Raw genomic sequence first — 72089 nt, 5'->3', positions numbered from 1 at the left:
CTCCTTGACCAATTTGACATCAAGATAATCAATCTCTGATGTAGAAAAGTTAAAGGTGAACTTTAAGAAAGTGGTCGTTTGATTGATGGCATTAACAAAAGTATCCGCACTACTAATGTCACCCTTAAAAAGGATAAAAATATCATCCAAGAATCTGGTATAGAAAACAATATACTTCGACAACTCAGGATTACAAAGAAGGAAGTGTTGTTCCCAATAAGCGACAAAGAGATTCGCCACACTGGCGCCACAGGGGGAGCCCATGGCCACCCCCTGTTTTTGCAAGTAGATCTCCTTGTCAAACATAAAAAAGTTAGATGTGAGGACAATCTCCAACAATTCGGTGACCAAGTTAATTTCTAAATCTGGTGCACCAAGTTCGGACAACAAACCCCAATCCATTCCACCGCTTCTAAATGTGGAATGGAGGTGTACAAGTCGATGACATCAATAGTTAAAAAGTTGTTATGGCCATCAAAGGGGATGTTGTTGATGTTACTTAAGAAAGTCCATGAATCTTTACAGATACTTGGGATCAATCTAATATATTTAGACAAGATGCTGTCTATAAAACTTGAGCACGGATGGGTCATCGATGAACGACCATCAACCAAGGCTCTCATGGGAGGGTTAGAGGCATCCTTATGGATCTTAGAGATGCCAAACATAACAGGAATTTTAACTGGGAAGATATCAATAAAGTTATACAAATCAATATCAATTTTTGCTGCCAGATATAAATCCCTGAAATACCCTCTAATTCGACCATGAGTAACATTAACCTCATTTAGCGAGGCCTCATCATAAGCTGAGCTATTTAAGATAAGTAACATTCTTTCCTTATAATCAAGCTCATCAAAAATCACCAAACCCACACCTTTATCTGGTTTAATAACACGAATTGGCAATTCACTCAAATGACTGAGCCCTACTGCTTGCTCCTTAGTGATGTTAAACTTGGAAAAATCCACCTTACCCTGTGTTGATGAAAACAAGTGCCTGATGTCAACCTCACACATAGATTCAAATAATTGTAAATTGCCATGTAAAGGTGGGTTAAATGAACTCCCACATCTGGCAAGCCTCACAGCTGTATCAGGGATTTGCAAGGGGAGACATCCCATATGGCCACCTGGTGGGGGAAGCTGGCTATGCACTGGAACCGTGGATGATGACTCCCATCAGAAATACACACACACCCATGCAGAAATGCCATAATGAGGTGCACACACAAAGCAGAATCATCATAGAGCATGTGTTTGGGATGCTTAAATCACGGTTCCATTGCTTTGACATATCTGGTGGAACCTTGCAGTACTCTCCAGGCATGTGTGCCCACATCTTCATAGTATGTGCCATGCTACACAATATGATCCTGTGGAAACAGTAGCAGCAGGGACAGAATGATGAAGGCCCTCACAGCCCACCACCATTGCCAAGGGCCCCACAGTCACAGAGGTACTCAGACCACGAACACCCGGAGCCAGGCCCAGTAGGCAGACAGAGGTGTGCCCAGTATGCCCATGCCTTGGCAAGGAGGGAAGGTATAGCACACACACTGACAGTGTAGGCACCTAGGGACTGACACCTTTCTCCACCTGCACACACAGTAAAAATGGATGGCACACACACAAGACTATCTGTAAATTGTCATGTATAGGCAGTCTACTGTGTGCATCCAACATAGGCAGCCCTCAACTATTGCACACACAACTACTATTTGCACAAGATAAGTCAACACCTGAACAGTACATTAAGCTATCAGCATGTGCTGATACTGTATTTATAGGTTCATAGGTAGGTAGGTGCATGGCTATCTGCCTGAGGGCATTCATAAGCCTAGCCAAAATGGGTCAGATTTTGCCACCCCATTGATTCATTAACTGTCCCTCTGTGGAGCAGAGCCAATGGCGGGATCCCTGGGGTGTATCTACTGTTCCCCATCCACTCTTCAAGGTTTCTCTTGAAGAGTGCTAGTGAGGTGCTCTTTATAATGTAATTAGGGATGTAGTTCCAAAGTATGGGGAGTTTCTGTGACAGGAATCCATCCCTCCAGCATCTTCCAGCTATTGTTGTGGCAAGGTTCAACTCACTACAGCGTGTGGCTCACTGTGACATGGATTCCCATAGGTGGAGCATATCCATTAAGCCTGAGTTCGACATGGCTTTGTTGGCCAGCAAAGATCATTGCTGAGTAAACGAGATGCCACTGAGTAAAGCAAGAGTTTATTCAGTCTGGCTGGATAGGACATATGTTTGAGGCCAGTAATCCTCTCAGCGAGGTACATTCATGGACCTTCCAGCTGTTGGAAGTGTCTTCTGAGGTACATCCCAAATGGGTTATTATACTCTATGATGGGGCTGATGAGTGACGAGTAAAAGGGCAATATAACCTCAGCATGTCTAGATGCAAACCCTTTAGTAATCAGATGGCCTACATAGAAGGATGTCCTAACTACTTTGGAGATATGATTGGCAAAGGAGAGATCACTATCTACCTTAGTCCCCAGATATCCTATTACCTCATCTATATTAAAGTGGCTGCCACTTATGTGTTAATATGTGGGTGCTTAATATTCCACAATGGAATGACCATGCAGTTTGTGGCACATAGCTGGAGGCCATGACTTTGACACCCTGTGACGGTCTCCATGAGGCCCCTTGAATGATGTCTGTGTCAACTGGACTGTCAATTATGGCTCCAAGTTTGCAGTCATTGCCAAACACAGTTTGCCGTAGTCCACCTGTGTTTGCCTGTACCTCTGAGAAGTATATGCCAAACAGTAGGGGTCCCAGGACTGAGTCTTGTGGGACACCAGTCGTGACTGATTAAGCGTTGGACCTGGAGACTGCTAGTTGTACCATGTCGGTTCTGTGTGTAAGCCCTTTGGCAACCCATTCTGTGATGTATGGGTGTATGTACAGGCTGGTGAGTTTATCAATAATACCTGAGTAGGGAATGGTATCAAAAGCCTTGGCGAGGTCCAGGTAGTATGTGTGAACCACCTCTCCCCTCATCTAATGTCTTGGTGACTGTATGTAAGACATCAAACAGGTTCAGTAGGCATGAACTACACTCAACCAAGCTGACCTGGATTGGGTCAAGTGTTTGGAGGTTACCAATGTCTTTGTTAATGAGTGCCATGAGGATGCGCTCCTTAGCTTTGCAAACCCTTTAGTAATCAGATGGCCTACATAGAAGGATGTCCTAACTACTTTGGAGATATGATTGGCAAAGGAGAGATCACTATCTACCTTAGTCCCCAGATACTAGTCAGGCTTATGGGGTGGTAATTACCATGGTCAGTTGTGTTTCCACCTTGGTGAAGTGGAATAATCATTGTCACATGCCATTGTATGGGTATGTAGCCTGTGGAGAAGTTGAGGTTGAAAAGCTTAATTAGGTGGGGGGGTCAGTTTGTCTTGTTGTGTTTTCAAGATGCAGTCTGGGACACCATCTGTCTCCACTGATGCTGTGTTTTGCTGTTAGAGGGGGCCATTTCCACCTGTGTGTCTCTGATGTCTGGGATACTGTACTTTTTGGGTATTGTTGTGGGCTCTTTAGGGGGTGAAGTTTGCAGTGAATGTATATGCAAGGATGTTGGCAATATCAGTAGGGTCAGTATATTTCATGCTATATTGCACCGGCACAGTGCAAATCTGTGTGTTACCACTTAGATGCTTGACATAGCCAAAGAAAGCTTTGTGGTTACCTTTTGAATCCTTGCCTATTTTCCTGTTGATGTTAGCCTTGGATGATTTCACAAGGGACCTACGTTTCTTACTAATACTGGTCACAGATGTCTGCCCTTCTTGGAATTTGTTGTTTTCTGGACTACTGTCCTACTTCTGTTGTATAGCCTGTTTAGTACAAGGGTCCACCAGACTGGTGTCCTTGTCTAGGAGGAGTGAGTCTTGGTTTACCAATGATGGCATGATCCATATATCCTTGTAGGTGCTTATAGAGTGCATCTGTAAATCTGTCTGTATCTTCAGCAGTGTTTTCCCTTAGTGTGGGGGCTGCGAAAAGCCCCTCCCCTGTCTCTAGTAGTGTGAATTTAGGTGTAGGAAAGGTATACACTGTAGTTTCCATGGGTGGGGGAGATGGTTGGGTGTGGAAACAGTGAATAGTTCATGGTCTGATCTAACCAGTGACCGGTTTACCTCTGCTGTGGTGCACCTGTCACCCATGTTGGTGATTACCACTTCTAGTATGTTTCCACACCTCATTAGGGAGTTTACCATCTGATACAGGGCATATGAGGTGATAAATACCAGGAAGCGCTGGGCCTGGAAGTGAGTACTTGAGTAAGGTTCCCAGTTAATGGTAGGGTAGTTGACATTGACCAATACAAGGGTGTGTTGTAGGACTGTCATGTTTTCCACTGTCTCCAGGTAGGTGGAGTGGTGGTCTTGGGTCATGGAGGGTGATCTGTAGCAGGCCACAGTTTGCATTGCAGTTGTGGCTGATGTTAACTGCACATGGATGATCTCAGAGGTATCATGCTGCCCCACTAACCTGGAGGTGTAGGTATCCCTAATGAATATGGATACACCCCCTTCATGTCTGTGTCAGTCCATGTTCTGTGGCCAAAATGTGTGGTATGGGTTATAGTCTGGTAGCGGTGGTGTGCTCTCAGGAGCCTTAAAACAGGCCTCAGTTACTGCACAGATGTTGATGTCCATACTAAGGAGTGCTGTGAGTGCGTGCATGTTGTGATCGCAACCCCTGGCGTTGAGTAGCATAACCCTTATTGATTCTGCTATTGTGCTGTTTATGGAGGGGGGATTCACCTTTGAGACTTTCCTAAAAAGGCACCATTGAGGGCGCCAATAGCCTTGGCCAGTATTCCAAAGCCTAAGGCTGACACATAAGCTGGTATGGTATTGTTGCATGCATGTTTCCCATCTGTGCTTGTTTCTCTGTGCTTGTTTCTCATCTTTCCTGTAGGTAACCTACTGGTAAGCAATAGAAAGCCTTAAACTTATACAAGTCTTCTAGCTTCCAAAATAGGCTTTTGGACTGATTAAGTGCCAGTGTTCTGTATGTTCTTGCTGTACTTAACTGTTTTCTCACTACATGGTGATTTTTCACTGTATATTGTGATCTGAAAGCTCTGTTTATTCACATATTATGCCTGTGGTGGCATGCACTTTAGAGGTTCACAGATAGGTAGTAGGCTATCTGCCCAAGGGCAATTAGAAGCATAGCTGCAGTGTGTTGGCTTTCTCCACACCATTGATGAAGTAACTGAGCCTCTGTCAAGCATAGCCAATTGAAGTGATTCCAGGCAGAGTTGCCAGAAGCTGTTGAAGACTGGGGTGGTGGAGGGTGATAGGGGCACTTAGTGATCTAAGGAGGGCATGTTAACATGTAAAATCAACACCATTCAATTTCCCCAACAGGTCTTGCAGCTATAAAACTGGAGGGGCTCCCCCAACCCTGGCTGTATGGTTCTGGGACACATGATTCCAGGGGTGTATATTCTGTTACCCATTCACACATCAAGGTTTCCCTTGAAGAGTGTCAGTGAGGGGCTATGCCTAATGTAGTTAGGAATGTAATTTGTAGTCTCTCATTTCATTTGTTGTATGTTTTTATTTCAAGAGTAAGTGAAGCTCAGTAGGTCTGGGTGCCTCGGCCCTTTGCTTAGCCTAGCTTACACACAGAAATCATCTAAAAAGGAAATAGGCGGAAGCAACGTTAATGTCAATAGTGTAATGGTACAGCCTTTGCATAGTATCTGTGCATTCGAGGTTAAAATCCAATAAAGTCAGAGATGTTTATCATGTTAAAAAGTATACCTTAACCACAGCTTGCATATATAGGTAGTATTTGTCAGTATAATAAACATTTGAAACACTCATATAAACCCATGTGTGCTGGAGAGTACAATCAACAGATAATGTAATTTATGTCAGCACATAGTGACATGTTACTTCACTGAAATGTATATATCCTGAGTAGTTAGCAGATGTGGCCGTGTTTACGACTGTGATTAACTGTTGCTTTAATGTCACACAAACACTTTTAAACATGCTTACAGCTGCTTAAATGAGCCTTATTCTGGAGTAAGAAACATTTTGAAAGCATCACAGGTGTTGAACCCTGGACCATGCACACTATAGTCATGGGACTTTCCACTAAGCCATCTGAGCTGTATACATGCTTGATGGTCTTTAGACTACACCTTATACTATAGGCATTCAACAATACTGACCACAGATGGGACAGTCACATTGTGTACATATACAAATTAATACTAAATATATATATATATATATATATATATATATATATATATATATATATATATATATATATGTATGTATATATATGCATGTGAGTGATATCTGCACACACACACATATATATATATATATATATATATATATATATATATATGCAGTTACGTCTATAGCCATATATATAAACATCTATGAACACACTTCGTGACACAGAAGCAATCCATAGGAACTGAAGTGTACACAAAGCACGTGCAGCTCTGGTATTATAACTATTAATATTAACCTAATTCACCATAGAAGGGATGGTAGGGATGGTTGTTGTGTATGTGGAGATTGGGGTGGGAAAGGAATGATAGGTAATGAAATCATGCATCAAGGAGAGCCTGGGTTGGATGCTCAATAAGTGAACTGGAGGGGTATACATGTAGTATGGGAACAGTATAAAACAGACACAAAACAAGAACCATTATCATCCATAATGCACCCTGTCATGTCACGTTGCAACACCTAATTCCACAAACATATGAACATTAACATGTATCATACATATGTACACGAACTGACTGTCACATTTGTTTTCATTAGTGAGGAATGCCTGTAGTAAAATGTATATTCTAAACACCATAACATTTGTACATATCTCAGATGCCTTAGTGGTAAAGTCAGTGACTGTGGTGTTCATGGTTCTGGGTTCAAGGGCTGTTAATTTATTTTGAGGGCCAGAATAAGGGCTGTTGGATGCAGGTGGATTAAAGCACTTTTAAGCGTGTTTGCGTGGGTTTGCGTGACGGTAAGCGGCGCTTAGACATGGTTAAACAGATAAGCACTTCACAGGTTTAACCTTTGATTAATGTCACACAGTCCACAGATAAACCTGCTTACAACCGCTTAAATGTGCATTATTCACACTTTGTCTACCAGTGCCTACTCTGAAAGGTAAAATAATAACCCCTTCCACGATTAGAACCCGCAACCATGTACACTATCCTCAGAATAACCTACCAGTAAGCTACCTGAGATGTACCAGTTGTGACAGGTTAAAACACAAAAGGGAGGATTGTGTGGAAATAGGACAAACTGCCATTTACCCAATGAAAGGTGTATGCTATATATATATATATATATATATATATATAAATATATATATATATATATATATATATATATATATATATATATATCGAGAGAGAGAGAGATACATAGATACATGTCGATATATAGAGATATACACACATATATATACATATATATATATGTATATATATATATCTAGATATATAGATAGGTTAAAAACATCTACACATCTATGGAGGTACAGATAAATGTATGCAATAATGTATATTATATATCTATATCTATATACATATACATATATATATATATATATATATATATATATATATATATATATATATATATATATATATATATATACATACATACATGTGTGTATACAGCATCTGAAGTGTTCAAATCTGAGAATAACATGGACCATAGCAATCACACATTCTGCCCCCCACAAACAATATGAACATATATGAAGAGTATATGCCAACACACTATTACAAATATGTTCTATGGACACAGTCACCAACACAACTACAATGACTGCAAATATTCATGACAGAAATACACAAACAGCTTTCATTTAGCAAAACTTTATTACATTCCAATGTATTGCCAAAAGGATTCAAGGACTAACAGTACCTGCATGATATACAGGAAGCATTTAACAGTGCCTCAGTGAATCAGCCTGCAATTACCATAGTATTAGTCAACTAAGGGATAGGTGTTCGCATAGGGAAAGAACCCCCACACACATATAGAAGATGTATAAAAATGGTTCCTACACACCTGCATCTGCTATGTACACCCACCAACATCTCCCCCACACCCAAACTAATTAAAACAATACATACTGTCATACCATAACCAATTATTCACCCACTGTACGATATCTGCTGAAACCTTAACATACCTGTACACAGACACACTAACATAGCCCTATGTGAAATAATTGCCGTTATACAATGGAACAACTGCTGATGTTAAAGGGTTTGTTTGAACTAATCCCGTTTCAGAGGGCTGAAAAGTAATTACACCAGGAAGTGTTACCGATTACTGATTATCAGCACAGTATGATACAAATTTACACCAAACTAAAGATGTCTGGTGAGCACACTGTAAACCCCCTAACATTATATGCATAGCCATGCAGCCTTGAGCTGATCAAACATCCTGGCCAGACTGAAACATATGCAGAGGTATTAGGTACAGACAAACCCTGCACAAGTAGCAATGTTCAGAAATATAACAGCAGTACTCACATTTAGACCAAATCCTCTAGGCATTACACACAATACATTAGTGTTTGTCTCCATACAGCGGTTGCAATAGATTTCAAACAAAACTTCCAGGCTGTCTTTCTCACATGTAAGGCAAAGGGACTCCTAAGTGGAGTACTCAGTTATACTCCACTGTTGCCATGGTATTGGCTAAGGCAGTAGCTGCACAGCTGATGTGCATGTAATTAACTACTTTGGAACACCAATTGGTTATCAGGATAGCATAGCACATGTTACTGGTCTCTAACTATAAAAGGATGCCTTGTCACACATTTAAACCATCTGTATCTACCTGTAGACCTGTAGAACAGTACAAAATACTGAAAGACAAACTGAAAATGAGTAATATACCAGTCAATAACACCTCCAATTACTAAGAAGGTATGTATAACATTTAGTATGTCTGTGTATGTAGTACCTGTCTGTAAGAATTACAGTGTAATCAATGCATATAGTGGAAATAGCTATCTTGTAGTGATATATTGTTGAGCAGTAGTAATGCTTGTAGTATTCTATGTGTGTACTGCTGTAGGTCACAAGGCAAACTCCTCATACACCACAAGTGATGATATATTAGGGCTTGGAACTCACCAATTATATTACAACCCCCCATTAAATATTCAAAAACGTGCACGCTGATTGGTCAGCGTGCACGTTGTAAATCAGAGTTATAGTAATGGAAAAAGGTCCGGTCGCCCGGACTTTTTCCATTACTATAACTTTTTTTTTTACAGCAATGGAGAATGCAAGATCTCCGTTGCTTCACACTGCCTCAGTATGTTAAATGAGTTTAACATAGCGAGACAGCTTTAAAAAAGCTTTTTTTAAAGCTGTCTGGCTATGTTAAACTTATTTAACAAAGTGAAACAGTTTTTAAAAAGCAACGGAGATCTTGCTTTCTCCGTTGCTTATTTCAAAACTGTCTCGCTATGTTAAATGGGTTTAACATAGCCAGACAGCTTTAAAAATGCAACGGATATTCTCTGTTGCTTTTTTTAAAGCTATCTTGCTATGTTAAACTCATTTAACATAGCGAAACAGTTTTTAAAAAGCAACAGAGATCTTGCTTTCTCCGTTGCTTTTGCCCACAGCTCTGATGTGCTGCGTAGGCATGTGCATGCGCAGTATATCAGAACTGCAGCAGAATACCAGACAGCTGTGGAAGGGCAGCAAGGAGGCATTATACAATACCATTATTTAAGAAAAGTAATTATTTTTTTTTTCTTAAATAATGTCGTTGTATAATAGCAATAACCCACTTCTGGGTGTGGTTAATGCTGGATTTACCCACGGTTGGCTTTGTTTGGCCACTCGGGCTTCACCCTGTGACCAAACCACACCGACCATGGGTAAATCCAGCATTACCCACACCCAGGTGTGGGTTATTGCTATATTCTCTTCCAGCCACTGTCAGTGTCAGGGTTGGTCCAACAAGTATGTGCTATAACAGGGGACAGTGTACGTCGATATATTGTACCAGTAGACATATGTATGTATAAGTAAGATGAACATGTCAAAGGTGGGCTTACTGTGCAAATATGGTTTGTATTGTGGGATATTGTGCCAATAACTGTGTAATGTACAGTATTTTAGGCAGATCTGTATTCCATTTTACATAACATTTCTGTTATGGTATGCAAACATTAGTTATGTCTATTGGCAATTACAATACTCAATAACAGGATATATATGACTTGTATTCATCTGACAGCTTAGCAGAATGATAGCAAAGATAATTGGAAGATTTAGGTAACTATCCATGCACATAATGCATGTAATATCCACGTCTCTGGTATTGTTTGCAAGCAATAACAGCTGTGCATGTGTACATGTTATGCAAATGTGTAGTGACCCTTGTTACAGGGCTTGGCCAAATGGCTATGTGCACACCTACATAGAGTGGATATTGAGAGTAGAGGCACACCGGTTGAACTTTCAGGTTTGTGTAGCCTAACATCTCATTGCCAACCTAACAGCCACTTGCAAATACTGTATGTAAGGTAGTGCACAGTACTGGTAATGAAACAGGTTGCATATCATCTTTAACTTCAGTGTAACATCTGCAGTAGGAGTATAAGATGTAGGAGACTGCTGCCCATGTGTAATAGCTGCTTCATAGGTGATGGCTTATACTATCTGATTATATCCCGATCTTGTTGATAGTGGCAGCAGAGTCTACTGATACATGACTCTGTTTGGCGAGTGGGTGTCTGTGCCCAACAGAGCTCATGGTTCTGGTGGATATGTGAGTATATACCCAGAAAAGGAAACAGACCTGTAGACACTTGCATTATCTGTAATCAACTATCAGAATGTGATGTGCTCCTCAGAGGAGGGTTGCTGCTAAAGGTAGCTACTATGTTTCTGTAATAGCTAGTGTTGTCACGTCTATAACACGAATATTTACTTGTGAGCGTCCCTGTCTAAAACATCTTCATAAGCAATAAGTAAACTAAATACAATACTTGGTACTTGTAGTACTGAATGCTCATACAGGCATGTCCACTAGTCAGCTACTGGAGTTTACTAATGTCAGCTTTGTGTATATGGCCATCCTGGGGGAATGTAATCTCTATGCCATGTACACTGCCAAACCCACCTAACACCACACCCCACACATTGTCTGGGATGCAGCTACAGTGGTAAGCTGGAAGGCAGTCCAGTCTACAGCCATGACTGGACTGGACAGTCATGAAGTGTAGGTTAACACATGCATCTCATCATCACAACCAACACATACCCTTACCAGAACACAGTAAGGACACCCACACATAATACCAGAAATCACACACATTCACAGAGGCTTCTAAGTATCTGGCCAAGCAAGTGAACTCCCAAGCTGGAATAGACAGAGAACAAAATACACAAACTATATGACATAGTTTGCATAATTGTGCCTCACCTCAGAACACGTGGCCGGAAACATGCCCAACAGTACTCATTTGTGAATGCAAACTCTAACACTATGTTACACACCAAGCTATATGAGGGCAAACATACTGTCAGCTGCCTGTTTGCCATGATTAGCCACATACCCATACACTCAGACCACCTTTTGAACTATACACATGGCTCTGGCATATTTCATGTTGTTGTGCAGGACCTGTGATGCAGTAGCCTGGACTGCATGGAAACACACATGTAGGAACTGTCAGGTCTTGTAGCCCATGTAGGTATGTCCCAAGGCCTGGGTAGCATTCTGCCATTGGCCAGAATGATACTGTAGTACAGGGACAAAAGGATTGTATTCCACAATTGTCTAATGTACTGGTGCAATTCAAAGGGTATCCAGTATCTCTCTGCCTGGAATAACATGGTTGACAGACCATGATGCTTTGTTAGACAAGGCCTGCACCTGTCAACCCTGGGAATCTGGATAGTGGCTAGGGCTCATGGTCCCCCTATAGTGCCTTCATCATGCAAAGTTCAAGTGAAAGTCCACTGCTGTAACAGAGAAAGCCAAGCAATAAACTGTGGGTCTCGCTACTCAATGATACATTTCAGAAACTCAATATGGACTCACTTATGTCAATCCTTAACATGGAGAACATATCTGTGCCGTGACTGAGATATGGTTCAAACCGCCGGAGAGCACACTTGCATGACCATGTTATAACACATACCTCACCTCTTGCCCATTATCCTTTATTGGAACACACGGGCCACAGGTGTGTCCATATTCCTGAAGTATATGTACACCCCCATGCTAGTTGCACTTGCATAACTTCAGATGCATTATGCTGAGCAACTACCTTTGTGCCAAAGTGGAATCCAAATTGCACCTTGCGACAGATCACCCACCATGCCTCAGAATTCCCAACTGTCATATTGTGCTGTAAAGGGGAATATTAGGTTTGAGACAGAAAACTATAATAATGGCTACTCTCAACTATTCCACTGTGAGCTGGGAAGACTCTTCATGTACCAACACCTGTGCTCAATGCATGTTGGATTTCATCAAGCCCAATGACCTGGATCACCATAGTCACACAGACAAGGCTAACAGTATGCTACACATAGTCAGTCTCCAAAGCCAATGTTATGCTTCTTAGGAGCAAAGTGATGACTGTCATGGCACCCATGCAGATGAACAGTACATGTGCAAATGCTGAATCCTATACAAATGAACTTTAAGCACTTACATAAGTGCAGTGATTGTGCCATTGAAACAGAATCAAGATTCAACCAAACACAAATAAGAAGGCAAACTGGTGGTACCCTGCCTTAAACTGTACCACAGAAGGTAGTAACTGTTGCAAGAGTGAACACATATGAGTGGAGGTGATCCCTGGTCAGCCTCAGTAAGATGCAGATACACCATATAAAACCACACAAAGCTACTATGAAACTAATCAGTCACATATTATGAGGCCAACCACAGAGCATTCTATAGCTGTGTCATGAATCATAATGGTAACAACAAGACCTGCAGTGCTTCACAGCACTATGGCATGGGAAGTGCTGCACCTACAGAAATAGCACCTGTTCATCCAGATAGGGTCTTGGAGATCCTAAACCCTCTCCCACCTCCCGCCCAACAGGTACACATATTTATATATCCATGTACACTACAGAGTCCCTGTAATAACAACTATGCAGGTACAATCTTCACTCTCTAAAGCCATACATACAGCTTTAATGGGACCTGTCAACATCCCAGGGTGTATCCCACACAAATGTCAGAACAATTTGCTCTCCACATACACATCATGTTCAATCATAGCTTCATGTCAGGCTGTGTACACACTGAATGGTGCACAGCAACAATTATCACACCCCACAAAGGGGGAGACACCACTGATAATGGGAATTAGTGCACTACTACCCTGCTGTGTCTGATCTGTAAGGCCATGAACCATGATTGACTTATTTGATGTAGTCAGTACAGATGTAGATAGCAGTAAGGTTGATTCACACAGCATATCATGACCTTGCCAGGTCTTAGAACACTATCATCCATACTGTGTTCCAGCTACACTCAGTAAAAAAGGTGTCTATTCCTATGTCACAGGAGTGGTTGGCAACTAGACTGCTGGCAAAACCAACACTACAGAAGGTGTCTGACTAATACATGCACATCAAACCAGTGCCAGCTAGAGTAATACAGGGTTAATTCCTGGTACTCCCCCCCCCCATTGTTATCTATACCACACAGACTAACACAGAAGGCATCTGACTATTGAAGTTTGCAAATGACTATGAACTAGGAGCAATAGTTGACTCAATGTGTGCTGCGGTCAACATAAAGAAGGGCCTTTATGGGTCAGATGTGTGGTGTGTGATGTATGGCCACAATCTGACAGCTAAGTATTGCATTGTCATCCCCTATGTTAAAAATCCTGTACCCATGAACTACCACCTAGGCAGTGGTTAACATAATGGAAAGTGTGTGTGCATGGGATGCAGCTGGACAGTAGCCATTTATTTGATAGTTACTTCACCACACCAGTCAGGTAGTCGTAAGTGGCACCCCTAATCATGACAGGGTGCCATCCATAAATATAGAGATCACTGTTCAGCCATACTCAGCACTCAAGTGACCCATAATACATCACATATTTCCTTTAAGGGTTATTGGCCATGTTCAGATGGCCTACACTGGCCTTCCCAATCCCTAACTCCACTATGTGGCATAATGCCTACCCTGAATAAAGCCATGTCCAACCCAGAGATGTTGGACATGCTACACTTACACATCCTGATTTCAAATAAACACATACTTCATGGACATCCACTTTTCTAGTACAAGGATCACAACATGCCTGACAGACCTCTGTCCCATACATTTTACATACTCCTGCCATACTATGCATCCCTGTCCAGGTAAAGCTGCACATTGCCCCTCTTTGTGACATGATGAGATGACACCATGGCAAATATATCAGTAACCCTGTGGATCAGTTCTGTGGCACTGCTTGAATTGGTCACTGAAACTTACCTGTCTCTTGGATACAGCTAGGTAACCTTTCAGCCTAGGCTCATAAATGGCCCTGGGCATATAGACTACTAGTTCACTATGACCATACATGCTATAGTTGATATCCAGCCCTGTAAATACCATCAGGCTAGCCATTGTCCCATGTTTTTTACATGTGCAACACAGGTAATACATGGCAGGATGCTAAACAGCTGTACAGTGCCATGTAGATGTATATGGCAAAACACATACATGTAAAACTTTCTGTCAGCAGGTCTGCAGGGTCACATGTCACGTCCCTTAAGGCTGTGTATGACTATATATTTGAGATATACACAGCATTAAGGTCTTCTTCTGGCTTTTCCCGGTTAGGGGTTGCCACAGCAGTTCACTATCTGCTTATGATTGGCAGTGGAGTTTTAGTGTCAAGTTGCCATCTCAGCACTCAACCTTCCACAGATGGCACACACATGCATGCACTCATGCCTAGGGCCAATTTAGTGTGTCCAATCCACCTACAGCATGTCTTTGGGATGTGGGAGGAAACCAGAGCACCCGGAGGAAACCCACACTGAGGACATGCAGACTCTGAACAGAAGGCACCCCAGCCAAGAATTGAACAGGAGAACCTCTTGCTGTGATGCAGTAATGCTAACTGCTGCACCACCATGGCCGCCCAGACACAGCATTAAGGTCTACTGCATTAATGTGAACACATCCAGGAATGTGCTGATAGGTAAAGGCACCAGTACTGGCAAACAGACATGCCCACATCAAGACAACATCCACAAGGAGTATGAGCAATGTCATCACTTGACACACACATATATGGTGATAACAGCAAATCACCAGTAAGTGTCAAATGTGTGTGAGTTAAACAGGTCAGTGGTGTTAGTGTCATGTAGATTTGCAAAGACATATTTGTAATCTTAATAAATGTGATACACATGTATGTTCAGCTGTACGTCTGTACTTCTCTGTGAGTTACTGTGACCTGTCTCCATCATTATGACTTCCAGGTATGCTATGTGCCAGGCTGCCACCATACACCCTCTTGGAGGATGAGGTCCTCATCCCATACCTCCTCGACAACCATGTAACACCCTTCAGCCATGTGCCACAGGATGCACAGCAGCGGGATGCCCAGTGGGAGGAACTCTGCAGGAGGCTAAATGATGGTGCCAGCCACAATCGCACCTATCAGCAGGTGTGCCGACATTGCACAGACCTCATAAGATGGGTGAAACAGCGTGCTAATGCAATTGTCAGGGAGCAAGGTGCAAAAAGTGGGGGGCAACTCACCCAGCTCCCACTCACACATACCGAGGAGCTACTGGCCAACCTGGGGGCACCTGCAGACCTCCATCCACAAGCTTTAGCTGGTATTGTGGAGGTGGCTGTCTCTCAACCACGAGCCTGGAGTTGCCTGGTAAGTCCCTACTGCACATATAACACAACTATATTCCATATAGTTACATGTGTTACTGTACAATATGTAATGTAACATCATATGCAAGGCATGTATGCACACATGTCACATACTATAGTCTGCTACTCTATGTATGCACAGATGTGCATACTCCATAGTATAGTCTATTGTACTGGCTTATGTGCTAACATGGACATTGAACCCTGTAGCTATCATACAGGTGTGGATAATGATCTTACTCCTGTGACACTCCTATTTAGGTACCTCTGGCATTTCACAGCAACAGCAGCCTGTTGCAGGTGAGATTGTTATTATTTTCCAGGCTTGATAATGCACAGACCATATTAACTGCATGCTATCTGCCATGTGGCCATTTAACACATGTACACATAATGTATGGTGGTCCTGTTAATATACACTGGTCAGACCTGCAATGCATCACAGTGGTTACACATGTGGAATAATTGAAAACTATATGAAACACCTACACTATACCTTACAAACTGTCATTGCCAGATGTGTGGACAGCTGCAAATACAATGGTGGAGGTGTGGTTCACTGTAGGGACATGTACTACAGATCAGCATTACACATGTGGGGAATAAAAACAGTACTATACAAAGAGCATATGTGTGCACACACTCTAAATGTTTTGGAGCTGGAGTATGACCAGCCCACAGGATTCACCCTTGTGGATTATACCCTTGCTATGAATATGACACAATGTCATGTGCTATCTGACATGTCCATAACATTTAGTGGGCTGACTGCAACACTGCTCAACTATTCTGCAAAACATATCTCATATCACAAACATACCACCCTTTGTCTGCATAGCCCTGTCCTCAGTGGAGCATATAACATCTATATGTGTATGTCATATGGGATAACACTGACGTGAAATAGATGCCCATCACAACCATTGGGCAAAACGTGTACACATGACCATGGAGGATGGCCAGACACATGAAGCAACACACACAGTAGAAGTGATGTACCTGTGTGTACATCCTGTTGTACATTGGCTCGGCACACTACAACTATGGCCTTTGTGTAATGGTGATATTGCAGATATGAAACACTAAACTTCATACAGACCTGTGCACAGCTTGTGTAGGCATGACATCAAACCACCGCATAACATGTCATGAACATCTTGAGTGTGTCACGACATGAAAGCATTCACCTATACAGTATCCAAATACATACATGCGTTGCACAACATATACATACAACCACATCAGGCCACATATACAGTACATTCACCTTGCTGGCTTCAGACATCACTGTCATGCTTGCTTCTCATATGTATGAGGTGCACAGATGGCATGTGAGACATGGAGTTCTGCTAAGTTAGCCATGTCTGGGCATAGTTACCAGGCATCAGTAATATGGTTGCAGATGTGCAGGGGTGTCATCTTTATACCCTACAGTGACCTGTGTCGCACTTTCCACATTAGGGTGCAGTGTGTATACACCTCAGTGACGTGGGTCACATTCCACATTAAATATGTATTGTATCTGAACACAGTCATGGCTATGAACTGTGTCTGTAACTCACACTGTATAGCAATAGTGAAGCCACATAATGCCCTGCAATGGCTATGCACATCAGCTCAATGTGCAGTATGTCACTGCATATTTGTAGGGTGGACTGACAACATTGCGTCAGCTGAAGGTCCATGTTAGTATAACATGCCCCTGCATTGGGACACCATTACCTTACTGTATATTTAAAAGGACACCATTGTGTTATACATGTATGCATGTCATTCAACACGTCAGCAGAAAACATGTCATAGTACATGTGATTGGCAAGGTCATATGCCACACATCAGGCTGGTGTACTGTTAACCTGAGCTGGTCTGTGGCACCATTGCAAAGTAGGGACAGCCATGTCAAACATATGTGTACAGCCACATACACATTGTCTGTAGACACAGCTCAGGGGTAGGCAGAATAATGTTGAACAGACATGCACTGCTTTGGGGAAGATATGCAAGCTAGGGCTCAGGCAAACTTCGTATTCACTCAACATACACTTCTGCAAATGTCCTCCTCACACAAAGGGACAGTGGCCAACACAAAGCATCGGTGAGAGATGTACAAAGGTCAGTGATGGTCTGTTAACATGTGGGGTATGTTGCACAAAACATGGCAGTGCGGTGGAACGCTGCATAATCCATGCATTGTGTTGCAGGTATGGGGCATAAGCTACTAACACAAATGGTGCAACCCAGGGATGTATGCTAACTACTACTATAATTGTATAAGGTGCATGCCTTCTGCTACAGCACATGCATGCTGTTGTGTGCAACTCAGGGATGTATGATAACTACCACTATAATTGTCTAAGCTGAATGCCATCTGCCATATTACATGCATGTTACATGCCGTTGGGTGCCACAGCATGTGTGTCTGTGTGTGTCTGTGTGTCTGTGTGTGCTGTGCTGTATAACTTGTAATGTACAGTTTTTGTCTGCCCTTCACAGGTGTTGATGTAGGTGTGATGCCCTCCTGTGGTACCACCTGATGTTAGTGTTCCCACAGACTCTAGCAGTGATGATGAAAGTATGATTGAGGCACAGGCAGGGTGGCAGGAGCTGAATCTGTGCCATTGGTTGCCATTCCACCTGTACACCCCTCATCCAGACACACACAGTTCTTCTGCCTACACATACCCCATCACCAGTGGCCATAGAGGGAGGACAGTTGGCAGATGGTAGCATGGAACAGGGAAGTGTGGAGACTATGGAAAGTGTGCCTGCACACCATGATCCTAGTCAACTGACTGGTGATGTCCCACACAGGCATGTGCCCAGTGCTGCTCATAGGAGGACCACTGGCCAACATGCCCCTGCAAGACAAAGCACATCAGCTGGTGTCACCAGATGCATGTTTCAGGCTGTAATGGAGGTACAGGCACATGCTGAATGGCACAACAGAGAAGGTCTGAGGCTTCAGAGAGCTACTGTCCATTTGTTAACTGACAACATCCAGGCAATTGCAAATGCTCACCATCATCTTGCAGATATTTTGGATAGATGATTGGGTGACATGGTGGGAGTCCTTGACCGTGGCATGTCAATCTTTGAGCATGGGATGTCTGTGGTGGAACATCTGGTGGGAGTGAGGCATCGTGCACGTGGACGTAGGCCAGCTACATCACTTGTTGAAGGTCTATGTGAACATGCTACTTCACATGCCCGCTTCCATAGTGGTGGTAGCAGCAGCAGTGCAGCTGATGCTGTGCTGTCCACACCAGGACACAGCAGGCCACTTGCACATGGTCCTGGATGGTCCCAACAGGGACATGGTTCCAGTGGACATGTGTCATCAGACAGTACCCAATCTTGACCTTTGCCTGGTAGTGCCCATGCAAACCCTGGGAGGTGCAGGTCACGTGGCCGTGGCCGCATACCGTGAACTGTGAAACCTGTCTGGTACAGTCTGCAGCTGTCAATAATATCCCAGTGTAGGCCAGTCACATGCCAGACCTGTGTGCATACACACACACACACACACACACACACACACACACACACACACACACACACACACACACACACACACACACACACACACACACCAGAAACAAATGTAGGGCATCTCAACACAAACACGCATAACATCCACACACTCCCAATGATATCAAAGGCCCTAACCCACACACATGATGTCATCCAATGGTGCAGCCTAGGCCTCTGGCAAACATTATCACCCTGTGCATATGATGGTGCCTGTGCCGCATCCCTGTCATCCACATCATCAGTGCAGGGATATGCTCATATGGTCTGATGCACAGGGTGAACATACTAGGAAGACAATTGTACATTAATATTGTTGAGTAGTGTTTGACAGGCAACAGACATACCATGTATTACAGTTTTAGAATGCATTTGGTACATTTGACAGTATGTATCATGTGTAACTGTAACTGCATGTTGATCTTAATGTTGGGCCTTCCTCTTTCAGGTGTAATTGCATGTGCCGGGGGATGTCAGTGTTTGCGGTTAGTGTCCCATATGTAAATGCTGACTACTCACTGGTCTGTATGACAATACCTGCATGCACTTTGTATCTTCCACATCACAATTTTAATCTCCCAAATTTCAATTATGTTTACTGATCTAATGATCCAAGAGCATGATAGCAGTGTAGTAAGCTACTGTGTTCAGAGCTGTCACATCCATAGTGGGTGTCATCACAGGTATCGTTACCTGGAGCGAGGAGGAGGTAAAAGAGTGGTATAGCAGATGACAAGGGTAAAGGCCAGTGGAAAAAGTGGCTTCTCATTGGGAAGCAGTAATACCTGCTCTCATGACAGGATGCAAACACAGACACACCCACACACTCAGGGATTCAGAGACACAGTAACACACCCACACACTTGGGGGATTCACAGACACAGTAACACACACACACACACACTCAGGGATTCACAGACAGTAACACACACTCTGTTGTCAGTGTTGGGATGAGAACCACTGCCTATGTGCAAATCATCATTATAGTACTACACAATTACAAGACATGCCACAGAGATTACACATGTACAGGTAGTTAGAATGGCCTAAGATTGAGGACATCAACAGGGATTCTAGATTGCAGTGAGTGAATGTGGGGAGGGGGGTTCATCAGTAGGCTATGTAACAACAAGCTTCACCCCAGCGTGTACATGTTTACTTGTGGTTAGAATGCCCTTCTAAGATTGATGACATCAACAGGAATACTAGATTGCATTGAGTGGATGGGGGAGAGGGCCTTAACATTTCACTATGGTAAAATACAGCCTCACTCCAGGGACCGGGCAGCCATACATACACACACACACACACACACACACACACACACACACACACTGTGGCATTCACAAAGATATACACCTATGTCAAACACATACAGACACTTGACATGTGTGAGATTCAACCACCTGCCTATACCTTTCTTTCTACACTTCACTCTGTACTGATGTCAACCACAGTGTTCAGGAGAGTGAAAAACATTTGGGATGTATTTCCCACCATACGTGACATATATGGATACACACACACCCACATATGCCAGTACTGTGAATCAAACACCTGCCTATCTCATGATAGGTATTACAGAGTTACAGCACTATCACATCCACTACAAAGCATACTGATTCTTTCTTTTGCCAACTCTGTTGATATATGCACAATATATGCACAGTGGAGGTGTTACTGTTACAGGTGTCAAGAGGTTTGCCTTCAGTGTCACCCTTACTGCATTCTATGTTGTGTGTCTTCCACTTCAATTAACAGAACCATAGTTTAGTAGTTACACAGGCACCTGCGAGCTGTCCTCAGTAACCATTCATCTGCAAAGTAGCCCCACCACTTAGTAGTCATGTCCAAACATCTGTTCATACCTAAAGTACAGCTTACTGTACTTTGAGCATATCACCCTATGCAGTTGGCAATGTTGAGGCTGCATTGCAACAGCATGATGTACTAAGACAACAGTCACCTTCAAACATCAGACAATGCACATGCATGGAATCTAAACACACATCATTACATGTACACATATGCAGTCTCCATCAGTAAGTGGACTAGCAGGTCAAGAGGATACATTCCACACCTTCCCCACACCATGTGTGAAACCTAGCTGAGCATTACACCATAACGGATGTTGTATTCATGTACTGGTAGGACACTCAACCACCTTCACTGAGTAGCCAAGTGTACATTCATGCCAGCAGCACATATCAGAAAGACACACACAGCAACATTCCATGTCATGTTTCACCAAACTGTTACTTGACAATTCCATGGTGAAGCCAGGGCATTGTAATGGTCAACAGTGAGCACGTCATATTTGCCACACACACCTCATAATTACTGAAAGAGTGTCAGCAATGTGCTCTGTTTGAGCTAGGCATTACACTCATTCAAGCATGTGCGAGGTCTATGGCTTGTAAACATCTCTCCCAGCACGTTCTGGCTATTGTGATAATAAGGTTAATGCCCAGACAGCACACAGCATGCATGGCTTGCAATTGTTGACATGGGGTATATGTAGGAGCTGTGGGCACACATGGCTGTACATGCCATGGGCATATCACCTGTAACTACTCAGGAACATACTGAGCATAGCTGTATTTCCCTGAGGCTGTGAATGCAGGCCATCTGTGTAGGTCCTATGATCCTGTTATTTGGGAATGTTTGTGAGGATTGCATTAGGTGGACATGTCTAATGACATACATGCCACATGGGTTGTTGTATGATATGATAGGTGTCATGGGTGACCAGTAGAGAGGGAACATTACCTCTGTCAACATAGATATCAAACCTTATGTACTGTTAGCATTCAGCAGCCATGGACCTATCTTCCATGTGCATGTGTGTAATGAATGTAGCCACCTGTATGTAGAAAGGACAACAGCTGCTATGGTATTTTCATTTATGTTGTATGAATGTGAGATGTACATATCCAGGGCAAGTACATTTAGGTCATATCCAACCATGAGGGTGTTGTTTACTGGTGTACAGCAACAGTCGACTGTGTTAATGCTGACAACATCCACGGGACTCTGGTATGTGTACAATTGACCTGGTTACAAACAGTGGTATAATTGCATTGTATAACACATTATGCAACTGTGTCAGTACATAGGTACATTGCACAGTTGATGTAGGGCTAGGTACAGTCCACCAATTGAAGGTTATTTGGTGTTCTACCATACTATGTCATACCACATATATGGATGTGTGTTTGTAGTCTGAGGACATGGTGGTGGATGTATGAGGATACACCCTAGAATGCAGCTTTTGCCACTGTCACCTGTACCTGACTCATCTGTGATGACTTATGTCAAAGTAGTGGTCTTTACTTGTGAGTAGCCTTAATGAATATGTGGACACCACCACCTGGAATGGTCCATACCAGTGTTATGGCCCGCATGTCTGGATCTGAGTTATATGGTGGTAGTGCAATTGTGCACTACAGAGCCTTCAGCCAGGTGTTCCTCACTGCACAGATGTCAGTATTGTATTCCCCATTGTAGGTTCTACATTGAGCAAATGGATTACGAAAGGCACACATCTAGCACTGGTTAGCATAAGCATCCAATGCAATTGTCTTGTAGTTGTCAGGGTGTTACTTCTGTGTTTAGGGCTTTTGCCTTGGAATGCTACTGTATGAGTAAATGTGACCTAGGTATTATCCACACTCTCTTGAATCATGGATGCATGTGCTCTGTGACAAAGGCTTGTCTTTCAATCATGACATCCCGGAATGACAGACACTGGACATCCTCATAATTACAGCAGGACATTGGCTCATTGTTTTGGTCAAGCAGTTGCCACTCGTACCATGACATCACTGAGTGGCAGTAATGTGCTTGGTATCAAATGTTACATCTAAGGTGATGGACACCAGCACATGTTGTGTATATGACCAATGTCAGATATACTTAGTGTAGCAGTCCTGCTAATAATGACAACTACTAACACAGCCAGGAGAGGTCATCTTGACACCTGTACCTCAGTACCATTAGATGATGGGACTCACATAGCATGCTTGCACATGCCACTGTTTCAAGTATAATGCCACTGTCCACAACCTGTTATCAATGTATGCCTTTCAGGGCAGCAATGTGTGTGACACATGCTGTAGTTAGCATCCAACTGTGTGGCCCAGTTAACCAATTGTCTGTCACTTCCACACATGCATGATTGTGTATACGTCACATATATATATGTCAGTACTTCATGTACATGTATGCATGTGTATTACACAGCAGAGACACAGATATATAATGTATGGGCCACATACTGGTATCTGGTAGTAAACCTGTATGATATGCATATATACTGACAGTTAAGATGTACATTGCTGTAAACCTGTGTGTTTACAATAAGGGTCAATTACAATGTGTTCTGTACATGTAAGTGTATGAGCATGCACACTGTGGCCTTCTGTGGTTAGAATCGTACTGCATCCCAAACAGCCCTATGCTACTGAGTGTATGAGCGTACCCACTGCGACCTTGTGTAATTTGAGTCAGTACATTCAAACAAGCCCCTTGTTTCTAAGTGTATGAGCATGCCTAGTATAACCTTGTGTAGTTGTAGTCACAGTGCATCCCAAATGGCCCTGTGCTACTACGTGTATGAGCATGCCCACTGTCACCTTGTGTAATTGGAGTCAATGCATCTATGTGTATGATCATGACCACTGTAACCCTGTATAGTGATAGCAGTTGTCCATTCTACAGATGGGCATACTCCAGTTCAGGGCTTGTTGTGCTACAACTATTCCTCTCAGACCTACCTATGTCTTACCTGCAGATGATGTGTCTTGTTTGTGCATACAGGTTGTAATGAACTTCTACTTTAAACACACAGGTTTATTTACAGCTATGTGTATCTTAACTGTCAGTATCCCTGTTGTTGTCCTCAATTGTAGAAGGGCATTCTGACTGCCTTTAAATGCATAATCAATGTGGCACATCTTGTAACTGTGTAGCACTATAATAGTGATTGGCAGATAAGTAGAAGTTCTGATCCTACCACTGGCAACTGTGTGTGTCAGCAAATGGCTGAGTGTGGTTATGTGTATTTGTGTCTGCATCCTGTCATAACAGTGGGTTTTGCTGCTTTCCAAAGAGAAACCACCTTTTGCACTGGCCTTTATCCTTGTCATCTGCTAAACCACCCTTCCCCCCCCACCCAAATGCAATCAGTCCTGTGATGTCACCCAGCTCAGAAGCAGAATCAGAGTAAGTGTAATTGTATGGGTTCTGTGGCACATACCCCAACTGCATACCACTCTACTAGTTGCCTTTACATAGGCAAGACGTGTATGCACAATACTGGCAAGTGTGTGTGTGTGTGTGTGTGTGTGTGTGTGTGTGTGTGTGTGTGTGTGTGTGTGTGTGTGTGTGTGTGTGTGTGTGTGTGTCTACCCTAAAGCCAGGCATACACATGTGTTATGTCTTTTAATATGCTGCACACCATGGCAGTCATCTGTGGTGAGTGGAGTCTACAAATTCTTACATAGTTAGGAGTAGAAAAGAATAGATAGTCAAGAACGACTACAGTTGGGTATGTTATTGTCCTGTGCCACTGTCGAGCAGTGACACAGAAGTGGTCGCCCTGGTGTATGTCCATACCCATCATTCCCTCACCCAAACTCCACAATCCCTGGGCTATATTTCCTTAGCAATCATTTCCCACCCCAAACTCCACATACACAACAACCATCCCTTCTCTGGTGAACTGATTAAGATTTAAATGTTATAAAACAAGAGATGCCTCTGTTTTGTGTACATGTCATAGTTTCATAGTTCATAGTATAGTACTAGGCTATCTGCCCTGGGCATTTGTAAGCCTAGCCATAGTGATGTGGCATTTGCCACCCCATGAAGTGGTGCAAAAATGTACAGAATAAATCTAGAATACTGTGCCTCTGTCTAGTAGTGACACAATGAAGGTCCCCTTATATAATAGAATTAGTTTACTGTGCCCCTGTCTAGCAGTGACACAGATGTGACCCCTGGGGTAAACTTACGATCTCCCATCCACTCATCAAGATTTCTCTTGAAGAGAGTCAGTGAGGGGCTCTGCCTAATACGAACTGGGATCCTGTTCCAAAGCATGGGAAGCCTCTGGGTTATGAATCTATCCCTCCAGCATGTCCTATTTATACTTGTGCCGAGGTTTAAGTCTTTAGCTCTCATGGTCCTGATGGATTTGGATTTTTTGAGGTGGAGCATGTCCATCAGATCTTGATTGGACATGGCCTTGTACGTCAGGCAGAGATCACCTCTGAGCAGGCGGTATGCTACTGAACAGAGCTGAAGTTTCTTTAGTCTGGTGGAATAATACATATGTTGGAGACCCTTGATCCTTTTGGTGAGGTACTTTTGTGGTCTCTCCAGCTGTTGCAAATGCCGGTTGAGGTACATACCAAATGGGGCATTGTACTCAATCATGGGTCTGATGAGGGAGGAATATAGGGGTACAATGACATCCTTGGATCTGGATGTGAATCCCTTCATGATGAGGTGTGCAAGGTAGAATGTTTTTCTAATCACTTTGGCAACGTGGGTGTCAAATGAGAGGTCGCTGTCTACTTGGGTCCCTAGGTCTCTGATTACTTTTTCCGTACTCAGTGGGTTGCTGTCTATGTGATAATTTATGGGTACTTTGTTTTTTCCAAAAGGGATGACTATACATTTTTTGACATTTAGTTTAAGGCCGTGACTACGGCACCAGTTGTCCATTTCAGTGAGGCCTTTTTGTAGGATGTGTGTGTCTGCTGGTGTATCGACTATGGTGCCTAGTTTGCAGTCATCTGTGAACTTTGTCAGCCACAGCCCTCCCATGTTTGCTTTAACATCTGAGAAATAAATGCCGAACAAGAGGGGTCCCAGGACAGATCCCTGTAGGACACCACTTGTGATTGGCTTTGAGTCTGACATTGCTCCAGCAATTTTACCTTTATGGGTTCTGTCCTTTAGCCAGATTGCAACCCATCTAGTGACATAAGGGTTTACTTTTAAGCTGTTTAGCTTATCTATGATGCCTGAGTGGGGTATTGTGTCGAAGGCCTTAGCCAAGTCCAGGTATGCTGTATGGACTGCTTTGCCCTCATCAATGGCTCTAGTGACTGTTTCGAAAAAGTCAACCAGGTTTAAAAGGCAGGATCTGCCCTTTACAAAGCTGAAGTGGGTGGGGTTAAGTGTCTGTAAGTCCCCTATGTCTCTGTTTATGAGTTCCATAATGATTCTTTCCATAGCTTTGCAGACCAGGCTAGTTAAGCTTATGGGGCGGTAGTTTCCAGGGTCTGTAGAGGCACCCCCCTTGTGGAGTGGGACCACTGTTGCTGTACGCCAGTGTTCAGGTACATATCCCAAAGTAAGGCTAAGGTTAAATAACATTTTTATGTGTGGGTTTAGCTCCTCTTGGAGTTCACATAACACGCACCCCGGGATACCATCAGGTCCCATTGATGCTGTGTTTTTTGCTTTGTTTAGGGCGGTTCTCACTTGGACATCTGAGATGACAGGGAGATTACATTCAGCTGGGATAAGTATTTCTTCTTTTGGGGGTGAAGGAGGCGAGAAATTTGCACTGAATCTGTCAGCCAGAATGTTAGCAATATCTGTGGGTTCAGTGTATTTTTTGTTGTGAACCAACTCTGAGCATATATGAGGGTTTCCGCCCAGGTTTCTAACATAGCTGAAGAAGGCTTTGTGGTTATCTTTAGTGTCCTTAGCGATTTTTCTCTCAAAGTTTGCCTTGGATGTTTTTATGAGGAACGTAGTTTTCTGCTAATGTTGATCAGAGATGTCTTCCCTTCATGGGATTTCACTCTGACGTGCAGTAGCTTCCTTCTTTTGTTATACAATTTGTTTATGGCTGAGGTCCACCAGACAGGACGCTTACATTTGGTGGAGAGGGACTTGGATTTGTTTGGGATTGCATGATCCTTTGGAACCCTTCTGTGTCACAAAGCGTGTTCAGACATATGTATATATATATATATATATATATATATATATATATATATATATATATATATATATATATATATATATATATATGTGTGTGTGTGTGTGTGTGTGTGTACATCCCGTAGGTGCATATATGTATTTAGTTATAACAGCTGTACAGATATAGACTTGTCTATGCTGTTTCACAGAGTACAGTGCATTCAAGGGTACTGTACATATGTACACAAAGTGACTGTCCCATTTGTTTTCAGTACTGTGGAATACCTGTAGTAAGATGTGTATTATAAAAACCACAAAACATGTGTACAACCCAGATAGCTTAGCGGTAAGTCTGGTGATCTTCGTATGGATTGTCCTGGGTTCAACACCTGCAAGGCTTGTTAATAATGTAATTTAGGACTGAATAAGACAGTTGTAAATGTGTTTTTGCAACAGTAAACAGTGGGTACATACAGGTACAAGACATGTACAACTCACAGTATACTTGAAATGCCATTCTTTGGCAATCCTGCTTATGTCACCCACCAAGAAATACACCTCTGGGACTCCTGTAACCCAGTAATATCTGTAGCATGTCCTGTAGCTGTGTAATGCTGTATTATGAGAAACTAGTTTGGTAGGTGTTATAATCCCAGACATGCTACATGTGTGTCTGCCTGAGAAGGGAACAATGCTTTTTAGAGTACACGCACTGCTTGCGATTCGCATACTCACCTTTGGCAACCCTGCTGATGTCACCCACCTAGAAGTACACCTCTGGGACTGCTGTCATCCAGTAATCTCTGTAGCGCGTCCTGTAACTGTGTAAGGCTGTAGTTTGGTAAGTGTTGTAACCCAGACGTGCTAAATGTGTATGTCTATCTGCCTGAGAAGGAAACGATGCTTTTTAGAGTATGCACACTCCTTATGATTCACATACTTACCATTGGCAACCCTGCTGATGTCACCCACCTAGAAATACACCTCTGGGAGTCCTGTATCCCAGTACTCTCTGTAGTGGGTCCTGTAAATGTGTAATGTTGCAATGTAATAAGCTAGTTTGGTAGGTGTTCTAATCCCAGACATGCCGTGTGTGTGCCTGCCTGGGAAGGAAGCAATGCTTTTTAGTGTACACACACTCCTTGTGATTTACCTACTCACGTTTGGCAACCCTGCTGATGTCACCCACCTAAAAATACACCTCTGGGAATACTGTAATCCAGTAATCTCTGTAGCGCATCCTGTAACTGTGTAATGCTGTAGTGTGATAAACTAGTTTGGTAGGTATTCTAACCCCAAATATGTCAATTGTGTGTGTGTCTGCCTGAAAAAGAAACAATGCTTTTTAGAGTATGCACACTCTGTACAATTCATATACTCACCTTTGGCAATCCTGCTGATGTCACCCACCTAGTACTACACCTCTGGGACTGCTGTAACCCAGTATTCTCTGCAGTGCATCCTGTAACTGCGTACCGTTGGAATGTGATTTAGAACTGTGGTAGGGATCCTTCCACAATCATGGCAGTTATGTATGTTTTCTGTGTGTTTCAATGTCTGTGTAGACAGCGATGCATTATACCTTACTCACTTGCAGGACATTAACAATGCCCTACTTTGGTACTCCTGCTGATGTCATACCTTGTAAAATACACCTCTGGGGAAAAAATCCCTAGTAATCCTTGTGATGCATCCTATAACATCTCCATGCAAGTGGTGTGATACAAGTCTTGGTCATGGGTTCTATACCCACACATGTTAATTGTGTGTGTCTCACTGTTTGTTTTGTCAGCAATACATTTTGGGCTACTCACTTGCAAGAAATCTGAGATGCCCTACTTTGTTAAACCTGCTGATGTCATTCCTTGTGAAATACACTGTTGGAGATGGAGTAGCTCAGTAATCTCTGTAAAGTGCAAGCTATAACTGTGCAATGCTGTAGTGTGATAAATTACCTAGGTAGGAGTTCTGTGCCAAGACATGGCAAGTGTGTGTGTGTGTTTGACAGTCAGACCCTGTGTGTAAGTGGCTGTGAGTGTCTAACCACTGGACATGTTGAGGAGTGGGTTTTGTAGTTTTCCTATATGGTGGCCATATTAAATGTCACAATGTCCACCTCACCAGGTTTACAGATTTCAATCAGCCAAGAAACTGGGTTGGCAAGCCATACCCTACATCTGACAAAATGCCTGGTGAACAAAGTAAGCAACCCTACTATTACTCAGAATACGGTCTGAACCCATGTGTCATGCACAAACACACTTGCCTAGAATATTCCACTATGTTGCTAGTACCCTGCACATTGTTGACAGATAGTAGGTATGGTATGATTGCAGTGGGCCACAGAAGGCATGGCACTCTGTCCAGAAGTACAATAGGCACATAATTGCGGACAATGCACCTTCACTATGTTCCCCACTGGAAGCCTGCAACATATGTGGTGCCATCAAATGTGATCCACAAAGGACATACAATGCTTTACACACATGCCCTGTATGGACAGATGCGACTGACACCAGGGAATACCTGTATCACGCTATCAATGCAGGTGCATGGTCAACCTACTGTCTATTAGCAGGTCCTGCCACACCAGGCCAGTATTGGCACAGGCCAGTATTGGCACATCTGATGATAACAGTCAGTGTACACATGTGCCAGGCAAACCAGTTACACTTAAACATGTTACACTTAAACACTATACATTATTGTGGGATGTGCACATCCCAGGCAATGTCCGTGTCAAGGACTATCAAACACAGACATGGCATGCATTGAAAAGCAATGGCCACACACAATGGTAACCAGTATGACAGGAAACTTCATACAATACTCATCTGTGTGGGACATTGCAGACACTACACCCCTGAACCACACTGCAGACCATTGTCAGGTGGCCTGATGCCAAGGATTACCCCTCACCCAGCCTTGTATAGCCATCTTGCACAGCCAACCACTACACACCCATGAAGCAATGCACACATGCATATCAGTACAGGCACCTTGTGTCTGCATGTGGGGTATGATGCTCCCAACCACAGTCACACCCAGTATAACTCCCATTGGCATACTGACTGATGTCAGACACGTTCACATGCCCTAGCCCATAGAACCTCAGGATATCCCCTGTGGTGCATGTAATACCTGTGCATTACTGCAGTGTGGCAAACTAAGTAGTTAGGAAGTGCATTTGTGAGCCTGCCAACGTGTGCCAATGTGTCTGAGTCCCTTAGAAAGTGTGATTGTGTTCACAATGACATCTGTTTATGTGGACAGCCATGAGTGCTACACCTAATTTATGTCTACTATATCTCTGTTGCAGATGTCGCTCACCAGCACACATATATGTTCTTACAGCACACCAACATGTCAGCTATGTAGCACATGGAGCAACTGCATGCACTTGTAATAGTAATGCCTAGTCATTCAGGTAGCTTGAACCCCTGTACTGGTAGGTGTGTGACAGACAATGCTTAGCTTTTAGTCTCCCAGCCCTTCTCTGATGTACTTTGCCTCTGTCTGTCCCTCCCACACACTCTCTGGTGGAAGTGGAGATGTACACCTGTTCAGCAGCAGCTTGTGTTTAGTAAGTGATGGTCATGATCAGTTGATGGCCTATGCACCTATTGCAGTCCTCCTCTAGCTGATTGCATTTGGAACAACTGTGGTGACATTCCCATAGCCAATTTCATGGAAACACAGTACAATATCTAGGAACATCATGTCGGTGTTTGCTCATGACAGTCACTGTGAGTGGAACCTAGATCTGGTGTTTGGTAAACAGCATCACAGATGATATCTGGATATTCCTCAAACAACATACAAAGTGAAAAATAGCTTATAGACAGGAGGGTGATGTGCCAGACATGACTACAGCATGTAAGTGTAGCTATGCTTCATTGAGACTACTGCCAATTTAACAGGTTGTGTGTGGTAATGGCTAGTCTGCATGTTTTATTAACTGACAATACAGTGCTCTGTTTGTGAGGAAACCCCCATCTGTAGGGTCATCTGTGGACTGGTCAGTGTGTGGAACCATTTGTTTCTTGTGTTACTCACAGAACACACATCTGTGAACTGCAGAAGCATAGTGTGAGGATTGCAGTCAGTACATGGTGACAGTGATGAGAGTTACTCCCATCGCATCCCTGAGTGGACATACATCACATGAAACAGTGGTATGACACTTACTGTCTGAGGTTATCACAGTGACATGCCAATAATGGGCCACTGTTCATAGCTGCAGTCACAAGTCATCTACGCTTTGTACAGATGTCATGCAGTATATATGCATGTGTTGTGCTCCCTCTGCAAATTTATGACATCTGTTGTGTTAGGTTGATGGTCATATCTATGCATGCTGTTATAAGTAATCCTAAATGCTGTTGACTATTATTAAGCCATATCTGTGTTACAACTGCAACACCATAGGCTGTATGGGATTGGAGGTCCCGGCGGTACCACCTGTCTCACCTCAGCTGGCCATGGTACCGGGAACCAGCACATCTTGGGCCCAGCCTTGGACCTCCACCTCTGTTGGCTCTGTACAAACTAATGGTGGAACCACCACTGAGGATGGGGCTTGATCCCCCAGGGAGCAGGTCCAGACAGGAACTTGTTAGCCATTGTACAGTCCAGGACTTGGTGCATAGGGGGCTCAATAAGGAGTTTTGAGGCCATCTACACCAACTCGAGGGCAAAGTGTCACATTTAGTGGGTGAGCCTGCCCCTCCTAGACAGCCCTCAGCGCAGCCACCTTTGCAGCTGTGAAGGTGCAGTGGTGGCTGGCCATGGGTGGGGACCTCCGTCCCACTGTTACCATTTGGGGGCTCATGGCCTTGTGACTGCCAAACACCCCTCCCTGTCCAAGTAGTATCCCCCACATGTGTCATATAACAACCCTGTTGCTGTCTTGTCTGTCATCCTACCCAACCTATCCTCCACAAGCATACCTACTCTCCTTCCCCAACATCCCACTCTCACCTTACGAAAATGGAAACAAAAGGCCAATCTGTTCCCAAATCAACTTTTGCCCCATACATAGCTGTCCATTTCACACACGTGTCAACTGGACACATGTAACCTTCTTAATTTGCATCACAACATACTACTGTTGGCCTCACACCTCTCTCAGGCACACGATCCTAGTATGCACATGACTCCTAAAGGTTCCAAGTACATGTGATGCAGATGACCCCATTGTACACATGACACTACCGGTCCCTCTATGGTTACCCCATTTAACTTTTTAATGATGATGATGTCACACACAGCACCTTGCAAGAGTACTGTTCTCACATAATGATTGGACAGGAACTGTTTTGTTAATGTAAATGAAATGCACAAAGTAATGTATTCAGGCAATGTACAAATGTTTGTGTGTATTAATGACACATGTAACTGAAACCTGGTTCAAGGCTCCTGAGAGCACCCCGGCACTATTAGGTTTTACCTCATATCATGCGTTCCGGCCCCAAAACCCGGACCACTCCACAAAAGGAGGGGGTGTATCCATATTCATAAAGGATACTCACACCTCCAGGTTGGTGGCAACGCATGAAGCTTCGGAAACCATCCAGGTGCAACTAACAATAGGCAAAACTGCTCTACAAATTGTAGCATGCTACAGGCCACCCTCTCAAACTCAGGAACCCCACACAGCCTTCCTGAAGACACTGGAGGGTATAAATGTATCTCCAAACACCATCATATTGGGTGACTTCAACTACCCGAATATAGACTGGGAACATTACTCAAGCCCTAACTTTCTAGCCCAACGGTTCCTGGAGTTCATAAATTCAAATGCCATGGAACAGCTAGTCACTGTTCCCACGAAAGGAGAAAATATACTAGATCTCATTGTCACAAACATGGGGACAAAATGCTCCACACCGAAGTATATCCCTCATTGGTGAGATCTAATCATAAACTAATCTCACTGGAAATCCACATCCGCCCCACCCCAAACAAAAGACCATAGTGAAGAACTTCTAAAGCAAACTTCACACTACTCAAGACTGGTGTGGTATCCTTCAAGGCCCCTGAGTCAGAGGAAACCACAACCCAAGCTGGAAGCCCTTACAAATGCCTTCTATGAACACCTCCAGGACTGCATGGATCAGGCAATCCCAAATAAAACCAAGACTCTTTCCACAAAGGGCAACGTCCAGTCTGGTGGACCCCAGCCATTAACAAACTTTACAATAAGAGGAGAAAGCTATTACATGATAGAACAAAATCCATAAAGGGAAGTCACCCCTGATCATTATTAGTAAAAAATACGAGCACTCATAAAATCAACTAAGGCCAATTTTGAGAGAAAAATTGCCATGGATTCAAAGGACAATCATAAGGCCTTTTTCAGCTATGTTAGGAACCTGGGTGGAAACTCACAGATATGCTCAGAATTAGTCCAAAATGATACAAAAATCACTGAACCCACACACATTGCCAACATACTGGCAGACAGGTTCAGTGCAAACTTCACCCCCCTTTGCGTCCCTAAAGGAGAGATAACTATCCCAGCCGAGTGTAGCCTCCCGGACATCACAAATGCGCACGTGAAACCTGCTCACACTAAAGCTAAAAACACAGCATCAATGGGACCGGATGGTGTCCCCGGCTGTGTGCTACACGAGCTAAATGAGGAATTAAACCCGCATAAGGCAGCTGTTTAATCTCAGCCTTACCACAGGATACGTGCCAAGGAGTGGCGTGACGGCAACTGTGGTCCCACTCCACAAAGGTGGCGCCTCTCACGGACCCTGGTAATTACCCCATAAGCTTAACAAGTCTAGTCTGCAAAGCTATGGAGAGGATCATAATGGAGCTCATAAACAAAGATATAGGGACTTGCAGACATTGGACCCGACCCAGTTTGGCTTTGTCAAGGGAAGATCATGCCTTTGAACTTGGTCGACTTCTTGAAATAGTCACCAAGGCCATTGATGAGGAAAGGCAGTCCATACAGCCTACCTTGACCTTGCAAAGGCTTGACACAATACCCCACTCGGGTATTGTAGAAAAACTTACCAGCTTAAATGTAAACCCATATGTCACAAGATGGGTTGCAAACTGGCTTAAGGACAGAACCCACAGGGTTAGAGTTGCTGGCGCTGTGTCAGACTCCAAGCCGGTCACAAGTGGTGTCCCACAGGGCTCGGTCCTTGCCCTATTGTTTGGCATCTACTTCTCAGAAGTACAGGCCAACATGGGAGGACTTTGGCTGACAAAGTTTGCAGATGACTGCAAACTGGGCCATAGTGGAAAGTGCATCGACACGGATATCCTTCAGAAGGGACTCATGGAAACAGATAGCTGGTGCCAGAGCCATGGCCTGAAGTTAAACGCCAAAAATGTATAGTCATACCCTTCGGGAAAAACAAGGTAACCCCAAGCTACCATATAGGTGGCAATCCACTAAGCACAGAAGAGGTTATCAGGGTCCTGGGGACCCAGGTTGACAGTGGCCTTTCTTTAGACACTCACATTGCTAAAGTGGTTAGAAAGACCTTCTACATTGCCCACCTGATCATGAAGGGATTCACATCCAGATCTAGTGAGGTCATTGTTCCCCTGTACTCTTCACTTATCAGACCAATGATCGAGTACAATGCCCCATTCGGGATGTATCTCACCCGACATCTGCAGCAATTGGAGAGACCCCAAAAGTTCCTCACCAAAAGGATAAAGGGACTCCAAAATCTGTCATATGCTGCCAGATTGAAGAAACTCCAGCTCTATTCAGTCGCATACCGTCTGCTCAGAGGTGACATGTGCCTGACATACAAGGCCATGTCCAACCCGAATTAATGGACATGCTCCACCTCAAAAATCCAAATCCACCAAAACCACTAGAGCAAGCGACTTAAACCTTAGCACGGATATAAATAGGACGTGCTGGAGGATAGATTTATCACTCAGAGACTCCCTATGCTGTGGAATAAAATCCCGGTCCATGTGAGGCAGAGCACCTCGCTGACTCTGTTCAAGAGAAATCTAGACCTGTGGATGGGAGATCGTAGGTTTACCCCGGGAATCATCTCTGGGTCACTGCTGGACAGAGGCACAACAAACTAATGGGCACAGTATTTTTTCATATAAGGGGTGGCGTAAGCCACAATAATTTGGGCTAGGCTTATAAATGCCTTAGGGCAGATAGCCTAGTATAAACCTATGAACCTATGAACCTATGTCTGTCTGAGGGAGCCTTGATATTACATAGGACAACACTACTACATAATACAGGAGTTGCTGGTATTTCCCTTTTCATTTTTTTTTTAATGCTTTGTTGTCACATGGCATGTTCTTGATATATATATATATATATATATATATATATATATATATATATATATATATATAGACATAAACACACACACATACATCTACATGACGGGATACATTTCCTATACTGTTGAATGACTGTGCTGGATGACATGTTTGTGATAACATCCAATATTTGTATGTCTTCCATGGTTCAGTGGTAAATCACATTGGCTGTGGTGTGCAGGGTCCTGGTTTCAAGCCTTGCAGAGGCTGTTTATTTTGTTGCTGGGCAGAACAACGGCTGTTGGATACGGAGTGATTAAGGCACTTTTAAGCAGTTGTAAGTGGGTGTGCACGGGTTTGCATGATGGTAAGCAGTGGTTACTTTTGGTTACAGTTCCTTACACTCAGTTACCTTCTTGATTGCTTAACCTGTGTAGGCAGTACTTACCCCCAGGCAAACAGGCTGTAACCTACTCACTGCTGCTTAAAAGTGCTTACTCCCAATTACCCCTGCGCTAATGTCTTTAACATAAAAGAAAAAAGGGGCGATAGGAAAGTGGTGAAAAAGGGGCACAAAGAGGGAAAGACAGTAGGCAAGGTAGCTAAGGATGTGCAGGAAGGGTGTAGGGAAGGTCCATAGCTGTCCATTTCTTCTACAGCAATGGCTGTGCATATGCAATAAATTTGGCAGTACATTTCGACACTTACAACCCTGAGAGAGGGGGGAAGACAACAATAGTATGTTGTGATGCCAAATAGAAACATTTACATGTGTCCAGTGGACATGTGTGTGAAATGGACAGCTATGTATGGGGCGTGCTTTTTTGCGAGAACAGATTGCCCTTCTTTTCTTATATTTTAGGTGAGAGTGGGATATTGGGGAAGGAGAGTAGGTATGATCAGGGAGGATAGGTTGGGTAGGATGACAGACAAGACAAACAAGATGCATACAGGGGTGGTATATGACACATGTGGGGGGAACCTTGGATGGGGAGGGGGTGTTTGGAAGTCGCAAGCCCATGACCCCACAAATGGATACAGTGGGACTGAGGTCCCCACCCGTGGGCAGTCACCACAGCACCTCCACAGCCCAGAAGGTGGCTGTGCTGGGGTCTGTGTAGGAGGGGCAGGCTCACCCTCTAGTTGTGCCACTCGGCCCTCAAGCTGGCATAGGCAGTCTCGAATCTCCCTGTTGAGCTCCCTATGCACCACTGCCTGGACCATACCATGGGTGACAGGTTCCTGTCCGCTCCCGCTCCCAGGGGGGGTCTGAGCCCCATCCCCTGCTGCGGTTCCACCTGAAGGTGGCGCAGGCCCAACAGACGAGGAGGTCCAAGGTTGGGCCCCAGATGTGCTGGTGCCCGGTACCATGGCCAGCTGAAGTGGGACAGGTGGGTCCGCTGGGACCGGCCTTCCCATACAAGCTATGTTGTAGCATGTTTAAGGCAGATATAGGTTAGTAATATTCAACAGCATTCATGATTAGTTATAACAGCATGCATAGGTATTCCCATTACCCAGGGCACCATATATAACATGGTTGCAGAACAGGCAGAACACATGCATATATGGGTAAACAGTGGCCATTACAACAACATGCAGGTTTCATTGATGGCAACAGGACACCAATATGGGAGTATTTTAACATGGCACATGCATAGAAACAGATGTGAATATTTATAAAACATTAGGACATATGTCCCAGCAAAGGTTATGAGTGTAGACATACCAAATGAGTTGTGAAAATCGGTTATTTTTGCACATATGGTAGGGGTGAGAGAGAGATTTCAATTAACAACTAATAAATCCTTGTAGTTTTCACAACATTTGTAATCACTGTAGTGGTCTGTACCTTTCATGTATTATTACACTACCCAATGGTGCTATATTGTACAATGGTATGTTTGTAGATTAGTATGTACGGGACCTGTGTCTTACATACAGGCTTGACAAGATGCAGGTGTTAATGCAACATGTTTTGAGACTGCTGACTGCTGTCATACACTTTGGGTGAGATGCTAGGATGACAGGTATGTTTGCATGTACATTCTCTGACTATGTAAAAGTCTGACTATCAGTTATATGTCATTTACAGCTGCCTACATTTCTTGGATCATCACACTAATTTGTCAGGGGAACAGGGCAAAAGGCAGGTGATGTGTGCCATTTATCAGGACATACCGGGCAGATTGGAACAGTTGAGGGGTATGAATATGCATACCACTTTCTATTTGAGCATTCTAGCATAATCTGTACAGTTGTTAAGTGTATATATGCATACAGCTTTCTCACTGAACATTCTAACAAACTGTGTGCAGTTGTGTGGAATGATTATGCAGCCAACTCACTGGCGCTCCTGGGATCCAAAGCCCTGCTGTGTGTGACAAAAGCATTACAGCTTAGATTACTGTACACTATGCTATCAGGCAATTGTTGTGAGGCTTTCCAATGTATTTAGTCTAATATGACTGACCTGTTTGCACTTTTGACATTGTTATACAGCACTTCATACACATTTTATCTGCATATCACAGTGTGGGTAACACTACTTACTGCAACAGTACTATTTAATAACTGCAACAATACAACAACATATGACTGCAGAGTAAACAGAAGCAATGCAGGGGTTACACTTTTATTCGCAGCATATTACACAATTCTGTATACTGGTACATCTCTTTCTGAGGCTCTTACATTTATTTGTTATGACAGTACATGCAGGCTATTTATTAACCTGCCTCACGATGCATCCTTTGCAGCCTAGCATCATAGGCTTGCTGGTTCGCAGCACACTCATCTGCAGCTGTCAGAGAAGTACAGTGATATTTAGCCATACCTGTCTATAGTATACACAAGCTAGGCAATTATTAACTATGTAGTGGAAGGAGTACTTACTCAGTTCTGAGGCATTCTGCATCTGCCTTGCTTCCTGGATCCACTGTTCCAGGACATCCCCCCTCCACCACTTTAGGTCTGCATGATGGTGCCTGACATGTTCACCAGTCCGGGGGATACCTGTGGAGCTAGTGAGGTCACAGGCAAGGCTTTCCCAGGCCTCCATTTTGCACTGCGAGCCCTGGTACTGGCCCTGCAGTAGTTTCCTGTCATGGTGCTTTACCAGGAGCCATACCATGAATTTGGACTCCTGTATGCTCCAGTGCTGCACTCTAAAGTGAGTGCCTTCTCCCACTCCAGCCATTCTACTTGCAGGGGGATGCTACAACCAGTTATGAGCCATATTTGCACCGCTTTGGTTTACGTAGGGTCAGATTCCCACACTTTTCTGTAATTTGGCCGGTTTCAAAATGGCTAAGCTATGGGCACACCTGCTTACTTCAGGTCGGCACTGCTTAAAGAGGTGTACCTGTGGGCATATTGTATTGGCTTCCCTACACATTGCTTACAATTACTTAGTTGGACTGTGCTGCGGTTAGCATTGCTTATTCGTTATCTAGCATTTTATTTGCCTTTTGTCAATGATGTCTTATTCATTACAGGTTATATATGTGTCTGGTATCTGTCATTCATGTGTACATACACTGTATAGGGTCCTGGAGATTTCATATCTTTATTATAGTGACACCTCAACTCTATTTTTACTGTAGTACTCCAATTCACATATTTATGGTCTGTGGCAGGATATAGAACATTACACTGTACATAGATTCAGTTCACATGTTTGTTTGATTTGCCTGTGGTGAGCATTAGTTTGCTGATACCTCCTTTATATGTATTGCTATCATGGTGTAGTGGTTTACTACTATGACTGTGATGTACAGGGTCCTGAGTTCTGGCCTTGCATAGGCTGGTTATTTTGTTGCTGACCAGAACACGAGCTGTTGGGTACAGAGTGATTAAGGCACTTTAAAGCAGTTGTGAGTGGGTGTGCATGGGTTTGTGTGGAGCTAAGCAATGTTAACCTCCGGTTACAGTTTCTTACACTCACTTAGCCTCTGCATTGCTTTCACCTGTATGATACTCACATACCGGTGCACAAACAGGCTTACACCCGCTTGCTCCTGCACTTGCAAATGCACTGCATTTGGTGTTTGCATCTGACACTCACACTCCTGGGTGGGGGTGAGGACTATGATAATATCTTCTGATGCCTATTACATCGGCTTTCATGCCTGCAGTGGGGTGTTGTGACCATGTGTCCATTGGTGTTGTGTAGTGGGTTATGCAATGACACATATGGTCATACCATACATAGCCATTTAAACTGGACTTTGCTGCAGTGGGACCCATATCGGGAATGGCTGCCCATTAGGCGTAAGCATGCCAGTCTACTGTATGGAATCCTCGGCCTGTCCAGAGTTTGCTTCATACTATTGGTGTGTTCCTCTTACAATCTGCACCTGTCTGGCAAATACCTGGGAAATGACACCATTAAATACAGACAAGTAATTGGGTTTAGGACCCCACATCCTTCAGCCGAGTCATGCTAATGCATACCTATTATTCTATCAGCTTTCTAAGGTTATAAGTGGAATATGTGCTTTCTGTCCCTATCAGACCTCTCAAGCAAGTGGGGACAAATTTCAACTAACTCAGGGACAAGTCAAGAAAAACTCAGGGACAATCAGGGACACTTTTAAAATATCAGTGCTATTAACTTGAAACATTGACAGAATTAGAGCATGTGAATTAATACACATTTTCTGAAGTAAAAGATGTTTATAACTCTTAATTATTGCCATTATTCATTAAATGTAATTCACCACCTTTTCTCCAAAGGTCACTAGTTTTAGGAGGGATTAAGTGGGACAGAGTTAAAATTTGAGACAAAATCAGGGACGTCCCTGAAAATCAGGGACAGTTGAGAGGTATGGTCCCTATTTGTTCCCCCCAACAGTTTATGTCCTGTACAGTGGATTTGCTCTTTGGGGTTGAGAGGTATGGGCATAAGCTCTGCCCATTTCGGAATATTACTTACATCCCTGGGGTGGTCCTAATACAACTGTGCCAGCCAACACCTACACGCCTAGGCCCATAATTGCATACTTATAGTTCCCCCACCTGCCCCTCGTCTATAGCACTCATCCTTACTGTGGGTGCAGGTTGAGTTTAACCACACCACTACACACTGCCCACTCTCCGCATGTCAGAACCCATGTCGTACATTGTGTCGAACCATAGGTTATCAGGCTTGAACAACCTACTGGTCCTGGTACATCTACAGCCTGGTTTGATGACTTATGACAAGAACTGACTCCAATGCTCAGTAATTTTTGGGGTGTCCCACAAGGGACATTGATGTCTTTGTTTCAAGATTAGACCTGGCAGGTCTCTCCCACTGATGGTATCCTGCCTGTGGTCTGGGAAGCAGTGGTGTGTTTACTTTTATTGTGTGTTTGTATGTTTCACCGATCTAGTTGGGGGGTGGGTTGATGCTACATGTTATATGTTTGTTGATTGGACCCCTCACCCCCATATGCACGGCCTGTGAACATTTGTAATTCGTAACTGCTGTATCACATCCTAGCTATATACATGTGTATATTTACACACACACACACACACACACACACACACACACACACACACACACACACACACACACACACACACACACACACATATATATATTACTATATACAAATATATCTGTATATGTATGCATACATGTATATATTTATATATTGCTGTCTTTATATATCTAATGACATATGGGTGTATGGGTATCTGCATATGTATATATCTATATGTGGGTATGTATATGTATTCTGTCACTGTATGTATACATTTGTTCTACGGAGAGGGAGAGGTATATCTCCATGTAGCTATGGGTAGATATACACGCACATACCTCTACATATATACATCTACATCTGGTTATTCCGTTCCTTGCCATGTAGATTACACTTTGCTGCAGTGGGACTCGTAGCAGGTGTGGCTGCTCATTGGGCAATGCCTCTGCCCAATGAACACTTTTGCTTACATTACTGGGGCTGTCTATATAGACCCACATCAGCCAACATCTGCACACCTAGACCCATAACTAGCTACCCATAGTTCCCCCACCCGCACCTCCTCTACAGCACCCATCCTTACTCTGAGTGCTGGTTGGGTCTGAACACACCACTACACGCTGCACACTCTTCACAATCTCCACTTCATGGGACCCATGTCATATGTTGGCTCGACCCATGGGTCATCAGGCTTTCCCACCCATGTATTCTGGGTATGTACACACCCCTGCCAAAACAGTTGGCGTATCACCTTCCTTTGGTTATATGTCAATTTTTGGGACATCCCGCAAGGGACGCTCCTGTCTATGTTCCAAGATTAGATTTCACGGGTGCACTGTGAACCCCACCCCTGGTCTGGGGAGCAGTGGACTATTTACATTGTTTGTGGGTTTGTGTGTGTATGTTTTCTCTGTCCAGCTGGGGGGGGGGGGGTCATGCTATGTGTTACATGTTTCTTGCTTGGGCCCCTGACTTCCATTGGCATAGCCTGTGAACATATCTCATTCTTGTGTATTATTTCCTATCATAGCTGTATATCTGTGTATATCTACACACACACACACACACACACACACATATATATATATATATATTGATAGATAGATAGCTATATATATATATATATATATATATATATATATATATATATATATATATACATATATACGTATATGTCTGTAGGGCAATGCATGCCCCCGCGCAAACGCACTTAAACACGCTTAATGGTGCTTATTTATGCTTAAACCTGCTTACTACTGCCTTATTCATTATGACACTGACACTTCACTCCAGTTCACTTTTAATTATTATTATGCAGGTTATACAGCAGACAGATGTCGAAATATGTTCATATACAGATTACCAACGGAAAATGGTATGTGCTGCAGTGGGATTCGGAATGGGAATGTCTGTTCATTAGGCAGATGCTCTAACCACTACACTATTGCTGTGCTGCTTCATTTGCATATATACCCATATACCCATGACTCCTAGTTCCCCAAACACCCACCTCAACACTACACTAACACAGCTGTTATCCATTCTCCAGTTGGATACACGGTGTATCCACACCACTACACATCGGCCACTCCCTACTCCTGTAGACCTATCCCATGGGTTGACTAACTCCACGTATCCTCAGACATCCCAAACTTTTAGTCCACAAACATTGGTGAAATGAGTAACCAATAGGACACTATCCGCAATTTTTCGGTTGTCCCACCTAGGATACACATGTCTTTATTTCAAGATTAGACTCTATACTTCATTACATCATTGCTCCCATTAACATGATACTACAATAAATTAGTAGGTATGACTATGTGGTAATGCACACGTTACACAGGAGAGCTAATAATGTACGAGTTTGGCGAAATTATTTTACAAATAGGACCGGTTTAGTGATTGGCGTTGCCATAGCAGTCAGATCACAGGAATGATTCCATGTGTGAGAAAGTCCTCACATTTGGTTTTTTGAGAACAGCACTGACTTCGGACATTGTACACACTTCTGCATTTTAGCAGTTTCGTCCCTTCCCTCTTATGCACAACCTATTATTCTATCTACTGTAGAGGTTTGTAGGGGCACTTTCATGTTATTTATGTCTGCAAAAGGAATGAATGTGTTACAGGGAATGTACTTCTACATATAGATGTATGCATGTGTGTATGCATATATACTTATAACGAACTCGCTGACCTCCACAAGGTGGTCCAGTTAGAACCAGGCCATCCAACCCTGACATGCCTGGATCCATAATTTCATACCCATAGTTCCTCCACCCCATCCGAGTTCGACAAACCATCCATTTTCCGGTTGCTATCACAGCCATGAAACACCTCCACACATTTCCCTCTCCCCAGCATTAGGGGACCTACATGTATGTTGTCCCAACCCATGTATTATCAGGCTCTACCACCATTTAGTCCTTGAACATACCTGCCCTTGCTTGTGTAATGGTCAGAGGTCCAACCATCCTAGCAATTTTTGGGTAGTCCCACCAGAGACTACCCTGTGATTGTTTGTAAAGTAGACTTAGCAGATCGGCAATGTTACTCCCACTGGTTGTATCCTGTCTGTGGTGTGAGTAGCAGTGCTCTGCTCACCCCTGCCCAGCTTGGTATGACATACACTGACAGCACTAAATAATCCTGGAGTTGCTGTTGATTCCCTTCTCATTCTTTTTGTATGCTTTATTGTTACAAGAACACTAAAATGAAAAACAAAGTCGGAACACCCGAACCGAACTCTGAAACCACTTAAAACACTGAAAAAGTAGCGACTGTTGAAATAAGAAAGATGCTGCAAAGCCAAATGGATTTAAGCGCTTTCTTTCACTTTATTTGTCAACGTGAACTTCCTCAGAAAACCAGGATGCCTCCCAACATCCTGGTTTTAAAGACATATACAGGAAATGATGTAAATCCCGATGACAATGTTGACATCTTTGAATAATATGTTATATGTAAAAACAAATATATAACCACACATCTTAAAAAAAATGTTTTAAGTACATGTTTAGATGTGATTATACATCATTGTTTAAATTAGTAACACCTGAAATAAAAACTGAAATTCAGTGACCTGATATCAAAACTTTTAAAATTTACCCTGACTGGCTCGTATCAATGATTTACATATGGACTGATTAAAAGTGAAAACTACACTTGTTGTTATTTCTAGTGTATAAAACCATGATTAGCTATTATGTATAATGGAAAAATTATTGCCACGAATTAAACCGTAAAAATTATGATCATATAAACATTCCAAACGGTCTTTCCTGCAACAATATCCAAATCAAACAAAATCACATGATACCTCTCATAGTGAATTGATCATTCACTTATGAAATCTATTGCAAACACTATTTGAACTGGTTAAACACTATCACAATTATGCTTTTGAGATGTCACCAAAACACATTGATATATATGTGTATTGCACTCAATGAAAATTGACTTTCATAAGATCATAGTTGTGAATAAAGAAAAACCAACTGAATTTGATAGGCGCAGGCTTAAGGTGTGTCTTTGAGTGATACGGAGATATCTACTACTCCAAATCATTAAATCTGATTACTTAGATGAAACCGATGAAATTGTGTAATGTTTTTTGACAATAATGTCCTTAGTGTGTAGATGTACTCATACCTAACTCTTTATTTGAACACTTCAATACATATATATATATATATATATATACACACACACATACACACACATGTATGTGTATATACATATACGCATACACATGTGTGTATCCTAACACGGATCATCCTAAACTTATGGATACTCTCCTTTGACGTCCCAAGTGTATGTGTGTGTGTGTGTCCTAGTTGAATGTTCAGATTTCATCTAGACCTGAAACAAACCCAATTTGAAAAACACCTTTCAAACATATGAACACATAATCACAAAACTGATCTTTTATGACTGTGCATTTCCATCTGGATGTTGAACTGATGGAATAGATTATAGAATAAATCTATTTGTATGACAGAAAACACTTGATGTTAATGGAGCCATTTAGACCTGGTGGTTCATCTGCTCCTAGACACAACTGCCACAAAGACTCTTTTTGCTCTAACCTATTGTTCAAATCTCCCTTAAGTAGACTTTTCTCTACATGGTCTAAGACAAAGAACTCAAATTTTTTGAAGTCTAGACATTCTAATGAGTGTCTAGCTAGTGAATTGTTCTTGTCTTTGTTTTTTATGGCTAGAGTGTGCTCATAAATCCTGCGTTTTAACATCCTTTTGGTCTTCCCTACATAATAATTTTCACAAGTTAAACACGTAGCCAAATAGACTACATATTCACTGTTACAATTGTGATACTTGTTTGCCCAGAAAGTTTTATTAATGTGTTTGAGTGTCACAAAAGAAGTGTTGCTTATGTGTCGACACTGTCTACAGTTTTGACACGCGAATGTTCCCTTTTTTCTACCAATCGCCCTGATAGATTCTGTATTAGTATCGTGTTCCATTTCTAAAATGCTTTTTATGTTTGTTACATTTTTGAATGTGAAACTTGGTTTTAAACCTATACATGACATTAATTCTCTATTTCCTATTATGATACACCAATTCCTTTCTATGATGTTTCTTATATCCCACAATTCATTAGAGATTGGAAGGGGAAATGCACTCTGAAAGTTATCCGTCGTGTTGTAAAACTTTCTATTGACCCCTATTAATACTTCATCACTGTTACCATTCCTTTTTGTTGTCAAAATTGGTTCAGCTACCCCTTGGCGAAGCATTTTGACTTCATTCTCTAACTTTTTTAACATGTTTTTCTTATATCCTCTGTCCATGAAAAGATTCCTTACCTGTAGAATTTCTTCATTAAAAATAATGTCGTCAGATGTTAAACGACTAAGCCTTATCATCTGCCCCTTGATCACATTTCTTTTCATGTGAATGGGATGCAGACTATCCCTGTGTAAATATTGATTGGTGAAGCACGGCTTCCTATATACCTTACTCTCCAGTTCTTTCTTTGTAGAATTTATGTACAAGCAGATGTCCAAATAATTAATCAGCTTACCATATCCACTGTGCTTGAACACCAAAAAACTGGTAGTTTTGTTTAATTCTTCTACCATGTTATCAAATTCGACTTTTTTTCCATCCCATACAAAAACCAAATCGTCAATGTATCTACCATAGAATTTAGCTTTATTGAAATGGGGATGTTTCTTTAGTGTTCAAGCACAGTGGATATGGTAAGCTGATTAATTATTTGGACATCTGCTTGTACATAAATTCTACAAAGAAAGAACTGGAGAGTAAGGTATATAGGAAGCCGTGCTTCACCAATCAATATTTACACAGGGATAGTCTGCATCCCATTCACATGAAAAGAAATGTGATCAAGGGGCAGATGATAAGGCTTAGTCGTTTAACATCTGACGACATTATTTTTAATGAAGAAATTCTACAGGTAAGGAATCTTTTCATGGACAGAGGATATAAGAAAAACATGTTAAAAAAGTTAGAGAATGAAGTCAAAATGCTTCGCCAAGGGGTAGCTGAACCAATTTTGACAACAAAAAGGAATGGTAACAGTGATGAAGTATTAATAGGGGTCAATAGAAAGTTTTACAACACGACGGATAACTTTCAGAGTGCATTTCCCCTTCCAATCTCTAATGAATTGTGGGATATAAGAAACATCATAGAAAGGAATTGGTGTATCATAATAGGAAATAGAGAATTAATGTCATGTATAGGTTTAAAACCAAGTTTCACATTCAAAAATGTAACAAACATAAAAAGCATTTTAGAAATGGAACACGATACTAATACAGAATCTATCAGGGCGATTGGTAGAAAAAAGGGAACATTCGCGTGTCAAAACTGTAGACAGTGTCGACACATAAGCAACACTTCTTTTGTGACACTCAAACACATTAATAAAACTTTCTGGGCAAACAAGTATCACAATTGTAACAGTGAATACGTAGTCTATTTGGCTACGTGTTTAACTTGTGAAAATTATTATGTAGGGAAGACCAAAAGGATGTTAAAACGCAGGATTTATGAGCACACTCTAGCCATAAAAAACAAAGACAAGAACAATTCACTAGCTAGACACTCATTAGAATGTCTAGACTTCAAAAAATTTGAGTTCTTTGTCTTAGACCATGTAGAGAAAAGTCTACTTAAGGGAGATTTGAACAATAGGTTAGAGCAAAAAGAGTCTTTGTGGCAGTTGTGTCTAGGAGCAGATGAACCACCAGGTCTAAATGACTCCATTAACATCAAGTGTTTTCTGTCATACAAATAGATTTATTCTATAATCTATTCCATCAGTTCAACATCCAGATGGAAATGCACAGTCATAAAAGATCAGTTTTGTGATTATGTGTTCATATGTTTGAAAGGTGTTTTTCAAATTGGGTTTGTTTCAGGTCTAGATGAAATCTGAACATTCAACTAGGACACACACACACACATACACTTGGGACGTCAAAGGAGAGTATCCATAAGTTTAGGATGATCCATGTTAGGATACACACATGTGTATGCATATATGTATATACACATACATGTGTGTGTATGTGTGTGTATATATATATATATATATGTATTGAAGTGTTCAAATAAAGAGTTAGGTATGAGTACATCTACACACTAAGGACATTATTGTCAAAAAACATTACACAATTTCATCGGTTTCATCTAAGTAATCAGATTTAATGATTTGGAGTAGTAGATATCTCCGTATCACTCAAAGACACACCTTAAGCCTGCGCCTATCAAATTCAGTTGGTTTTTCTTTATTCACAACTATGATCTTATGAAAGTCAATTTTCATTGAGTGCAATACACATATATATCAATGTGTTTTGGTGACATCTCAAAAGCATAATTGTGATTGTGTTTAACCAGTTCAAATAGTGTTTGCAATAGATTTCATAAGTGAATGATCAATTCACTATGAGAGGTATCATGTGATTTTTGTTTCGTATTTGGATATTGTTGCAGGAAAGACCGTTTGGAATGTTTATATGATCATAATTTTTACGGTTTAATTCGTGGCAATAATTTTTCCATTGTACATAATAGCTAATCATGGTTTTATACACTAGAAATAACAACAAGTGTAGTTTTCACTTTTAATCAGTCCATATGTAAATCATTGATACGAGCCAGTCAGGGTAAATTTTAAAAGTTTTGATATCAGGTCACTGAATTTCAGTTTTTATTTCAGGTGTTACTAATTTAAACAATGATGTTTAATCACATCTAAACATGTACTTAAAACATTTTTTTTAAGATGTGTGGTTATATATTTGTTTTTACATATAACATATTATTCAAAGATGTCAACATTGTCATCGGGATTTACATCATTTCCTGTATATGTCTTTAAAACCAGGATGTTGGGAGGCATCCTGGTTTTCTGAGGAAGTTCACGTTGACAAATAAAGTGAAAGAAAGCGCTTAAATCCATTTGGCTTTGCAGCATCTTTCTTATTTCAACAGTCGCTAATTTTTCAGTGCTTTATTGTTACAACATTCATTCTTCATATATATATATATATATATATATATATATATATATATATATATATATATATATATATATATATATTATACATCTGTACATACACATGCACATACATCTACATAATTATATAAATTTCCTATGCTGAGCGCTGCTTACACCCATGCAAGGGCACTCAGACTTGCTTACTGGTACTTTTATATGTTTACTACTGCCTATTTGTGCTTACACCTGCTTACTAGTGCCTTATTCATTATGACACTACCACTTTGATTGAATGACATTAGTTAAACATTTCATGCGATACTCCAGCTCACATTTACATGTTATTATGTAGGTTATACAGCAAAACGACATTCCACATGGAAAATGATATGTGCTATAGTTGGGCTCAAACCGTACATGCCTGTTTGTTAAGCAGATGCTCTAACTACTACACTATTTATGTTAACATTGATTCTGCATGTTTTTCTCTATTTAGATGATTTTAATGTGTAAGCTACACTAAGCAGGGGGCAGCGACGCGCAAACATGCTGCGCTCCGCTTACAATTTCGATATTGAAGCAATACAAATGTAAAATAGGGACACGGGGAATCTAATTGTGAAAGTTCTAGGGACGGGGCTCAACATTCCGCTACGTGTTTGTGTGTTTACTACTTTGATTTTATTTCAGTGTTTGTGGGCACTCTTGTATGCTTAGCATACATTTCAGTATCCACGGACATTGAATTAATTACTTACTATTAAAGGCGGGCTCTAATAGTAAGCATAGTAGGTTGTGCAACTGTGGGAGCATTTTTCCGCCTCAGTAGAGCACTTAAACACGCCCCACTAACACACGTTTCCTGTGCATGTCGAGGGTGTGGCAGCGCACCCTCATAAATATTCATATGGTGCTGCTGCACCATCTGTAATGAGGACTCTTGGCGCAAGGCTAAAACCGTCCTTGCGCCGAGCTTCATGAATCTTGGGGAAAGATTCCAACTCTAGTGTTGCACCATCTCAGACTAAATGTATTACCTTTATTCATTTTTTTCTCTGAGTTGGTACAACCATAAAGTTAAATCTAGAAAACAGTCACATCATAGTGTGCAAGGAGGTGCAGCTGCAGCAAAATGACTCATTTTTAACTATTTCTTCTTCTTTTTTTAATAATAAGTTTAATTGGTTGATCCAGTACAAAATGAGAAACAACTTAACAATTTCTTCTTATTTTGTAACTATATGGTAATTCATAACCTTAAACATTTTAAGTTATTTATAATCAACCACCTTCAAAAAACGGTATTACATGTACTCAATGTGATTAAATGTATACAGCATTTAATAATTTAGTAAAGCATTTAATTCATGTTGATTCTTATTTTAAAATAGACTTTTTCAAATATTTCTGAACAAATAATACACAAGAATATGAAATTATTTATAAATTCTCATTTATGATGACAATTCATTCTATCAAAATATATCTTCAGTCCATGGATCTGTTTTTTTGTTTTTTAAATGTGATCTAGAGTTCCTTTGTTTGTTACTTGCTTCAAAAGAAGAATATAATAATTGAACTGAGTAGCTGTTTTTTTTTTTCTAATTACTAGAATAGTTGCTCTTGCAATGGTTAGAAGAGTCCAGAGATGTCAATACTAACCTGCTTTTAAATTGAAAAAAATCAAGAACACTAAATAATACCAGATTTCTGCTAGCAAAAAAAATTAGCATATAATAAAGCTTGTGGGGAAAAACATTAAATTTACCCCAAAATTTCTTTACTAGTAAACAATCAAACATTATAGGCTTTCAGTTGGTTTCATTTACGGAAATACTTCATCAACATTTATGTCTATACTTTTTATTCATTTTAACAATCTTGACTGATGGAAAAATGCTCTAAGTTGAAATTTATATGTAAAAATTATTCAGTGTTAAAAACAAATGAAGAGTTGCCTGACTGGACTTAACAATATCATTTTTTTTTATTTGCTGATGTATTGCTCATAGGTTCATAGGTGTGTATAGGCTAATAGCCTCAGAGCCTTTACAAGCCTAGCCCATAGAAGTGTCCTGGCATTGTGCCACCCGATGTTAGATCCCAGTGCCTCTAACAAGTAGAGCCACTGGAGTGATCCCTGGGGTGAACTTTCTATTTCCCATCTACTCATCAAGATTTCTCTTGAAGAGGGCCAGTGAGGTGCTTTGCTTGACATGTATGAGAAGTTTATTCCAGAGCATGAGCAGTCTCTGGGTTATGAACCTGTCCCTCCAGCATGTTCTGTCGATTGTGGTAATGAGGTTGAGGTCTCTGGACTATGTGGCATGGAGGGATTGGGATTTCTTTAGATGTAGCATTTCTAACAGAGCTGGGTCAGACATGGCTTTGTAAGTCAAGCAGAGATCACCTCTTAGTAGATCATATTTAAAGAAATCCCAATCCGTCCGAGCTACACGCTCTAAGGGCCTAAACCTTGTCACCACAATAAACAGAACATCCCAGAGGGATAGATTCCCATCCCAGATACTTCACATACTCTCGAATAAACTACCTATCTATATCAAACAAAACTCCTCATTAGCACTCTTCAAGAAAAATCTTGATGATTGGATGGGAAATAAGAAATTCACCCCAGGGATCACGTCTGTGGCTCTGCTCGACAGTGGTACAGGAAAATAATTTTCTTGGGTGGCAAAAGCCAGGGTACCTTTTTGGCTGGACTTGTATAGGCCCCAGGGCCGATAGCCTAGTGCCTACCTATGAACCTATGAACCTATATGAGACAGTGAATAGCTGGAGTTTTTGAGATTGTCCATGTATGACATGTGTTTAAGGCCTAGTATCTTCTTTGTGAGGTACTTTTGTGGCCTTTCCAGCTGTTGCATGTGTCTAGTGAGGTACAGGCCAAATGCGGCATTATACTCGATGATTGGCCTAATGAAGGAAGAGTAGAGAGAGAGATGATGACCTCTTTCTTCCTGGATGCAAAACCCTTGGTAATGAGGTGTGCCACAGAGAATGAATTTCAGACCACAGTGGCAATGTGGTGGTCAAAGGAGAGGTTGTTGTCAACCTGTGTCCGCAGATCTCTTATGATGCCTTCAGTGGTCAGTGAGCTCCCATCAATGTGGTAATTAGTGGGAACTGTGTTTTTCCCAAAGGGGATAATGACGCATTTTTTGGCATTAAGCTTAAGGCCATGGTTTCAACAGCAGTCATTGGTCTCAGTGAGGCCTTTCTGTAGGATGTCTGCATCACATGGGCAGTTAATAATGGCTCCCAGCTTGCAGTCGTCAGCGAGCTTGAAAAGTCAGAGTCCCTTTGTGTTGGCCTGGACTTCTGAGAAGTAGATGCCAAACAGGATGGGACCCAGGACCAATACCTGTGGGACTCCACCTGTGACTGGTCGGCAGTCTGACTTGGAGTCTGCTACTTTCATACTGTGAGTTCTGTCTGTGAGCCAATTTGCAACCCGCCTAGTGATATAGGGGTTGATGCCTAGTTTGGTGAGTTTATCAATAATTCCTGAGTGGGGATTGATAGGCTGTATGAACTACCTTGCTGTCATCCACAGTTCTGGAGACTGACTCAAAGAAGTCAATCAGGATGAGCAGGCATGATCTACCTTTCACAAAACCAAATTATGTGGGATCTAGAGTTTGGAGATTCCCTATATCCTTGTTAATTAGGCCCATGATGATACACTCCATAGCCTTACATATCAGACTTGTCAGGCGAATGGGGCGATAATTCCCAGGGTTTCTAGTCACTCCCCCTTTATGGAGAGGGATGACTGTAGCAGTACACCATTCGGTAGGGACAAAGCCTGAGGTGAGACTGTGATTGAACAGGGCACACAGATGTGGTGCCAGTTCACTTTGTAGTTCATGTAGAACACATCCAGGGATATTGTCGAGTCCCATGGAAGTTGTATTCTTGGCCTTGGACAATGCAGCTTTAACCTGTACTGCAATAATGCTGGGTGCCTGGCATTCCTTTGGTATGTTGATTGGTCCTTTGGGGGGAGAGGGGTAAAGCTGGCACTTAATCTGTTGGCCAGTATGTTGGCAATATCTGTTGCCTCAGTATAGGAGGTACCATTGTGCAGTAACTCAGAGCAAACCTGGGTATTGCAGTGGAGATTTTTGATATAACTATAGAAGGCTTTGTGGTTGGTTTTAGTGTCTGCTGCAATTCAGCTTTCATAGCTGGCTTTAGAGGTTTTGATGAGGCATCTCAACCTTTTGTTGAGATTAAAAAGGGAATTTTTCCTGTCTTGGGACTTCTCCAACAGTTTTTTCCTTCTGTTGTCGAGTTTATTAATGGTAGGGGACCACCAGATTGGCTTCCTTTATTTGGAGGAGAGCATCTTGGTTCTGTTGGGTATGGCTAGTTCCATGCATTTATATATGCATTTGTATAGTACATCGGTGTATGATTCAGCAGTCATGCATCTATTTTCCATTGACATGGGTGCCGTGAAGTTAGCCACCTCTGTTTTAAGGAGTCCAAAGTCAGCTTTGGGGAAGTTTTTCATGGTGGTTACCTTTGTGGGGGGTGTGGATGAGATGTAGATTTCCATGGTGATTAGTTTGTGGTCGGATTTAACCAGGGAGTAATTGACTATTGGTGTAGATAAATGGTTGACAATGTTAGTAATAATCAGGTCAAGGATGTTGCTTCTTCTAGTGGGGATAAGAATGGGCTGGTCCAGGCCATTGGGATTGAAAAATTCCAGGAAGCATTGGGCCAGTGTATTGATGCATGAGTAGTTTTCCCAGTTGATGGAGGGGCAGTTGAAGTCAGCTAGTATGAGAGTGTTGGGTTGGACTGTAATAGTTTCCAGGGTGCTTAGGAACATGGAGTGGGAGTCTTTAGACTTGGCTGAGGACCTATAGCAGGCTTCAACCTGAATTGCCATCTTACCCAATGTTAGTTGAAGCTGAAGTATCTCAGATGTGTTATGCTGAGCTACTAGTCTGGAAGTGTGCATATCCTTTATGAATATGGAGACACCACCACCTTTGAGCTTTGGTCCATGTTCTGAGACCGAAAGGTATGGAATGAGTTATAACCTGGTAGTGCAGGGGTGCTTTCTGCTGCTTTAAATCAGGCCTCTGTTACAGCAGAAATGCTGATGTTCTCCAAGTGCAAGAGCAAGTGCATCTTGAGATTTAAACTTCTTGCGTTGAGCAGCATGACCCTCAGATTGCATTTATTTATAGCTGTTATGGTGGTAATTTGGTCTTTGGAACATTGCTTAAAAAAGGGACTATAGGGGTGACCAAGAGCCTTAGCCATTATCCTGAAACCCAGGGGTGACAGATGCAGGCCATCTCTGGCAAGGCAAAAAGGTCTGTCAGTCATGTCATCCCAAGCAGACAGATACTGGATACCCTTAGAATGACACCAGAAACTTAGCCAATTGTTGAAGTCAATCATTTTCTGCTTGTACTGCGGTGTCATTCTGGGTGATGGTAGGATGATGCTCAGGGCTAGGGTCATACCTGCCTGGGCCACATAATGAGAGCTCCTCCATGTCTCTTTTCATGTAGTTCCGGATGTTGTGTCTCAGGTCATTAACACCCACATGGACAGTGACAGATTCATACTTGTACTTGTTGTGGAGTGACCTGAGTGCGTGTGTTATTTGTTGGATTCTGGTACCTGATAGACAGCTGTCTGTTACCTTCTCCTTATTCAGCTGAGTGAGTGGGACATCAGTGTGCCTCACTATCAATTCACCTATGATTATTGTATTGGGCAAACTGTTTTGCCTTAGGGGCTTAGGTTGATGGTCACACTGTGTATGTAAGCTATGTGTCTTGTGGTTTGTGCTGTGTTGTGGTGGTCGAGTGCGTTTCTGCCTTGGAGGTCTTTGCTGTTTGGGTAGATTTCTGTTGAGAACCTCTGCCAATGTGGGTGTGTGGTTTGTGTTTTTATGTGAGAGCTGTGATGGTGGATGTTCTGTAGGGCTATGTGTTGCATGTGGTGTGGTGCAGGTGTTGACCTTCTCCTCTTGACCAGCTATTCCGTTCTTGGCGTGAGTGCATGGCTTTCAATTTGGATATATAAGTGCATCTCTCACAAGTCTGAGTGTTGGGAGGTAAGAGGAGAGGGTTGTCTATGTACATGAGGCAGTTGCTACACTGCCTCAGAATGCCCAAGTTCACCGGGTTAATAGGAGATAGCACAGGGAACTGTCCTTTAAACATTTCAGGAGGGATGGTCATTATTACTAAGTACTGGGGCTGTTTCCTTACATATTCATTTTACAAGAAAACTATCACTCAAGGTGTCTGTGTCTGTACAGAGCAGTGGCAAACACTTGAGGGGAAACTAATACGTAGACCCTACTAATATGTAAACCCTGTCACATTCATTCATTCATTTTGTTAAATGAAATTCTTTAAATATCATTTATTACTTCTCTGAATATTATAAGAAGTTCATATAGAACCAACAAAATAAAAGTCACTTACTTGCGTTGTATTCTGTTTGAAATAAATATTCTTTACGTTTATTTTATTTTTTTGCAAATTCTTCTCAGCAAAAGCTCTAATTCCTTGAATTCTTATGCATTCATCTGGATGCTGATTAAATTATATTGTCAGTTACTAAGTGTAATTCAACACCTCCTTTTTATAACCACTGTGCTATCCTAAAAAAAAATAAATAAATAATTGTCTGTTCATTTGTTTTGGAGTGGTTTTAACTTTTTTATAAGACTTTTTAAATCCATTTCCCAATACTATGGTCTTGACATTTTTTAATAATTTCTTATCATACATTTTATTATGCTCATCTCTAATGAAGAAAGTGATATCTCTCTTTTTTGGGGGGTTAGATAGTGTAATATGTAGATATTTCCAATTTAAATTATATTTCTCATCTAGCAAAATTACTATAACTTTGACAGACACTGTTTTGGGATATGTTGCTGTGTCTGGTAGTTTAATAATTGTTTTATCCCAAGACATGCCCCAGGATTTACTAATCTTCGTGTAAGACTAGATTAATCTTACACGGAAGCGCCAGTCTAAGAGTATGATGGCAGCGCGCCATGCATATTAATGAGGGCACCTGCCTCAACTCTAAAGCTTACATGGAGCGTGGATAAGTCTAGGGGGCATGTCAGACTGCCGAGCAGTCCAAAAATCCACACCCTTGCAATGACGAAACTCGAGAAATGTCGAGCTACATGAGTGAGTCCGCTCACATGTGTACATTGTAACACTACACTCCCCCATATGTTAAACCTCGTACAAATTAAAAATTAAACAAATTTTTTTTTTGTTTTATTTCCAATATAGCTGCCCGTATTTGTGTATCTTTGCGCAGGTTTGCCCATTGCTTAGCTACAGTTAGCAGCTTAGACACCGAAGAGGATAATAAGATGAATATATGCAAATTAAGGAAACATAGCGATAGTGTAGTGGGTAGAACCTTCGCACAAAGAAAAGGCATTCCAGGTTCGAGTCCCACCACTGCACATTCCATTTTCTGTTGGAAATCTGTATACAAAAATATTTCTTGACATTTATCATGTATAAGTTTTGTAAAAAGCATTCAAATGTTATATGTAGTAGTGAACGAGTTTTATATATATATATATATATATATATATATATATATATATATATATATATATATATATATGAAGATAAAATGGTTATGCATTCTGAGGCATGAGTAACTTATTTTAAGCAATATAAAGCACTGATAAGCACATTTTACCAGTATTGAGCATATTTAAATCCAATTGCTCATAGCTGAGCACTGCCTTAACAAGCACAATGTCTTTGCATGCAGCTGTGCACCGCGCCAACTAGCGCAACAACATGTTTGCGCGTAGCTGCTCACCGCGCTAACCAGCTCAACATCAGGCAATGTTGGACAAAGTCGGGCAAAGTTGAGCAAAGTTGGCTAAACATGGCCACACCTCCTTTACTGTACCTTAACCATTCAGGTCTGTCCAGTAGGAAAATAAAAAGTAGTGACAGGGCTCAAAATCAGGATACTGTGCTCTATAGTCACAGTACATAACCACTAAGCCATGACAGTATTTCATAACCATGCACTTTCAACAGACACATATCTATCAAAAGAATTTTAAACATTGCCAACATCAGCTAAGCAGGTGTGCCTACAGCTGAGTTTTTTCAAAACTGGCCAATCACAAATAAGTGCGGGAAATGGGGCATATTTAAGCTCCACAGGCAGGAATGCTTGCCATAACTGGTTGTAGCTCCCTTCTGCAGTCAGAATGGCTGGTGTTGGAAAAGGCACTCAATTTCGAGTGCAATGCTGGGGCATTGAGGAGACCAAAGTGATGGTTTGGTTCCTTGTCCAGAATCATGAGGAAAGACTCCTGCGGGGCCAGTACCAGGGCACCCAATATAAAATTGAGGCCTGGAACAGTCTTGCTCGTGATCTCACCAGTGCCACTAGCGTTCCTTGGACTGTTGAGCAGGTCAGGCACCATTATTCGGACCTGAAGCGACGTAAGAAGGATCAACTGGACCAATGGATCCAGGAATCCCGTGTGATGCCTAATGCCCCAGTACTGAATAAGTAACCATTGTATTAAGTAGTTAAGAACTGCTATGCTTGTCTATACTATGGATAGGTTTGTCTCAGTATCACTGCATTTACTTCACAGCTGCAGGTTTCCAGGCTATGAATCAGAAAGCCCATGGAGATAGGTCGCAAAGGCTGCATCATCAGGCAGGTTAGTAATTATTCTGCATGTACTGTTATATAAAATAAATGAGAGAGCCTTCAAAAAGTGTTTTAACCCAATAAATAAAGGTGTAATAATCATTTAATAAATGTATAATTCCTAGAGTGCGTCTGTGTCATTTTATTTGATATGTTATTGTACTGTTGCATTTTACAAATAGTACTGTTGTATTAAGCAGTGTTAACCCACACTTGGGTAGGCCCATATAACGTGGATGAAGGGAGTGCCAGTAGCTTTTATGCATATTTACAGCCCTCAACTGTTGGTTCATGCCCAGCATGTACAGGTTAATCTGGCACATGAGTAGCTTGGTATTGTGTTCCCCAGAAATGTCAGTGTGCTGCCAGAAATGTAGGGAGCTGTTAACATATAACTGATACTTTCACCTGAACATATCTAGATAATTATATGAAAGTAGAGCTGTCAGTGTACCATCTTAGCAGTAGTGTGTGTGTGAGCAACTCTCAAAATATGTAGCAGTAACATCTGCATCTTGGACAGTTTGTATGTAAGATACAGCTCATGTATATAATGATCTAGCAAAATCCAATTGCACAATATAAGGACATTGGGTAGTGTAATAATACATGGTAGGGACATATAACTGCAGTTAATAGGAATGTAGTGAAAATTAGAAGGATATATAAGTTGTTAATTTAGCTATATTTTTCCACCCTACTGTATGTGCATAAAAAATGCAATTCCACACCTCAATCAGTATGTCTAATCTCAAAACATTTGTTGGGACATACGTCCTATTGGTTTATAAATATTTGCATTTATTTATATGCATGTGCCCTGTTAAAATATCACAATATTGGTGCCCTATTGCCATCAATTCAACCTGCATGCTGTTGTAATGTCCACTATTGTTCTATATATGCATGTGTTATGCTTGCTTTTCAACTGTTGAAAATCTGGTGTGTTTGGTTAATGGGAATACTTCTGCATGCTGTTATAACTAATTGGGAATGCTGTTGACTGTTACTAACCCATATCTTAATTAAACTCTCCAAAACATAGTTCGTATGGGAAGGCTGGTCCCAGCGGACCCACCTGTTCCAACTCAGCTGGCCATGGCACCTGGCACCAGTAGGTCCGGTGCCCAGCCTGGGACCTCCTCCTCCAGTGGCCCTGTGCCACCTTCAGGTAGAAGCGCTGTAGGGGATTGGGCTTGCCCCCCCTCCATGCAAGCATGGGCGGAAGAGAGACACCTATCACCTTTCAAATTGTCTGATCTGTGGTGCATAGAGAGATTGAATGTTCTGTTGCAGAACCTCTACACCAGCTTGAGGCATGAGTGGCACAACTCCCGGAGCAGCCTGCCCCTCCTACACTGCCCCCAGCACAGCCACCCTCTGGGCTGTGAAGGTGCAGTGGTGACTACCCATGGGTGGGGACCTCAGACCCACTGTTTCCATCTGTGAGCTCATGGGCTGGCAATTTCTAAACATCCCTCCCCGTCAAAGGTGTTCACCCACCACATGTGTCATATACTGCCCATGTATGCATCTTGTTTGTCTTGTCTGTTTACCTCCCCAACCTACCTCCCCAAATATACCTACTTCCCTTACCCCACATTCCACTCTCACTTGAAAAAAAGGGCAATCTGCTCCCACAAAAAAAAAATATGACCTATTACATAGCTGCCCATTTTGCACACATGTCCACTGGACACACAAAATGTAATTTAATTGTCATTGCAACATACTTTGTTGTCCTCACCCCTCTCTCAGAGGTTGAAGGTTTTATATCTACCTCCAAATATATTCCATATGCACAGCTGTTGCTGTTAAAGAAATGGGCAGCTATGGACCTTCCCTACACCCGTTCTGCACATCCTGAGCTATTTTCCATACTGTCTTTCCCTCTTTGTGCCCCTTTTTCACCACTTTCCTATCTCCCCATTTTTCTTTTCTTTCAAATAAATGAGTGTGGGGGTTAGCGGGAGTAAGCACTATTAAGCAGTAGTTAGCGGGTGTGCGCAAGTGTGCACTTGTTTGCACTTAGCTAAGCATTACTAAGCATCATGCAAACCCACGCAAACCTGCTTACAACTGCTTAAAAGTGCCTTAGTCACTCTGTATGTGATGGCCCTTGTTCTGCTCAGGAGCAAAATAAAACACATCTGTCAGTCTCAAACCCCGGACCTTGTACAACACTACACAACATGAAGTAGCACTAAGCCATGAGAGATATACAAATTGGTGCTGAAATAAATATATCACGCATCAGAATGAGTGAATATAAAGGAAAAATAGGAATGCCATACCACACAACTTGTTCTGTGGATCTTTACCAACAGTTGTTGTGGGATTACATTACATGACTGTGATAAGAGAAGCAGCCATTCTAGCAGGAAATAATGTTACACCATCACTTTACAACCCCACACAGTATCACAGCAGGACAGACACTGGCATATCTGTTTAGGGCAGAGGCCATACCTCCCAACTGTCTCTAATTATCAGGGATATTCCTGATTTTGACACAGATTTTAGCTCTGTCCCTCTGAATCCCTCCTAAAACTACTGACTTAGGGCAGAAAGGTTGTGAATTACACTTAATGAATAATGACAATAATTAAGAGTTAGACACTTCTTTTACTTCAGAAAAGGTGTATTAATTCATATGCTCTGATTCTCTCAATGTTTTAACTTAATGGCACTAATATTTTAAAGGTGTCCCTGACTTTTTCTTTAATTTTCCCTGAGTCTGTTCAAATATGTACCTGAGTGTTTGAGAGGTCTGGCAGAGGCAGAAACACAGAGGCATATCAGCCTTTCTGCTGTTACACACTGTGCAAATAGCTTTGGAAGGAGTTTCAGAAGCATACCCTTATGTAGGAATGCAACACCGAAATACAAATGGATGTAGCCATGTACTGGTAGCAACCAACTGTAAAAATGCCATTGCTCTATTGCTGAAAAGACTTGTGTGGTGCACAGACAAAAAATAACAGGCTCTTTTCTGGCTACCAAGTGGATAGGTCCACAGTCGGGAGTTATGCAGACAGACTACTTGCCTTGATAAACTAACATGTACACAGCAACCCTATAAGTCCAGCAAGATAAAATCCACACAATAATACGTACTCTCTCTGTACTTCTGCACCCCTACCCAAATGTAGAATATACCTGTGTGTGCAGGGTCTACCAAGGATGTAGGTAAGCATACTCACAGTACTGAAATGTGTCCAGTTTTTCTGAGCAGCTTGTGCTAATGTCAACACTAAAAAAGCACAAACTGTTTAGAACTGAGTAAATGAATATTCACAGTATAGCAGTACACAAACAATTCTTGTGCCAAAGGAATACATCTCAATAACTAGCTTTGTATGGCAGTTAATTGTAAAAGTTGGAAAGAAAGTACATCTTTCCATGTATCTTGGGGTAGCATTTTGTGGAGTGAGTACATTTCTACACTGACAAGTGGATACTTGAAGCAGCAACATTAGGTCTGAGTACAAAATGTAAATATCTGGCTACACCTCTGACTTCTGATAAAAGAACTATACCAACCTTCTGTCTTAAACAATGATGTCCACAGCAAACAAGGATGATCTCCATCTTGGAAAGCTGAAAGGGCCACACCTATCTGAGTTAGCAATTTATAGTACTGGGTTGCTAGGACAGTGATTACTGCAATTACTACACAGTAGGCTGCATGCAATTAGCAAATGGTGGCCACTAATTGGTGCAGAGGCCATCAGATGCTCATGTGCAAATACCTACAAAAGCAGGCTGCAATCTCTGAAACAAACTCAATCACTCTATTGCAGAAACTGACAGAGAGAGAGAGACAGAGACAGAGACAGAGAAAAGGAAAAATAAAAAGAAATATTACCAAATCATACAAAGGAAAGTATGTGACACATATATAATTACTGGCATGTAGTAGATGTTATTGAAGAATAGTCTACATAATGTGAAACATTCATATGTGGCAGCAGTACTTTCTGCACAGATGTTCTGCTTAACTACTGCTATGGACAATACAGTGTGTACCTGTGGGCAGTGGGACATACCTGTGAAATGTGTAGCTCAGCATTAAATGTCAAAGATCTGATCCATGTTATTTGTGTTCTGTACAGTAGTGTGGCCAATGGCTGTTGGCGGATTAGTGCTGACATTATATAAACATGGGTGTGACAGAACAACACATGCATCATAGTCATATTAAAGTGTAGCTTAGCATTGGCAACTGCTGTAGCAGTCTAGTATGCTTATCTAGCATTTGTAGCCATAGATACCCCCCCTAATGTAAGTGTGTGTTCATATGTGACACCTGTTAGTGTTGCAGCAAGGCCCAACAGTTCAGCTGTGAGGTCCAAGGACTTACAAAAGTGTGGACCTTGTGTGTGTATGCCACACACATATGGAGAAATATATATGGTCATATATATTCACATCTGTATATGTGCATAGAGCAGGGGACATATTGCAACTGTTTGTGAAGGGTGGAGATATATATGTTGGTGAAGGTTAGTATGCACATATTTGTATGTAGGTTTTAGTGTGTGACAAACAAGACAGCATACAGTGCTGGTATATGACATGTGGTGGTTAAACACTGTGGGTGGTTTGTTCAATTTGCAATGTTGAAGCCAATGAGGCCTGCTAAAGCCACCTGGGCTGTGAACACCTTCAATGCATTTATCCCAAGACTGTGATTTTATTACATTACTATACACCTCACATCCTTTGTATAATTGATATTCTCACTATGAAAGGTGAAATGTATATGTGCCTACATATACATGTATATGTACACCAATGGATGTGTATATGTATATATATATATATATATATATATATATATAGTTATATATACTCATGCACACCTACATCTACTTGCTGCAATAGATTCTCTGTACTGTTGACTGACTGTGATGATCAATGTGTTTGTGAATACGTCAAAGATATGTATCTGTGGGATAGCATAGTGGGAAATTGTTTATGGCATGGTATTATGGGTCCTTGCTTTGATCCTAGCAAAAGCTGTGTATTCTGTTGCTAGGCAGAAAAAGTGCTATTGCATACAGTGTGATTAAGTCCCTTGGTTTTAACTAGGGTGTGTCATTGGAGGCTAAAGCACTACATCTATGATTATTGAGTGGTACTGATGTTGAATCCAAATCCTTTGTGTACTGTAGTACTATTACAAAGGAAAAAATCCGCTGGTCTGTACAATCAAAGGGCTCTCCTCCAACACAATACGCTCCACCACTTTATAAAAGCCACAAAGTTTATTTGATAAAAGTAATAACAGCTACAAACACCAGAAAGAACTGCGTACAGCTACTACATGTGAACAAGAGATTGAGCGTGCTTTCGTCCGTTCCTTTAGGACTTCATCAGAATCTAATAAACCATTAGGTAAAATCCTTAAAGTATAGCAATGGTTGAATGTGTAGCATGTTGTCAGCAGTAAAGTGTAATGATATCCTTGAAGGTGTAGCTGAGCAGGCATGATGCATTAAAGCTGTAATTAGCAATGCTGTATTGTTTCCACCAGTGTTTATTCCAATTGTGTTTTATTTGCTCATGTGCCACTTGGCTGATGTGTGTAGTTGTGTCAGCATGTGTTATACAGTGGACAGTAAGTGTGGGGTGAATGCAGCACAGGTTTGCAGGTGTACATTTGTGAACATGGTGGAAGTGCACTGTCTGCATGTACGTGCATATTGGACACATGGGCAGGGTGACATGCCCTGTATTGGCCAGTGTTAACACTACATAGTTTCTATTGATGGCCAGTATGCATTGTATGACACACATTTTGGAACTTGAGTACGCATATGTGTGTATGACATGGGTTGACACTGTGCTGTGGGTGATGCTGTTGTTGCTATCTGTCATTGGTTTGCATTACTAAGGTTAACACTGTCCCAGCTTCATAATCCTTTCTTAATGCACACTGTCCACCTACAGGGTTGCATGGACCATTCTATCACAAACACAAGAAATTCTCACTTATACAGTAAAAGTGCATTAGTCTCATGGACCCCTGCCATAAACTAAATATATAATAGAAGATGTGAAGTTATACCAAAAAAGAGTTACATACCAAGAAGGGATAACCTCTCTGGTCAGTATCATTGGGAAAATACAATCCCTCAATAAACATACAAGGCAAGCTTCAAAATACAAAATGGCAAGGATTCCAAAGACAACACTAAAGCTTTCTTTAGTATTGTTCATAATCTACAGGGGAAATCTCAGATTGGGTCACAGTTAATGTAAATGGTCACAAAGTACACTTTGACTGAGATTACCAATTCCTTGCCAGACAGTTTGAATGCGGATTTCACCACCCTGTCATTACACAAGGGCCACATTTCCAGACCTGAAGAATGTAAAACCTGATGATTCACAGACACTCTAGTTAAAACATCTCTTTAACAAAGTACACACCACAGTGGCAATGGTACTGGACAGTGTCCCTGGCTGTGTCATACACAAGCTGACATATGAAGTCACCACTCATCTAAACGGTCTGTCCAGATGCAGCCTCTATACAGGTTACATACTTGTGGAATGACACATGGTAATGGTGTTCACAGTCCACAAGTGTTGAGCTACAACGTCTTCTTCTCCTTTCAAGATGCTCCCATTAGGGGTCGCCACAGTGCATCATCTGTTTCCATTTCTTCCTGCCCTCTGCATCTTGCGCTGTCACACCATCCACCTGCATGTCCTCTGTCACCACAGTCATAAACCTTATCTTAGGCATTCCTCTTTTCCTGTTACCTGGCGACTTCATCCTTAGCATCTATTTCACAATATATAATCTGCATCCCTCTTCAGCACATGTACAAACCAAAATAATCCTGCCTAGCTGGCTTGGTCTACTAACCTTCAAACCTGGCCTAACACTCTAATATACTTATTCTTAAACTGGTCCACCCTCGTCATACCCAGTGCAAATGTTAACATAATTTGATTAAGGGTAGAACTACAACAGGTCCTGGAAACTCTCACTCTATAAGCCAGACAAATGTTATCTGGAAGGCTATGGAGCACAGCATTATGGAACTCATTAACAGAGACATTATGAACCTGCAAATACTGCACCATACCCACTTAGGTTCTCTAAAGACCAGATCATGGCTCCAACACCTAGCAGACTTCAAGCCAGTCAACAAGGCTATAGGGGAGGGAGGGGAAGGCAACACAGCCAAGCTATAGCTCACCAGTAATTCATACCCATCCCACATACTGGTATTATACATAACCTCAACAGACTGACCATAAATAATTGTTAGATGATGGCTTGACAACTGACGCACAGATGTAGGACACCCAGTAACATTTGCAGCCTCCATGTACTATTCTATGCCAGTAACAAGTGATATTCACCTGCACTCAATCCTGGGACCACTCCTGTTTGGCATATAGCTTTCTTAGGTACAAGCAAACACAGTAGGGATATGTCTGCCCATGTCTGATGACAATGCATACTGTGGGCTATACTTTATTCTCCAGATGACACACACATCCTCCAAAAGGGTATCATACAGACAGATACCTGGTGTCAAACTCATGCTGCAAATCTATAAGCCAAAGAAAGCATAGTTATCTACTTTTAGAAAACAAAGTATCCCCAGAGTACTACATAGGTAGTAGCCCCCAAAATGTGTAACAGGTACTAATGTATACATAGAGCCATGTGTTAAGTCATCTCTCCTTTGATAATCACATTACCAAAGGGTTTTGGAAATCCCTCTGTGGAGCACATAAGCAATAAAGGGTTTGCATGCAGATCCACAGAGGTTGCACACCTACAATGATTAATCATCTTTGCCAGACTTTGCTTGCTTTGGAACAGGTTTCAAATATACCTCAAGCATAAACCCTCAGTCACACTCTTCCCTAGAAACTGTGATGAGTGGATGTGAAATGGAAGACGTAGCCCTGGGATCACTGCAGTGGCTAAGCTTGTCACAAGCATACAGAAGTGACCTAAGGTCTGGAAAGTGCCAGCACGCTCAGGCAAATATAACAGAAGCGTTCATGGAGAAAGCAGAGTACCTACCTATGAAATAATTGAGGTCAAATGTATGTATATGGATTTGCCCCACAGCTACCTTACATGTGTAATGCACATGCAGTTGTTATTGTGATATGTCATACACTAGAAAAATCAAAACCCACTCCACATTGGCCAACGGTGTCACACACCTGGAGCACACACACTCAGAAAGTGTTAGATTTAAACTCCTTCCTAATTACATTATGATAATGCAGCAGTCTGCATTTACACAATGCGCTAGACACATTACTGGGATTTCATCTTTCCACAGGTATATTTGTAGGATGGTGACATCATCAGATTTGTCAGAGATGAGTATACCACTTTTAAGGTGTGTAAGTAGTCTCCAAAAAGGCTGCTATTCCCCAGGAAGACACACACACAACTGGAAAATGTAGGACTCAAACCCCTACCTAACTACATCATAACATGACAGCAGAGTGCATGTTATTGGGATTTCATTTTTCCACAGGTACATTTGTAGGATGGTGACATCATGAGACTTGATTAAGATGAGTATACCACTTTTAAGGGGTGTGAGTAGTCTCCAAAAATGTTACTCCTTCCCAGGGAGACACACACAGCTGACAAATGCAGGATTCAAACTCATACCTAACTACATTATGATATTACAGCACTACGCATTTACATGATGCACTGTACACATTACTGGGACTGATTCTTTCCACAGGCATATTTGTAGAATGGTGACATCATGAGACTTGACAAAGATGAGTATACCACTTTTAAGGGGTGCGAGTAGTCTCCGAAAAGGTTGCTCCTTCCCAGAGAGAGAGACACACACACGCGCATGGTTGGCAAGTGCAGGATTCAAAATCTTACCTAATTACATTATGATACTACAGCAGTTTGCATTTACATGACATGCTATACACATTACTGAGATTTTGCGTTTCCACAGGTATATTTGTAGGATGGTGACATCATGAGACTTGACAAAGATGAGTGCACCACTTTTAAGGGGTGTGAGTAGTCTCCAAAAATGTTGTTCTTTCTCAGGGAGAAGCCCACACACACACGCAATTGGAAAGTGCAGGATTCAAACCCCTACCTAACTGCATTACAACACTACAGCAGTATACATTTACACGATGTGCTATACACATTACTGGGACTGCTTTTTCCACAGGTATATTTGTAGGATGGTGACATCATGAGACTTGATAAAGATGAGTATACCACTTTTAAGGGGTGTGAGTAGTCTCCAAAATGGTTGCGCCTTTTCAGGTAGGCACAGACAACTACCAAGTGCTGGATTCAAAATCCTATCTACCTACATTATGATATTACACCATTGCACATTTACACGATGTGCTAAATACATTATTTGGACTTCTTCTTTCCACAGGTATATTTGTAGGATGGTGACATCATGAGACTTGACAAAGATGGTATACCACTTTTAGGGGTTGTGTGTAGTCTCCAAAAAGGTCACATTTTCCCAGGGATACACACAGTTGGCAAGTGCAGGAATCAAACCCCTACTTAGCTACATTATGATACTACAGCAGTATGCATTTACATGGAATACTATACACATTGCTGAGATTTTGCCTTTCCACTGGTATATTTGTAGGATGGTGACATCATGAGACTTGACAAAGATGAATATACCATTTTTAAGGGGTGTGAGAAGTCTGCTTTTTCCCACGGAGACACACATAGTTGACAAGTACAGGATTCAAACCCCCACCTAACTACATTATAGTACTACAGCAGTACGCATTTACACAACATGCTATACACATGACTGAGATCTTGCATTTCCACAGGTATATTTGTAGGATGGTGACATCATGAGACTTGACAAAGATGAGTATACCACTTTTAAGGGGTGTGAGTAGTCTCCAAAAAGGTTGCTCTCTCCCTAGGGAGAGACAGACACACGCACACAGTTGGCAAGTGCGGTGTTCTTAATCCAAACTAAGTACATCTTTACACTTCAGCAATCAATATGGAGTTACAGGGTGCAATACAGACATTACTTGCTGACAGTTTGTTCAAAGGTTTTTTTCACATTTGCTAACCTCAGCAGGCTTATCATACTAGGTGTATTGTGAGTTTATTGTATGCTTAGGCCATGACCATATCATATATGGGTTGATGCACCACATGCTGGCACACACAGGGTCAAAACGGTGGCTAAGCTCTGTCAACCCAATACTGGACAATACAGTCAGGAGGAGTAGGGTCATGCAACCACAACACCAACTGCCTCACATAGACCTACAATATAAGCACCAGCAAAACACACACATAAATACACATTACCATACTCGGAGAATACAAATATTAATCTGAAAAAGAGAGAGTGTCCTCCTAAGCAGACAAGCAAGCAACATGCACCTCCAAGCACACGCCAGAAAACACATAATACACCATAGCAGTGTGCCTCACAACAGGCCCTAAGGCAAAACAACATACCCAACACACTAGTAATAGGTGACTTCGTAGTCAGGCACACAGATGTTCCACTCACTCGGCTGGACAAGGGGAAGGTTACTGTCAGTTGTCTGTCAGGTGCTATGATCCGCCACATAACACAAGCACTTACATCACTCCAGAACAGGTACATATATGACGTGTTCTTTGTACCTGTCAGTGTGAATGATCTGAGACATACCTCCCAGGACAACATGACAAGAGATATATATTAGCTCTATGATCATGTAGCCCAGGCTGGTATGACTCTGACCTTGAGTAGCATCTTACCTTCACCTACATGATACTGCAATATAACAGAAAGATGATAAACTTCAACAATTGGCTGAGCTTTTGGTGTCATTCAAAGAGGATCCAGTCTCGGTCTGCCTGTGATGACATGATAGACAAGCCTTGTTGCTTCACTACAGATGGTTTGCACCTGTCACCCTTATGCTTCTGAATACTGGCCAAGGCTCTTGCTGTCCCTATATTACCTTTTTTAGGCAAGGCTCAAAGGTTCATAGGTTCATAGGTAGGTACTAGGCTATCTGCCCAAGGGCATTTATAAGCCTAGCCATAATGTGTTGGCTTTTGCCTCCCTTTTAAATTAGTTTCCTGGGCCTCTGTCTAGCAGGGCCACTGAAGTGATCCCAGGGGTAAATTTACAATTTCCCATCCACTCATCAAGATTCCTCTTGAAAAGAGCCTGTGAGGGGCTCTGCCTAACATCAACTGGGATTCTATTCCAGAGTGAGGGAAGTCTCTGGGACAGGAATCTATCCCTCCAATATGTCCTGTTTATTGCTGTGTTGAGGTTTAATTCACTGGAGTGTGTGGCTCTAAGAGATTTAGTTTTCTTGAGGTGGAGCATGTCCATTAATTCCAGGTTGGACATGGCCTTATATGTCAGGCATAGATCACCTCTGAGCAGGCAGTAAGCAACTGAGTAGAGCTGGAGTTTCTTTAATCGAGCTGCATAGGGCTTTTCTTTGAAGCCCATGATCCTCTTGGTGAGGTACTTCTGTGGTCTTACCAGCTGTTGCATGTGACGATTAAGGTACATACCAAATGAGGCATTGTACTCTATTATGGGCCTAATGAGTGATGACGAAAGGGGCACAATGACCTCTCTTGATCTAGAGGTGAACCCTTTCAAGATTAGGTGGGCTATATAGAAGGAATTTCTAAACACTTTGGCAATGTGATTATCAAAGGAGAGTCTACTGTCCACCTGTGTCCCAAGGTCTCTTATCACACTTTCAGTGTTAAGTATACTACTGCCTATGTTGTAGTTCATGGGTACAGAGTTTTTACCAAAGGGGATGACAATGCACTTTTTGGCATTGAGCTTGAGGCCATGGATTTGACACCAGGCATCTGTCTCAGTGAGGCCCTTTTGTAGGATGCCCACATTGTTAGTAGTTTTGATTATTGCTCCTAGTTTGCAGTCATCTGGGAACTTCATTAGCCAAAGACCTTCTGTGTTAACCTGTACTTCAGGGAAGAAGATACCAAACAGGACAGGACACAGGACAGAGCCATGTGGTACTCCACTTGTCACTGGTCTGAAGTCGGACTTTTGGTCTGCTACTTTCACAGTGTGGGTTCTGTCAGTGAGCCAGTTGGAAACCCATCTTGTGACATAGGGATTTATACCTAGTTTAGTGAGTTTATCTGTAATTCCAGAGTGGGGGATGGTGTCGAAAGCTTTGGCAAGATCTAGATAGGCTGTGTGAACCATCTTACCCTTGTCTACAGCTTTGGTGACTGCTTCAAAGAAGTCTATCAGGTTTAGGAGACATGATCTGCCTTTTACAAACCCAAAATGGTTGTTGTCCAGAGTTTGGAGATTACCAATGTCTTTTTGTTTATAAGTTCCATGTTGATACATTGCATGGCCTTGCAGACCAGGCTCATCAGGCTAATGGGGTGCTAGTTCCTGGGGTCCGTGGGGGCTCCCCCCTTGTGTAGTGGGATAACCGTAGCTGTGCACCTTTCAGCAGGCACAAAGCCTGAGGTGAGGCTATGATTGAACATGGTACATAGGTGTGGTGCCAGTTCATTCTGTAGTTCTTGTAGAATGCAGCCTGGGATGTTATCTGGTCCCATGGATGCTGTGTTCCTGGCTTTGGAGAGTGGTTTTTACCTGTGCAGCCATGATGACTGCAACTTTGCATTCTTCCGGTATAGAGATGGGCTCTTTCATGGGTGAGAGGGGGGGTAAAGTTAGCACTGATCCTATCTGCCAGGATGTTGGCAATATCAGTTGGGTCTGTATATTTAGTGCCATTGTGCTGTAACTCAGAGCAGATCTGAGTGTTGCTGTTGAGATTCTTGACATAGCTGTAGAATGCTTTGTGGTTGTCTTTAGAATCAGTGGCGATTTTGTTTTCATAACTAGCTTTGGAGGATTTTATCAGGGATCGCAGCTTCTTACTGAGGCTGACGAGGGAGCACCTCCACTCATGGGATTTTACCCCCTTTTGCAACAGTTTCTTCCTTCTTTTCTGCATTGTGTTTATATCAGGGGACCACCAGATTAGCTTCCTTTTCTTGGAGGATAGCATCTTGGTTCTGATTGCGATAGCACGATGCATGCACTCACATAAGTGCTTATAAAGTGCAATTGTGAAGGATTCAGTAGTCATAACTGTATTGTCCACCTGCATGGGTGTCCTTAAGTTCACCACTTCTGTCTTAAGAAGCATGAAGTTGGCTTTGGAGAAATATTTTAGCATGGTTTCCTTAATGGGGGTGGGGCCAGATTGTGGATATGTAGGGTAATTAGCTTATGGTCAGATGGGACCAATGAGGCATTGAATTCAGGTGTGGAACACCGATCACTCAGGACAAACCTAACCCCATAACCAACACAAATAACCATGAAGTGAGCTAAATGCTACTCATTGCCAGAAGTCTCAGCCTCCAAATGTGCACACTCCAGGCACTTCTCAGTATGGAGAATAATAAGATCTGTGCAGTAACAGAAACCTAGTTCAAGGCTCCAGAGAGCACACCAGCACTACCAGGATACTACTCATTCCATACCTTCCAGCATCAGAACCTGGATCATAGCACATAGGGCGGGGATGTATCCATATTCATCAAGAAAACATACACCTCTCTCTACATCCTCTCTACAGGATATGTACCCATAGAATGTTGCACAGCAATGTTCTTCCCACCTCACAGGGGTGGAGCCACAACAGACCCTTGGCATTCTTGCTCTATGAGCCTGACGAGTCTCATCTGCAAGGCAATGAAGCAAATCATAATGGAAGTCAACAATAAAGACATTGGGAACCTTCACACAGTTGAGCACACCCAGTTTGGCTTCGTCAAATGCAGATCATGCCTCCTGAACTGGGTGGATTTCTTTGAGACAGTTACCCAGGCTACAGATGATTGAAAGGAGCTCCACACAGCCTACCTATACCTCGCTAAGGTTTTTGACACCATTCCCCAGTCAGGTATCATAGATGAACTCACCAACCTCGGCAGAAATCCATACATCACAAGATGGATTGCAAACTGTCTCACAGATAGATCCCACAAATTAAGAGTTGCTGGCTACATGTCAGACTCTAAACTAGAAACAACTGGTGCCCCCCAGGGTTCAGTCCTGGGGCCCCTCCTGTTTCGTATATACTTTTCAGAAGTACATGCCAACACAGGAGGGTTGTGGTTGACTAAGTTTTCTGGGAACTGTAAAGTGTTTGCCATAACAGATTTCCCGGATAACACAAATATTCTCCAGAAGGGACTCTGTGGGACAGATGTGTGGTGTCAGAATCATTGCCTCAAGCTCAATGCGAAAGAATGCATAGTAATCCCCTTTGGGGAAAACAAAGTACCCACAAACTACCATATAGGTGTTACCCCCTAAAAACTGACAAGGTAATAAGGGATATGGGGACACAAGTAGATAGTCATCTTTCCTTTGACAGCCATGTTGCCAAAGTGATTAGGAAATCCTATGTGGCCCACCTACTCAACAAAGGGTGTGCATCAGGATCAAAAGAGGTAGTGGTGGCCCTCTACTCTTAAGTCATCAGACCCATCATTAAGTACAATGCACCATTTTGGATGTACTTGACTAAGCATATCCAGCAGCTGTAGAGACCACAGATGTACCTCACCAAGAGGATTACTGGCCTCAAACAGTTGTGCTATGCAACACAACTGGTAAAACTAAATCTGTTCTCCGTTGCATA

The sequence above is a fragment of the Protopterus annectens genome, chromosome 12.part0 (genome assembly GCF_019279795.1).
Source record: "Protopterus annectens isolate FY-2018-M chromosome 12.part0, PAN1.0, whole genome shotgun sequence".
Taxonomy (NCBI): domain Eukaryota; kingdom Metazoa; phylum Chordata; order Ceratodontiformes; family Protopteridae; genus Protopterus; species Protopterus annectens.
This window is presented reverse-complemented; position numbering follows the sequence as displayed.